The sequence below is a fragment of the Hippopotamus amphibius genome, chromosome 6, assembly GCF_030028045.1.
Source record: "Hippopotamus amphibius kiboko isolate mHipAmp2 chromosome 6, mHipAmp2.hap2, whole genome shotgun sequence".
Taxonomy (NCBI): Eukaryota; Metazoa; Chordata; class Mammalia; order Artiodactyla; family Hippopotamidae; genus Hippopotamus; species Hippopotamus amphibius.
In genome coordinates, this window is record NC_080191.1 from 18,103,190 (window position 1) to 18,175,278 (window position 72,089).

A 72,089-nucleotide genomic window follows, 5' to 3' on the forward strand; every position below is an offset into this window, starting at 1 on the left:
ATGGTCATTATAAGCATTCAGGTAGACAACTTTTATATAAGCAATTATTATTAGAACCAAATTATAACCACTTAGTATGGGCCTCTTTTACATGATCAAATATAAGAGAATTTAGAGCACTAAGGTGCTCTACCTTTCCCTTAGAAAAAGAATAAGTAAAATCAATGTTTCACTTACACTGTATATATAGATTCTCTATATTTTCAAGACATTAATATGTTGGTATTGAAGAATTTTAGTTTAATTTTTTATTTGATTTTTTGTTGGATGTTATACTTTTTCAATTTTCTATATATTTTTATGCAGGTGTTTTGAAACAATAGTAAAAACATTTTTTATTTTGAAAACAAATCAATTCAGGTAAATAGTTATTCAATAAAGGATTATAAAAAAGCCCTTAATTAAATTACCTTTTGTTCCAAACTGTTTGTGTCTGTGTAATAGTACTTCCATAACCCTGGGCCTTGCTACATATAAAATTAATGTATAGTAACATATACTAATTATATATTTTTAATCACAAACAATAATTATGTAATTAATTTTTCTTGTGTAGAGCTCCGTGAGAGAACACGCTATGCGATTATACCAAAAAGTGAATATGCCCAATATCATTTGCAAAAAAATATATTTTCAATATCATTTGCAAAGGCAAATAAGTTGATATCAGTTGCTTATTCAACACTTAATTGTACAACATATTGTAACTCTAAGGCTCTCTGGGTGCCTCCAACTCCCCCTCATTCTTCAGCTTCCACTCAAGTTCATCCCTTCTGTGGAGCCTACCCTGGCTCTTATAGATGTTGCCACACTGTTTGTTTCCAAACTTCTCTAGACCATAATCCACATCAAAAATGTATCACCTTGATTTACCGTTTCTTGTATTTGTTTTAATTTTAACTCTGAAAGCAGATATCTCTGAGGTAATATCTTTGAGGTCAGGGCCTAGTCTCTAACTTCAAGGTTCATAGCCCCTAGCAATCATTTGATTTTATTTTTTTGTGCTCTGTATGTTGGTAGATTTATTTATCCTGAGCCGTTCATAGGAAAGACTGAAAGAAAGGAAGATAAAATTCTATATAAGTTATTGCCAGATAATTTAAAAGTGGAGCGGAAAGTTAAACTTATTGAACACATCACAATTTTGTACAGAAGAAATAAATAATCTTAGTCAACATTTTAGATCAAGTACCATGTGTGGCAAAATCCTGAGCAGAATTCAAGACCTTTAACCTTGGATTATGATTGAAATACATGGCATGATTTTAATATGTGTAAGTGTAAATCATTTAAAAGAGAAATAATATAAAGTTAACTTCCTCATTACAGAAAAGTTAAAAAGACTTATTTTTAGCCTAAAAATAATAAACTCAACCACACCAAATTTGTTCCTATTTTAAAAAGATATTTGAATAGGTTTATGTAAAACTAATAAACATATTTTTCATTATTTTACTTCTTTTGTAGATTTTGTAGGATATTATGTATTTATATAGTCCCATGGATAATCATTTCTAAACATAAAGCATTTGTGTTCTCATATTCATTATAAAGTGAAAATTCTATAAGCTGAATTCCAATTTTTGGTTTTCTTCAGTAGTAAAAAAAAAAAAAGAAAAAAACAACTCAAACCAAACCAAACAAAAAACCCCCACTGTTTGAAAAGACTGAGGGTTAGGAAATAATCCAGGTCCAGTAAACCAAGATAAGTATTTCTTCGTATGTAAACTTCTTCAGCTCTACTAAGACTGATACTTTGCTTCTACAGATGTGAATATTGATCAGTGACATAAATCTCTCTGTGGGATATACCTAAGTTCCATTAAAATTTAAGAAAGCAAATTTATTTCTCATTTTGTTGATATTTTAAAGCATGGTTTTCATTTTAAAATGGCTAGCTACTTTATCCTTTATTTTCTCTAAAATATTCTAGGATCTTGTCCCAGATGAAATTTGAGGTGAAGAAAATCCTTTTTCACACTCAAATTGTTCTGTTGTGGTTGTCGTTTATAGAAACATTATTTTCAAATAGGACACATGATGGATGTGAAGTAAAATTTAAATACAAATATTTAGGTAGGACTAGGTACCCTATTCCATTCTCACTAATTTTCATTTGTTATTAATCATTAATTAATCTAATCCTTGCTGTCTTGCCAAAGTTCAACAGAAAAAAATCAAGCTCACCTTCACTGGAAAGACCTCATTTATCTTTTCCATTTTTCCTGCTTTCTTTTCTCCTCCTTACCTACAGGAACGATAGAGGGAAAAAAAATTCATATCACAGTGTGATGCTGCTGGTGTGTATAAAAAACCCTTGACAGTCATTTTCCCATCAGCGGTTTCCCTGCTGGCCAGCTTCTAAGTCTCTCCCCCTCCCCTTCTCCTCAGGTAGCTGGCTGGTAGATGTTTAGTGATTAATTTGCATCAAATGTTCTCCTAGCAACCAGCGCTAGGATAGGATTAGATACTTTTGTAAAAGACTGTTTTCTATTAAAGAAGCTTAGACTTTCTACAACACCATAAACAGTAACTAATAGTCTTTAGGCAAAGCTATAATGTGATTCCTTCATATGCTTAAAAGAAATTTCAGCCAATTGCCTTTTACCGTTGTTTTTACTTAGGAAAATTGCCATTTCTTTGATTTATAAGTTTGCATTTGTAGACACACCCCCATTTACAACACAGATAATCTTGACAATAGAGGAATATATATTATGTATTTTAAATAAATACAGAATTTATGTCATTTTGTAATTGTCAGTGCAAGATGTAAAAAACAAATAGGTCTGGTTTCTAATGGTAAGTTTAGTTACATATAGAATATAGTAAACTTTCCTATAGAACACTGTAATTAATTTTCATCTTTGAACAAAAATAATATGAAATGGAAAATTTTCAATTAAGGTTTACTTTACTGGGAAGTTAATGTACATATTTTTCTCTACTTCTCAAATAATGTTAATATGTAAGTTCTAATAACAATTACTAATATCAAGGTATTATTTGATGGAGAGAAAACATAAGAGAAATTAAAATGTGTATAATAAATCATCTCAGTAATATTAAATAAACTGACGAACGGTATACAATGATTATCTTAACAGGTTGTTGAAACAAGAGATGGAAATATTTTATTGTGTCACATTAGGATTTTAATCTAGCAGAGAACAATCCCAGATCAATAATAGTTATTAGGTTATTAAGAATAAAAGTGAAAATACTTTACAATTAAAAAATCTAAAATTCAAAAATAAAAACGTATAGTTGAATCATTTGGTGAAGATAAAGGAATACCTTCCCAGAGGTAAAAATAAAGCAAATCTTTCATTAGAAAAAAAAAATTACCAATTCAGCTGTGATGGTTATTACACCTAGAATAGTAGAAAGAGTGCCATTTCCACAATTTTTCTTTTTCACTAATAGTTTATTGTTTTCTATGTAGGTATTCCTTAAACTTTATATGTGCTTTTAAGAAACCTGAACTGTAAACACTAACCACTTATCCTATTTCAAGGCTTTTTCTATTGGAAATCTAATTCAAATTTTAGAAATTACAGTTACAGATACTGCAGTGTTTTAGCATCTTGACAGATCATTGTAAAACAATGCAATTTGTTACTTTCAGCGAATTAGAGATGTGGAAACTCATTTATTGAAGGCCTGCTCTGTGCGAGGTGAATTGCAAGAATTTTTAATAAAGCATCTCATATAATCCTTTTAAAAAATTGTTGAGACGTGTTACTATCCCCAAAATTATAGATCTTATCTGAGATTTAGATATATTAAATAGCTTGCCAAAAATCACAGAGCAAGGCAAAGCCAAAAAAAAAGTTGAAACTCATGACTGTGGGACCCCAAATCTAGTATCATTTCACTGCATCAAACTGCCTCCCACAGAAATGGAGATGAAACCATCTTTCACCCTTCAAGCACCTGGCACTTTGTTGCCCAAGTTTCCCAAATCACTCACCCAGACTTGGCCTGGACTTTAAAAAGACTACTTTCTCCTCTCTGATGGCTTATCAAAACTCTCACCATTTTCACATAGCAATGGCAAAAGATTAAACTACACAGAAATATGAATGACTAAATAATCAACTTAAGTGTTTACCTTCAGGTAGAGAATAAAAGGGAATTTGCATGGAGATATTGAGCATGTGGATGTAAAAGAGAGATTGTTTCTTGTAAATTCATGCACACACACACACACACTCCCAAGGCTGCTTTTCTTCTCCCTCTTTGCATAGCCTTGTGTAAGAAATGCTTTGCTAATGAGATTTGAGGGATAGATGTCCTTGATACCCATGCACTGGCCTGTCAAAGGGTCCCAGGTCAATTCTTTGGGTTAAGCCATTGGCCCTTGTTAAAACCATGGCTATACTTATAATGAAATGAGAAAAAGTAGAAAGAGAATAACCTGTTATACTGCTGGGTTTTGATTGCCAGTTGATTAGCACCGAGCAAGAGATTTAGATAGAAGTTTTGGGAAAATTTATTATTACAAATATACTCGTTCAATGATGTCACCGACATCTTGAAAAATGCATCGTTAAGAAATAAGAGTTAAGTGCCTGCTTTCAAAACATTCGCAAAAGATAATAGTTAAAACTGCTACAAGAGGATGCAAAAGTGAAGGATACAATGATATCTTAGGTATGCTCTTTGTATCAAAAAGTGAAAGGGAAAATTGAAAGCTTATGCTCTATAGAGCTTAATATGACACTGTCACTAAAGGTAGAAAGGGAAAATGACACCTAGTGGGAATAGTAAAGGGAATGAAACATAATAAGGAGTAAAATAAATTCTAGAGAATATACTGCAATACTAAGAATTTGAAAATGTTTAAGCATTCACGTGGGAAAAAATAATTGGGGTACTACCTTAATTGTTTATGAACATGCAAAAGAGAAAAAAAAAGTCCCTCTGCAGTGGCCTGCAACTAGTGAGTTAGAAAAAGTGAATCTTTTTTAAAAGAGATATCCTTGCCATTGTCCGCACCCCATTAGCACAACTGTGTACCAGTTTCATCAGAAATGCTATAGAATGTTAAGCAAATTATATTTTGCAAAACATTAAAATGTTTTTACATTTAGAATACTATTCCCTAGATTTCCGGGGTGATCCAGTGGTTAAGACTTGGTGCTTCCAATGCAGGGGGCATGGGTTCTACACCTAGTTTGGGCAATAAGATCCCACATGCCACGTGGTGTGGTCAAAAGCGGATTCCCTTTGCTGTACACCTGAAACTAACACAACATTGTAAATCACCTATACTCCAATAAAAATTTTAAGAAAGAATATTATTTCCTTATGCACTCCAATACCCTGTTTATAGCCAGTGCAGCTATTGCTTAAGGATGACAGTGGCTGGTAAGGTAGCCTCATCTGTGTATTTCCACAGAAGCCGCTCTCACTGAATGATTTTCTTAGACGTGAGGAAGCCCAGAGATATTTAATCCAACTCAGTGAAGCTCTCCACTCCAACATCCACATCATCCTTATTTCTCCACTCTAACGCCTACATGACTCTTAGTTCTTCACTCCAGTTCCTGCCATCATCCTTGGTACCTTCAGCCCATATGATCAACTCATCCAACAACCCAAACTGGCAACTCTTCTTCTAATCTCACATATCTACAATCATGATGACTTGAGCAAACTCATAAGCAGCATCATACCTGGGGTCTGGAAATGGCTTTATATGAAATAATAACTTCCAAAATCCCCCTCTCTGATTATAATTCTGTATCCTTTTTACTTTTCTTCTGCATCATTTCAGCTACACCTGGACTTTAAGTTTCTGATTCCATACTCCCACCTTTTGCTCCCAGTGTGTTAGCTTCCTCTTGAGTTCCCTTCTCTCTATAACTGGCCTCAAGATGCTCCAGTTCAGACCAATCCCACTCCTCCACCCCAGGCCCTGCATCCAAGAAATTCAACCCAACTTATTTGCTGTTTCCAAACCTGGGTTGCTTTGAGATAGATTGCCTTTACAAATGCAGTCCCTAACTTCAGCCTGGCCCAGGCAGCTGTGACCATCCTTTACCAATCAGTAGTCAGCTCTTTCCTAGTCAGAGTACTCATTCAAAATAGTTACAGTTATCTTCAAAAACATTACCTAGTAGTTTGGGAGTATAAGTTCAATCAACGGCTGTTTGCAAAACAAAACGAACTAAAAAAAAGCCCTGATTTGTAGAACAGCATTTGCTGATCTTCAAGTCGTAGATACTTCCACAAGGACCCGTTTTAAGGTATCAACAACGCCACTGAAAGCAGAGTGGGAAGCAATGTGTAGTAAGTGCCACATCTTTTATGGTGTCCCCACCAGATACAATATTGTACCTATTCTCAGACACAACAGATAAAAGTAATATCATGAGTACAGAAAACAGAAAGGAAGTGACGCATATTGAGTATTTATTACCTGTGCTTTATGATAATTCAACTGTAAATTTATGTAATTTGTGTTGTAATAATGGCCATGTTTTACAATTCGCTCACAAAATTCCTGAAAACTCAGATATTAGCTCTTGCTGGCCCATGCTAGCCAGCGCAAGCTTATCATTGTTTCTGCCATTGAAAATCTTCATTTCTCTGCGCCAATGATCCTTCCTCATACTTTACTGAAAAAATAGACTGTACACAATTTTGTTAATTTCTTGCCCCCGTAACTAAAAAATTTTCTTTATTGTTTTCCTCACTGCGACCTCATTTCAAGCTGTCTCAGAAGTGTCCTTCATTCTGTTCAAGATATTTAACTTAGTTATGATTTCTTTACCACTAACCCCAGAACTACATGTCCTTGGCATTCCCTCTGCCTCCTGTATTGTAAAATACTCTCTCTCTTAGCTACATTTGTATAAACACATTCAAGATCCCCCCATCAGTGACATTAAAAACATCTCTTGACCCCTGGCCCTGTGTCTACTTTTAGATATCTGCATTTTTTTATACCCGCCTATAGTTTTTATCAGAGATTCCCTAGGAAGAAAAATTGTTATTAGCAGTTACTATATCCTTATCCTTGTTCCTTGCTTTTCTTCTGATATGTTACAACATTACTATAAGGAAAAATCTGAACCTCCTCCAAAATGTCAAACTTCAAAAATTTTTTCCAGTTCTCAGATTTTTAAAAAATTCTTTCAGCATTTGAGCCTGTTTTACATTCCCTCTTAAATTGTCTCTCCCCTGACTGCTGTTTGGTCTTTGACAATCTGCAAACCTGTGAGAAAATGTACAGGGCATTCTCCATGAGCATCCCTGCAAGGACCACCTGATCAACCTGGTCTCCATGCAGCTGGGAAGATGGTAACAAGGAACACTAATTATTTACTGCAGCAGAGGCTGGAAGAGCCTTAGCCTTTCGAGATGTAGAGAGCACAGACGCTCTTTCCTGTTACCTTGAGAGGTAATGGTCACTTGGCAAATGTCTGGCTCCTATGTCTATCCTCACTTATGGGATTGCTGCTGCTTGCTGCATCCTAGCAGTTGGACCTGGGACACAGTATGTACAGAGAAGAAAGTAACACGTCTAAGGAGACCCACAAGAAGAAGAAGATACTCAGAACACTCAAAACAGGTAACTCCTATTGAAATAGAATTGAGGTGGAAGCCAAAACACAGCTTGAATAAAAAATAAGATTACTCAGGCAGATTCAAATAATATTCGGGTACACACACACACACACACACACACACACACACACACACTTCGGATACTGCATGTTTACAAAACATTGGTGATCTGGAATTAGCTCAACAGCTTGGTTTTTTTTCTCTAAATCTAACCCAGGGGGCATCTCAGGAGGAACAGGAATGGTGATGGAACCTGAAGCTTATTATGAGAACTGTAAGAAGTCCTGGGGAAGATAAAAGGTGGTTGGGTTCTAATATCAGAGAAAACCGGTAACTCCAAATAAGAGAGGACCACATAGCAAAGGCTCACATGAATGGCAAACACCAGAAGGATAACATTACATGCTGCCCAAAACTAGTGAATAGAAAAGTATTGTGTTGGTAGGAGGGTAAATGCTGGTCTAGAGAGCAATCTAGCAGTCTTTAAGGAAATCAAGTATTTAAATACCAAATGACTCCTGAACTCTGCTTCTGAGTAGGTCAGAGCCACAGAATACAGTAGTTTGTGTGCTGTGCAATTTCAGGGAGTGTATTTCATATACAAATATAATGCAAATATATATTACATGTAAATATACCTGAATTTTACAGATGTACACAGTTCAAACAAATGTAGAGTTGTCAAATTTATAACTAATTAAAAATATAATGAATATGTAAAAAATATTTTGATAGAAAATACATATAATTAATTGAAATAGTTTTTATATTCATTCCTGATAAAATACTAGGAATTTTTTATGTCTAACCTATGTTGTCAATGACAGTTATCTATTATGGTTAGAAATCTTTAAAAATGTATGGAGGCAACAAAAGAGATACGTTTTTTCAACCAGAGATATTGTACATAAAAGCGTACCTTTCTTATCTTGTTTCTTGAATTATTTTGTTTTGCCCTATCAATGAGATTTTTTTCCCCTGACCTATCATAATTTGATATCTGGAATCCAGAAAAATAGCTATTTCCCTCTGTTCCTCTGAGCGATCAATATTTAGTGAAGTTCATGCATAATAATGAATGCATATCTCCCAGAACATGCTTTGTCAAGTGTTGGTATATAATGTTGTCCAGGATCAGGACCTTGACAGAAGGGTATCTGCATTTTCATTTTATTTTACAAGGGATGTGGGAATGCTGACTATCTACTTTCTACTTTTTTCCCCATATTATTGCTTTGTAAAAGGAAGCATTCTGCCACAGTGAAATAGACATGTGTTTGAGAAAATTCTCCCTTTAGGCCCAAACATGGGCTAGCTCCAATAAATGAAAGTGGTATAGTTTACAGAATTGGTTTCTCACTAAGTACTTGAGTTGAATCAGCTTTTTAGATGCCTCCAAATTTTTAAGGGAAGCAAAAGAAAAAGCTTTCCTCCAGCATCAAGAAAGCACTTTACCACAGATAATTGGCCCATTTAATTTGCATTCAAATGCATACCAAACTGAAAAATAGCAACACTCAGGAAGCCAAATCAATGGAAGACTTCCTATGAAATAATAAAGTGATAGGTGAACAGGGAGAGAGGAACAGGGCTGGAAGGAACCACTTAGTGGAGTCGATAGGTTGGTTGCAAATTCCCAAATTCAAGTTATCAACCTTTCTTCCTTTCTTACTACCAGCTCTTCTTCTGCCAGGAAAAAAAAAAAAAATTCAAGACAGCCTAAGAAATCAGCCGACAAACCTCATTATTGATGGCGTCAGGTGGTAGATCAATGCCAGAGGAAAATCAATGGTAAAAATATTTTTCAGTGGTGCACACAGTTGAAGAGCCACAGCAGCATTTCTTGATGGAAACCACGAAAGTCTGCAGCCGCCTCTGAGAGTCATTGCTTCATAGGAGGCAAGAACTTACCTGGTGCTCTAGGGATGTTAATTTGCCCCATATGACTTCCTGTGTTGTAGACTGTGTAACTATTTGCCATGGAAAGAAAAGAAAACAAAGTGTGGAGATTCCACTGAAAGTAAAATGTAATTTCTCATGTAGTATTTTGTTTTATGGACATTTACTATATATACGGCTGTTTAATGAATTTAAAGATCAGAAAGTTTAAGAGCTGGAAAGCATGCCTAAATTAAAGAGCATGTCAGTTTTACATTTGGAAGGAAATAATTGTGAAAGTAATTTTCTCACACAAAAAGATAAAGTTCTAGAAAAATTTCATGTCAAAGGATGCTTATTTAAGAATGGGAGAATGGTGGTGAAGCAATTTTAAAGAATTACCCTGATTTATGGCCTCTGTTACCAAAATATCTTTACACCGCATGACAATTTTTTTTTCTAAATCATAAATCAGATCCAATCAGAGGACTCCTGCTCCAAAGCTTGTGGATCCTGTGGAGGAGTTATTAGACTAAGGTAACTGGGTGAAATGGGGATTTGGTAAAAGGGTATCACTAGAGTCAGGTTTACTCTGTGGTTAATGAAACATAACTGTAGGTCCTAATTTACACAAGTGTCTTTCAAGGCTCTGAGAGGAGCTCTAAAAATCTCATTTACGTTATTGTGAACTCCCACTTTTCCAAAATTGTGTAAGTTTTCAGCAGTCAAAAAACTTGTATTTGCCATTGGGTGTTACCCAATTGACATCCACAGAGATGAGCACGTGTCTTAGTAAACAAAGGAGTACCTATTGTTCTGCCAGGACTGCATCCTCATCAAAAGAGAAAAGCTCTCTTTTTGTGATAGGCTATATGCCTTTCACCAAGGAGACGGAACACAGAATTTCATTTCAAGGTAAAAATAGGATTCTAACAAGCCTTCTTTTACCTTCTCAGAGGAAATAAAGTACAGTTTACTAAGTAATACTGCTGTAATTTGTAAACTTCATAACTTCTCTGTTTTTTTTTTTTTTTGTATTATACATAGCCTGTTTTCACATATTGATTTATAGTAAAATGCCCAAAGTTGCTTTTAAGGCTGTGAAAAGCCCAGAAGCCTATGTCCTTTCCAGAGATAGTCTTGTGGGTGAACAGGACTAGAAAAGGCAGTGGTAGAAACTTAAAGGAGGAAAATAAACTGATGGAGTCCAAGGATCTACAGGAAGATGGAAGGAAAGTCAGAGAAAGCAAGGTCAGAGCAGCTGAAAACTCTTGAACCAATATGGTTACTTTCTCTAATATCTCACACTTAGGTTGACCCATCAGGAAATGTCATTGGCTCTTAATCTAAAATATTTCCAGAGCATATTCTCTTGTCACCTACTCTAGCACTACCATGCTGCTCCAAACCATTATCCTTTCTTGTCTAATTATTTCAGTAGTCTTCTAACTACGTTCCCTAATTCTACCCCTCAACTTTATCTCCCCTGCTTATTCTCTGCACAGCAGTCAGAGAGATCCTTTTAAAATAGAAGTCAAAAAAAAAAATAAATAAATAAAATAAAATAAAATAGAAGTCAGATCACACCATTCTCTGCTCAGACTAAAATCTAGTCCTAAAAATGGCCCACAAGGTCCTTTGTGATCTTCATATCCAACTTCACTCCTTTATCATCTTTCTGCCTTGTTTTTTATTTTTCTTTCTCTGATTACTCTGCTCCAGCAATACTGGCCCCCTTGATCCTCCCTGACCATATCAGGCAGACTTCTACCTTAGGGCCTTTCCACTTGCTGTTCTCCCCAGATATCCACATGGGTTATTTCCTTCCTCCTCCTGGTTTCGTTCACACGTTACCTTTTAACCAACACTCCCTTTAGCCATCATATCTTAAATTCCCTTCAATGTTGCCTAGCTCTCTTCCTTGATTTATTTTTCACATTAACATTTATTGTCATCTATAACTGTGCATTTTACCTTACTTTATTTTTGCTCATTGTTTGCTACCCCACACAGGATTGTGAGGTCCATGAGGGCAAGGCTCTTGTCTTTTGCTTACTGAGCAATTCCTGATACCCAGAATGGGGTGGGCATTTAGTAACTGTTCAATAAACACTGTTGAACAAATGAATAAGTTAATGAATGACAGCAATAGAACAATACATGTGGGACTCTCAATTAGTTTCCTATTGTCTTCAGTATAAACTTAAACTATTTTGCAAGGCAATAAAAGTCCTTTATAATGTGCCCTTAACTGATTTTTCCAGGCTCATTGCTTATCATTCCCTCTCTATACTCTGCCATCTGATCAGGAAAAACTATCTATTCATTGTTTCCTTAACACACCAGACACTTTCATGCCTCATTCTCTTGTTCATAGTGTGTCTCTGCTTGGAAAGTTTCTTTTTATCTTCCCTTCATTCTTTTCTTAGCTAACTCCTACACATCTCTAGGGACCTAATTCCAATGCCTTTTCCCTCTGTGAAATCATCTGTGACTCTTCTAGACAGAATTAATTAATCCCCACACAGTGCTCCCAGAGTAGATTTTACTTGTCTCTTTTAAAACAATCAAATTATACCACAGTTATTTATAACCCCAGCATGGAATACAGTGTGTGACACATAATAAATATTTGCTGAATAAATCAATACATAAGAGATCCATCTTTCCAGGCCTAAGACATCATGTTAATCCACAGTATTTTGCCACTGATTTCTTACCAACCTGGATATAACCATATTATTGTTGTGGTTCTTGATAATATCCATTAAATGCTGACTACATGCCTTATACTGTTTCAAACACTTTACAAACATGATTTTATATCATCGTCACATAGTGCTTGCTTTACAAGTCCTAGTCTTATCTGGTATTAGAGTTGAGGAAACTGAGTCATGAGATAGTTAATAAAGATCTGCTTCCTGAATATGTGCTTTGGGCCACAAATCTGTAAAATCTCCCAGTTAATGGCTTATCCAGGAAGCTTGTGCTGAGTAAGAAACTATCCAAATATATAACATTCACTTTTTGAGTGTCATCAGTACAACATATCTTTACAAGACATATAAACTCATTGGATTAAAGAATATTGGACTAAATGCTGATCCATTGAAAATATGTGAATGATTCTCTAAAATGAGTATAAATTCAGGAAGATTTATAGAATTAACCAATAAAATAGATATTTTCATAAATGATAAAAGAATAGAATGGATATCTACTCTAAAAGAATGGATTTCTACTCTATCCTATGAGTAGAAATTTTTATACAAGAAATTCCCCTTCCTACATAAAAGGACTTAGCTCCAAAGAAAAAACTTGAGAATTTTTATCACTGTTTCCATTCAAGCTTCTCACTAGCCATCACCACCTTAATAGCTGTTACTGACCTCAAATAACTTTTCAAAGGGGAGGGTTAGAAAAATCCAAAAGAAAACCAGCAGCATGAAACAGGGTGATGTATTTGTAGAATGAAAAGGGAACATTATCATGTATTCAGTAGTTCAAAAACAGTCCTAGATTTAAATTCCATTTTAAAGGGCAATAAAACTATATTTTAAAAAATTAGTTGGGAATTCTAGTTTCCAGTCCAGCATGTAACTTGAAAGTCATCACTCCATCCTAACAACAAGTAAATATCTGACCAAACTGAAAAAATCAACAACCTTTCTTAAACATGTCAGAGAAGTGAGGTCACAGAGCAAACTGCTACCCCTGAAATGGGAGAGAAACCATACAGGCAATGAGAGAAGAGTGAAGTATTCAAAGTGCTGAGAGAGCAAAAAACAAAAAAACAAAAAACCCCACCAACCTAGAATACTGTACCCTGAGACATTATCCTTGAAAAGTGAAGGAGAAATAAAAACTTTCTCAGGCAAACAAAAATTGAGGAAATTTGTTGCCAGTAAACTTGCATTGCAAGAAATGTAAAAAGAAGTTCTTCAAAGAGAAAGAAAATGATATGTCAGAAACTCAGATCTACATAAAGAAAGGAAGAGTATTAAAGAAAGAATAAGTGAAAGTAAAGCAAAGCATTTATTTCTCAAGTTCTTAATTGATCTAACATATAATAGTTTGCTCAAAATAATAATACCAACAATTATGTATTCATATATATGTGTGTGTATAAGATATATATGTATATATTTATTTTATATATGTGTGTATATAGGTATTTTTTCACATATATATGCCTATGTAAAAATGAAATAAATGACAGCAAAGATACAGAAGACAGGAAGGAGGACTTAGAAATATTTTGTTATTATAAAGAGCTAACACTATAGTGCCATTTGATAGTAGACTCAGATTCGTTGTAAATGCATTTTGCAAACACAAGGTGAAACTTCAAAAAAAGTTTAAAAAGAAGTATAACTGACTAAAAAAGAGAGAAAAAAATCACATAAAACTTAAAACACGAAAGGCAAAAAAAAAAATAGTTAAAGACAAAAACAGGAGTGAAGAACAAGGGCAACAAATAAAAAAAATAAAAATATGGCAGATATTAATCCACCTATACTAATACCCACTTTAGAGGTCAATGGTCTAAATACACAAATTAAAAGATAATGATTTTTCAGAGTGGAAAAAAAACTAGATCCAATTATATGTGGTCTATAAGAAACTCACTATAAATATGAGGACATATACAGATTAAAAGCAGATAAGGAGAAAGCCACACCAATTTTGACAGTAATTAAAAGAAAGGATGTAGCTGAATTAACTTCAGATAGAGCAGATTTTTTTTTTAAGCTCTTTACTGGAGTATAATTGCTTTACACTCTTGTACCAACTTTTGAGGTACACCAAAGTGAATCAGCTCTGTTTATACATATATTCCCATATCCACTCCCTCCCCAGACTCCCTCCCACCCTCCCTGTCTTGGCCCTCTAAGGCATAACTCATCATCAAGTTGATCTCTCTTTTTTATACAGCAACTTTCCACTAGCTATCTATTTTACAGCTGGTAGTGTATATATGTCTATGCTACTCTCTCACTTCGTCTCAGCTTCCCCTTCGCCACCCACCCCTGCAACCCCGTGTCCTCCAGTCCATTCTCTGCATCTGCATCCTTATTCTTGCCCTGTCACTGGGTCCATCAGTACCTTTTTTTTTTTTTTTTAGATTCCGTACATATGAGTTAGCATACAGTATTTGTTTTTCTCTTTCTGGCTTACTTCACTCTGTATGACAGACTGTAGTTCTATCCACCTCATTACATATAGCTCCATTTCATTACTTTTTATGGCTGAGTAATATTCCATTGTACATATATGCCACATCGTCTTTATCCATTCATCTGTTGATGGGCATTTCGGTTGCTTCCATGTCCTTCCTGGCTATTGTAAATAGTGCTACAGTAAACATTATGGTACATGTTTCTTTTTGGATTATGGTTTTCTCTGGGTATATGCCCAGGAGTGGGATTACTGAATCATATGGTAGTTCTATTTTTAGTCTTTTAAGGAACCTCCAAACTGTTTTCCATAGTGGCTGTACAAACTTAGATTCCCACCAACAGTGCAGGAGAGTTCTCTTTTATCCACACCCTCTCCAAAATTCATTATTTCTAGATTTTGTGATGATGGCCATTCTGACCAGTGTGAAGTGATACCTCATTGTGGCTTTGACTTGTATTTCTCTAATGATTAGTGATGGTGAGCATCTTGTCATGTGTTTGTTGGCCATCTGCATGTCTTCTTTGGAGAAATGTCTATTTAGGTCTTCTGCCCATTTGTGGATTGCGTTATTTGCTTTTTGATATTAAGCTACATGAGCTGCTTGTATATTTTGGAGATTAATCTTTTGTCTGTTGCTTCATTGGCAAGTATTCTCTCCCATTCTGAGAGTTGTCTTCTTGCCTTGTTTATGGTTTCTTCCACTGTGCAAAAGCTTTTAAGTTTCATTAGGTTGCATTTGTTTATTCTTGATTTTATTTCCATGATTCTAGGAGGTGGGTCAAAAAGGATCTTGCTTTGATGGATGTCATAGAGTGTTCTGCCTATGTTTTCCTCTAGGAGTTTTATATAGTGTCTGGCCTTACATTTAGGCCTTTAATCCATTTTGAGTTTATTTTTGTGTGTGGTGTTAGGAAGGGTTCTAATTTCATTCTTTTACATGTTGCTGTCCAATTTTCCCAGCACCACTTATTGAAGAGGCTGTCTTTTTTCCATTGTATATTCTTGCCTCCTTTGTCAAAGATAAGGTGCCCATATGTGCTTGGGTTTACCTCTGAGTTCTCTATTCTGTTCCATTGATCTTCCTTTCCGTTTTTGTGCCAGTACCATACTGTCTTGATCACTGTGGCCTTGTAGTATAGTTTGAAGTCAGGAAGCCTAATTTCACCAACTCCATCTTTCCCTCTCAAGATTGCTTTGGCTATTCGGGGTCTTTTGCGTTTCCATACAAATCATAAGATTTCTTGTTCTAGTTCTGTGAAAAATGCCGTTGGTAATTTGATAGGGATTGTGTTGAATCTGTAAATTGCTTTGGGTAGTACAGTCATTTTCACAATGTTGATTCTTCCAATGCAAGAACATGGTATGTCTCTCCATCTGTTTGTATTGTCTTTGATTTCTTTCATGAGTGTCTTATAGTTTTCTGCATACAGGTATTTTGCCTTCTTGGGCAGGTTTATTCCTAGGTATTTTACTCTTTTTGTTGCAATGGTAAATGAGAGAGTTTGCTTAATTTCTCTTTCTGCTCTTCCGTTGTTAGTGTATAGGAATGCAAGAGATTTCTGTGCATTAATTTTGTATCCTGTTACTTTACTAAATTTATCGATTAGTGCAAGCAGTTTTCTGGTAGAGTCTTTAGGGTTTTCTATGCATAATATCATGTTATCTGCAAAGAATGACAATTTTACTTCTTTTCCAATTTGGATTCCTTTTATTTCATTTTCTTCTCTGATTGCTGTGGCTGAAACTTCCAGAACTATGTTGAATAATAATGGTGAGAGTGGACACCCTTGTCTTGTTCCTGTTCTTAGTGGGAATGCTTTCAGTTTTTCACCATTTACGATGATGTTGGCTTTTGGTTTCTCATATATGGCTTTTATTATGTTGAGGTAAATTCCTTAATGTGATAAATAATATCAACAAATTGAAGCATAAAAACCATATGATAATCTCAACAGATGTGGAAAAAGTTTTTGACAAAATTCAACATTTATGATAAAAAAAACTCTCCAGAAAATGGGCATAGAAGGAAATTACTAGACAGAGCAGATTTTGAAGGAAGGAAAGTTATCAAGGATAAAGAGGAGATGGGACAGAGTGAGAGAGTAGCATTGACATCTATACACTACCAAATATAAAATAGATAGCCTGTGCGAAGCTGCTGTATAACACAGGGAGATCAACTCGATGATGGGTGATGGGTTAGAGGGGTAGGATAGAGAGGGTGGGAACGAGTCACAGGAAGGAGAGGATATGGGGATATATGTATAAATACAGCTGATTCACTTTGTTGTACAGCAGAAACTGGCACAACAGTGTAAAGCAATTATATTCCAATAAAGAGCTTAAAAAAAACAAAGTATAAAGAGGGACATCAAATAGTGATAAAGGGATCAATGGTACAAGAAGATGTAACAGTCTTTAACAAGTATGCACCTAAAAACAGGGCATCAAAATAGTGCAGCAAAATATTTTGAAGTAAATAAACATGAAAACATGACCTATTGAAATTTGTAGAATGCAATGAAAACAGTCCTGAGAGGAAATGTATAGCATTGAGTGTGTATATTAGAAAAGAAGAAAGATTTAAAATCAATAATCTAAGATTCCAATTTAGGAAACTAGAAAAAGAGGAGTAAATTAATTCCAAAATAAGCAGAACAAAAATAATAATAATTAGAACAGAAATCAATGAAATTGAAAACAAGAAATCAACAGAGATAAGCAATGAAACAAAAAGGCAATTCTTTAAAAAGATCAGTAAATTAAAGAACCTCTAGCCAGTCTAACTAGGAAAAAAGAGAAGACAGAAATTACTAATATCAGAAAGAGAAGAGGACATCAGTACTCATCCTATGCACATTGAAAGGATAATAAAAGAATATTTTGGACAACTTCATGTCCCCAAATTATATGACTTAGATGAAATGGACCAATTCCTTGAAAAATGCAATCTGCCAAAACTTGCACAAGAAGAAGTAACAATGTGAATAAGCTTATATTAATTAAAGAAATGGAATCAATAATTAATATCTTCTCAAAACAGAAAGCAAGAGGCCTATATGGGTTCACTGATTAATTCTAGAAGAAACCAAAGAATACCAGTTATCTACAATATCTTCCAGAAGATGAAAGCAGAGGAATTACTTCCCAACTCATTCTATGAGGCCAGCATTACTCCAATACCAGAACTAGAAGGTGACATTATGAGAAAACTACAGACCGATATCACTTATGAACATCAATGTAAATCTCTCAAAAATATTAGAAAACCCAATTAAATAATGTATAAAAATAATTACACATCACAACCAAGTTGAATTTGTCTCAGGTATATAAGCCTGGGTCAACGTTTGGAAATCAATTAATGCAATCCATCACATCAACAGGCAAAAGAAAAATCACATGATCATATCAATAGATGCAGAAAAAGCATTTGACAAAAGACAACTTGCACTCATGATAAAAACTCTCAGCAATATAAGTATAGAGGAGAGCGTCCTCAATTTGAGAAAGAACATCAACGAGAAACCTGCAGCTAACAACATACTTATTGGTGAGAAACTCAACATTCTTCCACTAAAATCGTGAACCAAGCAGAGAAGTACCTTCTTACCACCCTTTTTCAACATTGCAATGGAAGTCCTAGTTAATGCAATAAAGCAAGAAAAGGAAATAAAAGGTTTATGGATTGTGAAGACCAAAATAAAACTAGATTTCTTCACAGACAATATGATCATCTATATAGAAAATCCAGGTTAAAAAACAAACAAACAAAAAAAAACTCCTGGAATAAAAAAGTGATCATAGTAAGGTTGGAGGATACTCAGTTAATATACAAAAATCATTTGATTTCCTTTATACCATCAATGAACAAGTGGAATCTGAAATTGCAAACACAAGCCGTTTACATTAGCATCTCCCAAAATGAAATATTTAGATATAAATCTAAGAAAATATGCACAAGACCTATATACAGAAAACTACAAAACTCTGATGAAAAAAAGTCAGAGTAACTAAATAAATGATGTGATAGTCAACGTTCACATATAGGAAAACTCCATATATGTGAAAGAAGTCAGTTCTTTCCAACTTGACCTACAGATTCAAAATAATTCCAATCAAAATCCCAGCAAGTTATTCAGTGGATATCAACAAACAAATTATAAAATTTTATCAAGAGGCAAAAATTCAGAATAGCCAACACAATGTTGAAGGAAAAGAACAAAGTCAGAAGATTGGCACTACTGAAATTATGACTTACTATAAACTATTTACTCTAGCACAGCAATCAAGATGGTGCCATACCATTGAAATAACAGACAAATAGATTAATGGCACGGCATAGAGAACCCAGAGATAGGACCTCACAAAAATACTAAAATTTACAAAGGAGCAAAGGCTTTATAGTTGAAATAGTCTTTTCAACAATGGTGTTAGAACGTCTAGAAATCCACATGCAAAAAGAATGCATCTGGACATAAATGTTATACCCTTTACAAAAATTAACTCAACTGCATCATACAACTAAATGTAAAATTCAAAACTATAAAATTTTTAGAAGATGCCATGAGATAATATCTAAATGACCATAGGCACATGATGACTTTTTAGATACAACATCAAAGAAATGATCCATGAAGGAAGGCACTGACAAGCTGACTTCATTAAAATTAAAACTTTTCCTTTGTAATAAACATTGTCAAGGGAATAAGAAAAAAAGCCATGGGTTTGGAGGAAACATTTGCAAAAGTCTGATAAAGAACTATTATGCAAAACATATAAAGGACTCTTAAAATTTAACAATAAGAAAAGAAACAATTCCATTAAAAATGCTCAAAAGACCTGAACAGACACATCACAAAAGAAGATATACAAATAGCAAATACACATGTGAAATGATAGTCCACATAATACGTGCTTAAAAAAAAACAATGATGTACTACTACATATCTTTTTAAATGGTCAAATCCAAAACACCAATAGCACCAAATGCTGGTGAGGATGTGGAGCAACAGGAACCTTCATTCATTGGTAATGGGAATGCAAAATGTCACAGTCACTATGGAAGACATTTTGGAAATTTCTTACAAAACTAAACATAGTCCTACCTTATGATCCAACAATTGTGCTCCTTGGTATTTAACCTAAAGGATGTTAAAACTTATGTCCATCCAAAAACCTTCACATGGATATTTATAGCAGCTTAACTCATAATTGCCAAAATTTTGAGGCAAGCGAGATGTCCTTCAGTAGGTGAATGTATAGATAAACTGTGGTACATTCAGGCAGTGAAATATTATTCAGTGCTAAAAATAAATGAGCTACCAAGCTATGAAAAGATATGGAGGAAACATGAACACATATCATTAAGTAAAGGAAGTCAGTCTGAAAAGGCTACATACTTTATGATTCCATACATTCTGGGAAAGGAAAAATTAAGGAGATAGTAAAAGGATCAGCAGTTCCCTGTAGTTGGGGGTTGGATGGCGGGCGGGGGAGGGTGGTGAATAGGTAAAGCAGAGAGGATTTTTATGGCAGTGAAACTAGTCTGTATGATTCCATAATGGTGGATACACATCATTACACATTTTTCAAAACCCATTTGATAATGATGAGTCATGTAGGTCCATTGATTGTAACAATGTACCATTCTGGTAGATAAGGTAGGCTGTGCACGTGTTAAAGGACAAAAGGGTATATGAAAAATCTCTGTATCTTGCATCTAATTTTTATCTGAACCTCAAACTGTTCTAGCAAATAAAGTCTACTTTTTTTGTTAGATATTCAACATCAAATTTTATGTATCAAATTCACAGTTTTTACTTTACGACTAAATGCCTGTTTTAAAAATAATAAAAAAAATAGATTTTTGAAGTCTTTTTTCCTATATCCATTAATTCATACTTTTATTAAATGTTTTGTTTAGATTAAATCTCTTTTACTATAACTGTATTTAGGTGTAACCCTATTTGAACCAGAACTCTTTCTCTGTCTCCCTCTTTGAGTCTGACAAAATACATTTAAATAAATCATAGTGTATAGAGTACATTTTTAAAAGTGAGGAGAAGCCTTTGCTTCTCTTCAATCTCTGCTAAAGTGGTTTTAAAAAAAAATAACTAGGGAGATAGGATTAAGATGGTGGAGTAGGAGGACACGCGCTCACTCCCTCTTGCAAGAGCACCGGAATTACAACTAAATGCTGAACAATCATCGACAGAAAGACACTGGAACTCACCAAAAAAGACACCCCACATCCGGAGACAAAGGAGAAGCTGCAATGAGATGAAAGGAGGGGTGCAATTGCATTAAAATCAAATCCCATAAATGCTGGCTGGGTGACTCACAAACTGGAGAACAGTTATACTGCAGAAGTCCACCCACTAAAGTGAGGGTTCTGAGCCCCATGTTAGGATTCCCAACCTGGGAGTCCAGCAATTGGAGGAGGACTCTCCAGAGAATCAGACTTTGAAAGCCAGCAGGATTTGATTGCAGGACCTCCACTGAATTGGGGGAAACAGAGACTCCACTCTTGGAGGGCACACAAAAAAGTGTGCTCACAGGACTCAGGGGGAAGGGCAGTGACCCCACAGGAGACTGAACGAGACCACCTGCTGGTGTTGGAGGGTTGCCTGCAGAGGTGGGGGGCAGCTGTGGCTCACTGAGGAGACAGGGGCACTGGCAGCAGGGGTTCTGGGAAGTGCTCATTGGCGTGAGCCCTCCCAGGTTCACCATTAGCCCCACCAAAGAGCCTGTAAGCTCCAGTGCTAAGTAGCCTCAGGCCAAACAACGAAGGTATGAACACAGCACCACCCATTAGCAGACAAGCAGATTAAAGTTTTACTGAGCTCTGCCCACCCAGCCCTACCCACCATCAGTCCCTCCCATCAGGAAGCAACCATGAGCCTCCTAGATAGCTTCCTCCACAAGAGGGCAGACAGCAGTATCAAGTAGTATCAGCAGTATTTCGTCTTGTGGAACTGAAAACCACAGCCACAGAAACATAGAGAAAATGAAAAAGCAGAGGACTTTGTACCAGATGAAGGGACAGGATAAAACCCCAGAAAAACAACTAAATGAAGAGGAGATAGGCACCCTTCCAGAAAAAGAATTCAGAATAATGATGGTGAAGATGATCCAGGACTTTGAAAAAAGACTGGATGCAAAGATCTGCAAAGATCAAAAAGTTTACCAAAGACCTAGAAGAATTAAAGAGCAAACAAACAGAGATATGCAACACAATAACTGAAATGAAAAATACACTAGAAGGAACCAATAGCAGATTAACTGAGGCAGAAGGGCAAATCAGTGACCTGGAAGACAGAATGGTGAAAATCGCTGATGCGGAAAAGAATAAGGAAAAAAGAAAGAAAAGAACTGAAGACAACCTAAGAGACCTCTGGGACAATGTTAAACGCACCACCATTCACATAATAGGGGTCCCAGAAGGAGAAGAGAGAGAGAAATATTGGAGGAGATTCTAGTTGAAAACTTCCCTAACATGGGAAAGGAAATAGCTACCCAAGTCCAGGAAGCACAGAGAGTCCCAGGCAGGATAAACCCAAGGAGAAACATGCCAAGACATATAGTAGTCAAACTGACAAAAATTAAAGACAGAGAAAAATTATTAAAAGCAACAAGGGAAAAACGACAAATAACATACAAGGAAACTCCCATCAGGGTAACAGCTGATTTCTCAGAAGAAACTCTGCAAACCAGGAGGATGTGGCATGATATATTTAAAGTGATGAAAGGGAAGAACCTACAACCAAGAATACTCTACCCAGCAAGGATCTCATTCAGATTTGATGGAGAAATCAAAAGCTTTGCAGACAAGCAACAGATAAGAGATTTCAGCACCACCAAACCAGCCCTACAGCAAATGCTAAAGGAACTTCTCTAAGTGGGAAACATAAGAGAAGAAAAGGACCTACAACAACAACAACAAAACAATTAAGAAAATGGTAATAGGAACATACATATCAATAATTACCTTGAATGGAAATGGACTAAATGCACCAACCAAAAGACACAGACTGGCTGAATGGATACAAAAACAAGACCCACATATATGCTGTCTACAAGAGACCCACTTCAGACCTAGGGACACATACAGACTGAAAGTGAGGGGATGGAAAAAGATATTCCATGCAAATGAAAATGAAAAGAAAGCTGGAGTAGCAATAGTCATATCAGATAAAATAGACTTTAAAATAAAAAATGTTACAAGAGACAAGAAAGGACATTACATAAAGATCTAGGGATCCATCCAAGAAGAGGAGATAACAATTATAAATATATATGCACCCAATATAGGAGCCCCTCAATACATAAGGCAAATGCTAACAACTATGAAAGAGGAAATGCAAGGCAGAAATAGAGACACAGATGTAGAGAATGGACACCAAGTGGGGAAAGTGGGGAGGGTTGGGGGAATGAATTGGGAGACTGGGATACCAAATTGTACACTCTAAATATATGCTGTTTATTGTCTGTTAACTGTATCTTAATAAAAGTACTTAAAATAAATGCCATGGGAAAAGGAAAAAAAAAATAACTAGGATGAAGGAAAAATTTGTCTATCTTTCAAATTCTTAACTGTTGAAAAGATAAAATTTCTGATCCCTCTTAGCAGTACAGAATGGCTGGGCAGCACCTCCCTAGGGTGTATGGATTTTGGATTATGTCATAAAAGATGACTTTTTCTTGATTGAGGTGAAAGGTGGGACTAACCTAGGAGATGAACTCATGGGTAATTCTATAGATAAACACTTTCAGACTAGAACTGTAAATGTAATTTTCTGATGAAAACCTAGGGTTTTTTGTTTTTTTGTGGGGTTTTTTTTTTGGTTTTTTTTTTTTGAAGATCATCTGAAAACTTCTAGAAAAAAAGTCATCTGAAAACTTCTAGAAAAATGAATCTGGAAGATTGAGAAGAATTGCAGGAGATTAGAGAGGGACATGGTATTGGGAAAGATTTAGAATTATTCTCCAATAGATTTTTCCCTGCCTGTCCTTACCAATCTGGCTTACACAGTGCCTCAGAGAAATATTTCCAATCTGTAATAATGAACAGGAAGCTACTGTTTAGCACGACTTAGGTCAAAGTTCAAAACTAAGACCAGAATGCTGTTACATTCTTTTGTGGTAAAATCTGGATTCAAGCACTCTGCTTTAGGAAAAGTTCTGGTTACTGTAATTTAAAATATCTATTGTAAAACAGATATGGTTGTAGTAAATGATATCTGATTTATAAATGTTGTAAATACCACCTCCCAATCACCTCTACCACTACTAGCACCCGATTTTTTTAAGTCAGAGAAAGCCATAGTGATTTGTGAGGGGAGTCCATGATGGCACAAACGTAGAAGTTATATTTCTTCCACTGTTTGCCTTTCTATGTGCAGAGTTCATTTCTTCCATAAAATATAAGTTAACCATAAAAAAAAGTATGAGAAGAGTCTCTTTGTAATTATTTATTCAGCTTAAACATACACACACATACACACAACATAGCAAAACAACATCAAAAGTAGTGTTTCATTTCAGTGCCTTTCTAGACACTCTGAAGAATGCAGTCTGTTGCATTTTGAAGAAATCTTCATTCTCAAATTAGAGAGCTACTTACAGAGGAGCACAAGATTATAAGGGGTTAAAATTTGTCACCAGGAGAATAGATACCTACAAGAATTTTTTTTTCCCCAAGATCCAACTAGACATCCCTATTGATCCTAAAGGCAGTTAATCAGACTACAAAAATTTTAGTTAGTTCTGGACATGTATGTTGGCTTAATAACATAATGTCTTGCTTTTTAACAATAGTTTATATAATATCCTTTTTTCTCCATATTGATTGTTTTCCCAGCTATGACATATGTGGTTCATTTTTCTTTACATGTACTGAAAGAGGTACCACTAGACTGGGCCTTTTTTAAAGAAAATCTTACCATTTATGGTCACAGAAAACCCATTAACATTTCCAAATTAATTATGATCTGAAATAATCTTTATGGCTTTGTGTACAATGGCTGGTGTTCATCTTTGCTGCTACTGATTTCCACAACTACTAAATATGCCAGTTAAAGTGGTTAGGGGATGTATAAGGAATCGTATAAATTAAACATCAAAATGTAAAAGTTTATTTTCTTAATAAGTGAATAATTTAGGAAAAGATGCAATGTATATTTTGATAAAAAGTTCACCAAGAAAACATATTTCAATATTATTTTTGTTTACTTTAAGTTGTCAGTCATTAAAATTCATTAATGATTATAAAACCATTTACTAGTCCAACCAGACTTCCAAGATTCTCACTGGGGAAAAGAAAAATTACCATCTTCAAGCTCCTATGATAGGCAAATCTTATTTGCAAAGCAACACGAGAAATGTTTATTTGGTGAGATTGATTAAAAGCATTATTAAATATTCATCAACTCCTCCATTTCATTCCTTTCTCTTCTTTTATTCTACTAGCAACACTGACAGATAAGGCCCTATAGTATAATACTTACAAAATCAAATGCAAGCAGACATATACCTAACTTCATAACTATTGAGAAAGTTATTCAAAAAGCTAGAACAGAGACTAATATCTTGAAATTCTTTTTTCATTCTTTATGGATAAGGTACTACCACAAAAACGAATCTTACAGTCCATGGTAGAGCATTTTCCAGTCATTTAAACAAGAAATATTCATCAAGTTTCAAGTTTTGGATTATTTTATTTTGTTTAATTTTTTCTATCAACTTTACAGCAGACACTGAGATCATAGAGGTGTGACTCAGGAATTACATCTGCAGTTCCCTTCCAACAAGGTGACCACTTGCAAGAACTCAAATTCTCAGAAACAGTGACTCATACCCTGATCAAGCGCATTAAAGGTCATCTAAGTAATGCCAGGAAAGGATGTGGCTCCCTGCCAAGGCATCTCTTCCCAGTTTATATGTGGAAACGGTGTTCGTGCTTCAAATGAGCATATATAGTTTTATTTACAAACTTTAGTGTTTCAGCCAGCCATAGGATTGATATCACTAATGAAGTATTCTGAACTAGTTCAGCAGCACCTGGAACATGAAGACCTTGAGATTTGTGGCAGTCACAGCACCGAAGTTAGATGGATGTCTGGTTTGACATAGGGCTAGAAGCAAAAAATTATTATATTATACAATAATCATATTCTAATGCTTATTGTAACATTTCCTGAAGTGAATGACAAGAGTAGAATATCATTAACAAGGCTCTACAATTTAACATAGCAACACACTTGAAAAGAAAAGAACATTGGCTTTTGTCATAATTTCATTAAATATACCCAATTTGAATGACTGATGAATGGCACTTTACTACTTTCCTGTCTTTAAATTTTAGCAGCATGGTGGGATTGAACTTTTGAACTTGTGTCCACATGCATATTACTGAAGAGTCTTGTTTCACATTTTAAATGCGTGCCTGCAATAGTGCTGTGGGGTGAGACAGAAATGTTGTTGACTATTTCAAGTAAAACTACATCCTTGTTGACAGCTGAATTAGCCACCTGAGAATGTGGTATTCCTGTTACAGAAAGGCTGAAAACTAAGAAAAACAAGTAGAAACAATAGAGGGATGGTTGTCATTCAGGAGATCACAAATGTGACTGAAGCTATCCAGATTCAGCTATTTTATAGCTCCAGCCCCTTTCCTTTTATCATCTCCTTCCTACATTTATTTTATTGCCACTTCTCTATTTTTCCTAGCAAAATTATTCTGTATGTTGAAATTTACTATGGATCTGCAATGAAACTAAAGTCATTGACCCTTTGGATTTTGCTGTGAATGAAATCATTGGTCCAAATGCCTGTCTTCATTTCACTTTTCATACATCACTGATTTACTTGCCCTTTTCTTCCTTGAGAATATATTTTTTAAAAAAATTCTAACTCTTAAATCTGTTTCTATACCTGCAACCACACTAAATGTAGCTGGAGAAAAGCACCATAACCACATAAACCATGTGTTTAAATTCTTTTTAAATTCATGACCATGAACTTTAAGGACTCCCATTCTGGTGCCCAGCAATTCTACAGCACTTCATCTGTCTAATCATTTGTCCACTTTCCTAGGTGACTATTTTGTAACTTCTCTTTCCAAACCTCCAACACCTTCTCCCCCATTTCTACTCTCAAATGCCCTTCTTTCTATCTTGCTGAGAAAATAAAAGCAGACAGAAAGTAACCTCTGAGCTCCCACTACCGTATCTACCCACCAACCATAATTCATACTCATGTGATTGCCTCCATTCCAGTTACAATAGATGGACTCCATAAGTTTTTAAGGTCATTACCTCCACCCTCCACTTTTGCATTAGATCTCAGAAATTTCTGTCTGCCTGGGCACATTGCTCCAGTAATTTTCCCCTTTGATCTGCTTCATTACCTTTTATTTTTCCTATCAGTCATACAAACATGTTGCTTATTCCTTCCATTAAAAAAAAATAAAAAACTTTTTTCAGCCTTATATTCCTGATTCTTCTCTCCAATTCATGATGAAATTCTCAAAAGAATTGTCTATACTCCTCCAATTTCTTTCTCCCATTTTTCTCTTAAGCTCATTCCAGTCAGGCTTTTTCCCCACCACTTTACCAAAATGGTCTTGTAGGTCATGGGTGATGTCCACAATGCCAAATCTAGTGGTCAATCCTCAACCCTCCATCTCTTTAACCATCAGAAACATTTAACCCACTGAATCGCTCCCTCATACTTAGTACAGTTTTTACACTGTACTCCCTCCCAGTCCACTTGGCTGGTTCTCCTTCTTCTCCCTAACATCTTGATGCTGGAGTGTTTTAGGGCTCAGTCCTTTGTTCTTGCCTCTAGCCACATTAATTTTCTTGGAAGTCTCATTCAGGCTCTTTCAAAACCTCATCCAGGCTTTAACTACCATTATGTGAAGATGACTGTCATGTTATATCTTCAGTTGAGACTTCTGAACTCCAGACTCTTATGCTCAATTGTTTATATAGCATCTCTACTTGAATGTCTATTAGGCATCTCAAATTTATAATGTCCTAAACTGTCTCCTGATATTTCCCCTCAAATATACTTTACTTATAACCTTCCTGTGTCAGCTTATGACAACTCCATCCTTCCCATTGCTCAGGTCAGATACTGGAAGCCATTCTTAACTCCCTTCTTTCTTTCACATATCAAATTTAATTATCAGAAAATCCTGATTTTCCTATCCCAGGTCAGCCTCATTACTGATCTCCCTCTTTCCTTGTTCCCTTACAGCCTCTTTTTCCAGTACACCACTCAAAGGTGATCCTTTAAGAACTTTTGTTAAATCTATCACTCCCTTGTTTAAACCCTAATGATATTACATTTATTCCCTAGTAAGAGCCAGTGGCTTACAAAGTCTTATATGATGTCATTCCTGTACTTCTACGACTTCATATCTTCCTATGTTTTCCTTGATCACTATGTCTCAGCCCTACTTGTCACCCTGACGTTCCTTACATGGTAGCCATAATTCAGCCTTAGGGCCTTGGCTCTGTGGTTCCCACTGCCTATAATGATTAGCCCCTAACGTGCTGAATGGCTTCTCTCTTACCAGTGTCAAGCTTGCTCAAATGAGCCCTACCTTAACAACCTTATTTAAAATCGTATCTTGCTTCACACACTTTACTGTCTTTAAGTTCCTATTCCATGGCCCAGCTTCACTTACAATTTTATTTCATGCTGCTTTCAGTTACTTTGGGTTCATTATTATAATTTTTTTTCTATAAATCATGATAGGACAATTGTCCAGCTTCCCCCCCCCAAAAAAGAAATTAACCTAGATCCTTACCTTACATCAAATGAAACAAAACTAAAAACGTATCCTAGACCTAATAGTAAAGCCTAAAACTCTAAAAGGTCTAATCTAGAAGAAAATATAACAGACAAAATCATCACTTTGGGTTACACAATTATTTCTTAAATAAAATGCAAAAAATAAACTTAAAAACTGGATAAACTAGACTTCATTAAAGTTAAAAAACTTTGCTCTTTGAAAAACACTTAAAAATAAAAAAGCAAGACGTAGACTGGGAGAAAATATTAGCAAAATTCATAACCGATAAAGGACATGTAGCCAGAAAAACTCTTCAATTTCAAAAATAAGTAACCAATAATTTAATATTTAAAAAGGGTGAAAGATTTGAACAGACACTTCTCTTCAGAGGTACAGATGGCAAATAGGTATATGGACAGATCTCTCCATCATCACTACACATAAAAGGCTAAAGGGAACAACTTGATATTGGTAATATTAAGTGCTGACAAGGATAAGGAGCAACTGCAACCCTCATACATTGCTGGTGGGAATGCAAATTAAATAGTCTCCTGCTAACTATAAAATCCATCAATGCCTCTCCTGCTTATTTATTCAAGTAGCTAAGAAAACACACGTATACACAAAAACCTCTATATGAATGTTTATAGAATTTTTTTTTATGATTACCAATACCTGGAAAAAATCCAAATGTCCCTCATGTGGTGAATGGATTAAAAAACAAAACAAAATTGTGGCTCATCTTTAAAACAGAATACTATTCAACAATAAGAAGGAAAAAACTGCTGATACATGCACAACATGGATGAATTTCAAAATTATTATGCTAAATCAAAACATGGGGTTGATGATTACCTACCAAGAATAGTTTTACTTTTTGTTGTGACAAACTTTTCTATAACTTCATTGTGGTGATGGTTATGTAACTATTTATGTTTATTCAAACTCATGTAACTATATACTTTAAAATGATTGGTCTTACTGCACGTAAAGTAACATAATAAATGACATAAAGAAGAAACTAAGAGATTAAAATAAGTAGATCTAAGTAAACAATAAAACAACAAATCATGAAGATAAAATAACAATAAAATGTGAAATCTGGATTTCATTTAAATATATTTCAAATAAATTTAAAGGCAAGAGACTGAGAAAAAATCTGTAATATATTAAATAACAGGGATTAATTTTTAAATGTATAAAGAAGCTCTACAAATCATTGAGAACATAAAAAAATCAAAAGTAAAATGACCAAATGGTAATACTAAGATCACAAGCAATCAGGGAAATGAAAATAAATATAAGATTTTTTTCTTACTCAACTTATTGGCATAAATTAATAGTTTGATAAGACCCAATGTAGGTAAGGGAAAAGTCTTTTTTAGGAAAAAATCACTGTCATTCTATTCATGGCAGAATGCACTGGTATAGTTTTCTTAGCAGGTAATTTGGCTGTACATATCAAAAGCATGTAAATTTTGAATCAGTGATTTCAAGTCTAGATATCTATCATGGAAAAAAACTTGCACATGAACAAAAACAAATATGAAATATGTTTTTCCAACTTTATACGTAAGACCAAAATGTTGAAAACTTTAAATTGTCCATATATATGTGAATACTTAAAAAGTATAGTGTGACTGACAAGGGCCTAATTTCCAAAATATACAAACAGCTCATACAACTCAACAACAACAGCAAAAAACAAGCAACCCAATCAAAAAATGAACAAGAAGACCTAAAAAGACATTTCTCCAAAGAAGACATACAGATGGCCAATAGGTATATGAAAAGATACTCAACATCACGAATTATTAGAGAAATGCAAATGAAAACTACAATGAGGTATCACCTCATACAGCTCAGAATGGCCATCATTAAAAAGTCTACAAATGATAAATTCTGGAAAGGGTGTGGAGAAAAGGGAACCTCCCTACACTGCTGATGGGAATGTAAATTAGTAGAGTCACTGTGGAAAACTATACGGAGGTTCCATAAAAAACTAAAAACAGAGTTGCCATATGATCCAGCAACCCCAGTCCTGGGCATATTTGAGAAGAAAACTGTAATTCAAAGAGATGCATGCACTTCAATGTTCACAGCAGAACTATTTACAATAGCCAAGATTTGGAAGCAAACTAAATGTCCATCAGCAGATGAATGGATAAAGAAGATGTAGAATACTACTCAGCCATAAAAGGAATGAAATAATGCCATTTGAAGTAACATGAATGGACCTAGAGATTATCACACTAAGTGAAGTGAGTCAAAGAAAGACAAATATCATGTGAAATCACTTACATGTGGACGCTAACGTATGATACAAATGAATTTATTTACAAAACAGAAACATATTTAGAAAACAAACATAGCAAAGAGGAAATGGAGGAAGGGTAAATCAGAGTTTGGGATTAGCAGATACAACTGCTACATATAAAATAAACAACAAGGTCCTACAATATAGCACAAGGAACTATATTCAATATCTTATAATAAACCACAACGGAAATGAATAAGAATTATATATCCTTTATATATATATAACAATCACTTCACTGTATACCAGAAAGTAACACAGCATTGTAAATCAACTGTACTTCAATAAAAAATTATAACACTATACCATGGGTTACTACATATTCACTAAAAATATTATATCTATATATAAAGTTATAGAAAGTTGCCCAAGATAGGTTGCTAATGGAAAAGACATATATATATATATAATTTGTACAGTATGACTATACATATATGTAGATATATGCTTATAGCTATGCAGATGGGAAGATTACAAATGCTATATGGATAGATGTGCACAGATAATGTTTTCAAGAATTTGCACACCAAATTTACAATTACCTAAATTCAGAGAAGTGGGATTTGCAGAGGATATTTGCAAGATAAATCTTTTTTATATATGTTTCTATATCATTTGATAAATTTTTGAAATGTTCATATAAAAATTAACAGATAAATAAGACATAGTTCTTTACTTCCAGGAGCTTACACACCAAGGTGTGAGGACAGACACCTCAATGAAAAATTGGTACGCAATGTGAAGTGTTCCTTGGTAGGAACAGATACCAAACTGCTGTGGAATTATAGAAGAAAGAAGATACTACATTGCCCTAAAAATTGGAAAAGGTTACACAGAAAAAAACATTTTATGATTGAGTATGAGTTTATTAGTAAAGAAGTAAAGAAGGGGAAGGCTTTTTTATTTCATTTCATTATTTTTTTAACCTTTAAAAGAGTCTTCATAGTAAAGAAGCCATAAAAGGCTAGTCCATTTCAAACTCCACTGGGGGAAGTTTATTTTAAAGAGAGATAATAAAATATAGTGAATGAATACAGACTTTCAAATCAGAAAATATGTAATCAAATTCTGACTCTCTTACTTACTAGTGGAGTCATTTGTATATTACCTAACTTTCAAAGTCATATCTATAAAATGGGTAAAATATGACCATTTTAGTCAAGTTGAGGATGATGGTGTCATTAATATGACAGGGCATGAAGCAGGAGGACTGGTTTGAGGGTGACAGGAATGAGTTTAGTTTTTATTATGTTAAATGAAGATTTTGAAGATTAGAAAAGTTGAGAATGAAAATAAAGAATAACAAATCATGAATATACAGGATACATTTAAATTCATGGCAGTGGATTAACAGGGCAGGGAGACTGTATCTATTGGGAAGAGGCCCAAGGATGATTCCCTAGGCCTTATCACTCAAGTGTTGTCCACAGACCAGAAGTAAGGGCATCTCCTGGGAACTAGTGTGAAATACGAAATCTCAGGTTGAACCCCAGGTCTGTTGAATCAGAATCTGCATATTAACATATTCCCCAGGTAATTTGTATGCATGGTAACATAATAAGCATTACTCTAGAGAACACCAAATCTTGAGCGTCAATTATACAAGAGAGAGATGTAAGCTAAGCAATAGCTGCATTTTCCATAATATTCATAGACAATTTGGCAAGAGGAGACATGAAAAACCCATGAAGGAATTACTTTTCTTTTTTAAGAGAAAAATCCTGATGGTGCTAAATTTCGTTCTTTTCTCCTCATCCACTCTAATCATGTTTATTGTGCTTCTGACACCTTCCATTATCTTTTCCACAGCTCATTATTTTAGTAGATATTGTGCTCCTCTCTTCATACTGAACACGATATTGTTTCTGTGGCACCAGCAGCAACTTTGTGTTCATTCATATACACATATTAAAGAGTGGATTATCATTAATTATGCACTAAAATGTTCTTGGCAACAGACTAAGTGACAAAACATTTGCTTTTGTCAGAGTTCTATTAGGTGAACCCAAGTTGAACCATGGAGAAATATGACACTTTTCTTTATTTTAATTTGTATCACAAGGTCAGGATCATGACAGTGACTCTATTTTGCACATTATTTTCTCTATCATTGTAATGATGCTAATGGAATTCTTTTAACTAAACTGTTTTTTATCAGGTCTACAACCTATTTACTGCATATTAAGAATAAATTTCATGTTAACATTACTTAATCTACTGAAGGTTCAATTCAATAATAAAAATATGCTTTTCTGAAGAATGTCATTGCTTAAAAGAGTTCAAATGATGATATATTTCTCCTGTTCACAGATAATTCAAGCAGAAATTGGAACAAAAAAGAGAAAATTATAATAATATTTCTATAGTAGCTCCAATTATAGATCAAAGAAACACTTCTTTATTAATAAACTGCATATGTCACAAGTTGCATTTAACTATAGAAGTGCTTGGAGACTTAGAGCTTCCTTTTAAAATATGCATGAAAAGAAGAACCTTATAAAGAAAAATTTTCCAACAGTAAATCCAATGGTAGTTTTCATGCTAATGTAAGCTACATTATAATTTTCCTATTGATGATTAGCTCTAGATCATGTAATTAAAACAACTTTAGCACACTTCTTGTGGTACATCACAGACTCTCAGTAAGTAGTACACTATACTTACCACATAGTTCCCTGGGTAAAAATTCCTTGAACTAAAAATTGAATGAAAAAAGATATATATAAAATATTGTTTTCTACCAACATTTCTGTAATTAAACTAAAATTCAGTTGCAGAAAATTTGCATGAATAGAACATGCTAGATCCCTTAGCTTATTTTTCAGAGATAGGAAGAACTTATTTACTCTGCATTTATTCAGCCTCTATAATGTGCCATTCTGCATGCAGAGAAAACAGTATTTGTGTGAGACTGGTATTCTTTTATGGTTTTGTTTATTTGTCCTTCTGTTTTGTTTTTAAGGTGTATTAAGTTAAAACAGTTAACATTAAGCAGAGTTCTTGGAGCCTATAATGGGGACAAAAATGAGACTAAAACCATATATCCTGATTCTGAATGCAGAGTTTCTTTAAAACTTACAAAATCCTATTTACTAAATGCTTGCATTTGATTGGATTGATACTACATAGATCTATTCAAAGACCTTTACATGAGAATCATGAAGCAGAGACTTCTTTCCTTACTTCTGCTCAACCACAGTGAATTTCTTGAGCCTCACTGCAGAGCCAGAATAGAAAAAGATATTAGGAAAGTACCTCATTCAGAAAACCCAGCAACAGCAATGCTGAGAATCCTGTTATATGAGTACGTCCATCATAGCAGACTACACAGACAACTATCAAAAATGCCAGATGTCACACACACACCCTCCCCTCTACACACCCAAAACATACACATGTGCATATCTTACATTAGGTGGTTAAAATGGATCTTTGCACATTGGTTAACCTGATTTATTTCTTTGATAGACTATTTCTTTCATATAGCAATATGAGGGGAGCTGCCAAACTTTCCATTAGAGTAACAAATTCAACATGTTAACATGGAAACAATCACTGATAAAAAAGCTATGTTGGAAGGATGAATTCTATTACAGTAATAGATGGCTTAGATTTTCATACAAGTGTCAAATATATCAACAAGAAGTTTTCTATTATCAATATGGGTTTTGATTACAGATTTATAAATGACTAGACAAAATGATAGGAAGTTGAATTTATTTGTGCCAACCTCAGACTGACCAAAGCCAAAACAGTGAAGCTGTGAATTTGTTATCTTACTTGTGGCACTACTTTATCTTGCATATATACTCCCAACTTTCAGTAGCTACAGGGCATCTTAATATCTCCTATTTCACAGGATTCCCTCTGGGGCTCCAATGAGGGATTCCCTTCCACAGCAGCACAAGGTACCACTAACTCCCTTCTCCCTGCCCAATCTTGCCAAGCACATCTCATCAACTGCTACTGTACCTAAATTTCACACCCGTAGAATCAAACTGTAGTCTCACATATATATGAAATTAGCATTATGTAAATGCTTATTATAGCATTTATTTTTCACTAAATTTCTTATATTATTCCCATTTGATATTAGAACAGTATTCTCTCAGATTTTTTAGAATATGCTTTCCCAACCAAATGCAGAGAGATTTTCAGCAGCCCTCAAACTACATTGTGAGACTAGCATCTATAATAGTTAAATACAAATGTACTTATCTTGTGTGAATGATACACATAGAAAATCACAAATTATTTTAGCAATAATCTCCAGTTATAATTTTACACATGTTGTTATTGATTGCTTATCAAGGGCAGAAATATATTAGAACTTCTTCATTTCTTCCTGTATTCAGGCAAGTACAAACCCAAATAAGCTTTAAGGAGTTTTACACAATTCTGAATTTTCCTGCAGGTTACATATCTACTGCAGCAGTTTACTTTACTTGTAACACTCAGTTGAAATTACAGGTTCTACCTCATATTAACCAGGTTGCTGATTTTAAGATTCTGGGCCAAGCTTTCATTTTTTTCCCCTGGCTTTATTGAGGTATAGTTGACAAAAATGTAATATACTTAAAGTTTACAGCATGATGATTTGATGTATGTATTTATTGTGAAATGAGTACCACAATCAAGTTAAGACATTTATCACCTCACATAGTTACTTTTTATTTTCACTTTTTGATGAGAACACAAGATCTACTCTCAGCAAATTTTAAATATACAATACATAATTATTAACTATAGTCACCATACTGTCCATTACATTCTCAAAACTTATTTGTCTCATAACTTGGGCCAAGCTTCTCAATGTAGACCCATCACCACAAGCAATATATCCCAATGAAGACCCTTAATATCACAGATGAAGATCATGTAACTACATCAGAGCCCAGATCTGAATGTCTGAATGGCAACTACATCAAGTGTTTCTTCTCCATTAAAGACATGGGCAAATAAAAGTGTATTTTCATTCCATATTGCAGATCAAGGCTCAGAAAAGAATTTCTTTTGTTAACAGGTGTTTTTAAGTTATGAAGTCAATATTAAAAAGTTGATTCTGAAAATGAAAGTATAATCATTGCGACATTTCCTTCTACGCTCCCTACTATCCCCTGTAGGATTCTAGTTATAACACCTGTATTTAGAACATGCATTCCCAGACAAAATTTTAACTCTGAAAAATATACATACATATATACACACATAATTAGATATATAATGAGTTCTAACTCATATATATGTATAAATATGCAAATATAACCCATAAATATATACATATAATCATATATATGTGTGTATATATATTAGTGAGTACGTGCATGCATGCATGTATATGAAGTATGGAGAACTGAGGTGCTGCAGTGGATATTACTCCAAAGTACAACTTAGGAAGTGTGATTCATGTATATTTAAAAGAGCACTTATGAGAATGAACATTATTTTTCTGTGTTTCCTATGTAATATCAGGATCTCAGCTATTCATTCTCTAGTTTATACTATTTTTTTCCAAGGAGTCTATTTTATCTAGTGGAGGAAAGCTAAGTGAAAATAAAAGTTACAGAATCCTGGTTTATAATTTGATTTTTAGGAGTGGAGTAAGCACTCCAGATCACCTTCCTTTAACAAGGTCTCTTTCCAAAGCACAAACAGTATATTTTAGGGAAAACTTGACTGCCATTATACCCTTTCTGCTCTTTAATAACTCAAGGCTCTATGGAATAGAAGCTGTTTAACCTCTAAATGCATATTTTACAAATAATTTCTGCATAATTTTGAGTATTATATATTTCCTTTTAGCATTTTTACTTTGGCCTGATAATTCAAGGCACAACACTCGAGGCAGGAAATAGAAAGAATACCCTTTTTTCTCTGTATATAAGGTGTAAAGCTTTCATAAAATGGTCTGTATCTCCTTGATGGTCTTTGACCACATTTCTCCCTCACCCCCAACCAGGCGAAGGAATTTTCCCAGAATTCTGTTTGTAGATATGTAATGCATTTTTTCTTTATTTCCAACAACAGTAATGTTACTTTGATCCCATAGCCACCAAACCATTAACCACAAGGATGCCCATAAGCAAGGTACAAGGCTGGCAATGTCTGTGATTTCCAGGAGAAGGTTATAACCCAGAAATTTTTTTTAAAACAACTATTACAATGAGCAACGGGGTACAGCCACAGAAGGAATAGTTATAATTTATGCCTGACTTACTTCAGCGGAATATAGTTTATTTATAAACTGCTTATGGCAAACTCTGTATGCCCCTGTTCTATGCATGTGCTGAACTGTCTTCTGGTAAATTATTTAAATTACACCTAGCAGTAATTCCTGAGGACTTTCATACTTCATTTTCTCTATTAATATAACAGGGAAAAGCTGCTTTGCAAGGATTGCTCTAAATTCCCAGAGTGTGAGTTCCAGACTCTGTATGTGTTGCGTTAGGCCTGTCAAAAAACGTGTCTTCTCCTGAAATTTATTACTGAAGTTTCTCCACCCAAGCTACTCATTGAAGCCTTACAGAAAGCTCATACATGATTTAAGCAGCTAACAGCACTGAAAGAAATAGGTCAGGTTAAAAAAAAAAAAAAACAACTGAATTTAAGCTACCTTCACTTATTACTTATGCAAGATTATGCATAATTTAGCACACTGCTGAATATGCAAGGACAGAATAATTGTTTACCAAAATATTTACTCTGAGTTGGTACCTGTGTTTTAGTGAGATAAGATGACTTCTCAGCACTTGCTAATCACTTTTGAATTAAAAAACAATGAGTGAGTTTTTGATTGGGTTGATAACTGCACAACAGTGTATGCAAACGGAGATCTTGTTTAACAACTTCATTCAAGTAAAATACATGATGCTGCTGTACAGAGAGCAGTTTCATTGAAGTCATCCCATTTTAGAAAACATTTCTTCTCTTTTTTTTCCTTAACGATAGTCCTATCACATACACATAGTGTTACAGAAAACCTTTTTATAAAATGAGCTATTTTTTTTTCTAATTTAAGCTGAACATGGTATAAAATTTTTTCTAAAGTTTAGAAGCAGACTAAAGGGGTGAATAGCCACTAAGGAACGAATATTATGGGTTCAAAACAGGGTCTTTAAGTCAGCTATTTTCCAAATGTGAAAGTGTTCAGTAGAATATAAGCCTTGCTTGACATGAGTATTTTGATTTGCAGCTTTTCAGAAGAATTTTTTTTAACTTTTTTTAACTTTTTATTTTATATCGGAGTATAGCCAATTAACAATATTGTGATAGTTTCAGGTGCACAGCAAAGGGTCTCAGCCATGCATATACAAGTATCCATTCTCCCCAAACTCCCCTCCCATCCGGGCTGCCACATAATATTGAGCAGTTCTCTGTGCTATACAGTAGATCCGTGTTGGTTATCCATTTTACAGTGTGTGCATGTTTTTTCTTTTTTAAAGAAAAGAATCTTGTTCCTACAAGACTGTGTTTGTCGGTGCTTAATTTACAAAATGAAAATCAGTATCACCTAAATCAAAAGTTTAAAATAACATGAAAGTAACTTACTAAAATAGTTAAAAAGTTGAAAAAAATGTTTCAGAGACTGTATAAATTTATTAACTCCCATAGTTTGAATAAATCCAAATTTTATACCCATATAAAATGTTATAATTCTGAGAGAATTGTCATATTTTAAACCTTACATTGAACAAATCAGGGTATTGAGTTATGAATTTTTTTAATGAAACCTCATGAAAGAAAACATAAGAATATGAGTCTTAACATGGTAAGGTGGAAGGAAACAATGGCAGAATTATTTGTGATAAGATGTTAAAATATACAAAAGCAAAGATCAACCTTCACATATTATTTGATATAGACATTAAATATGAAAATTAGAAAGTCTATTTAGCAACAAAGAAATTTTTTCATAAACTATATTTTTTAAGCTTAATACAAATTTGTAACTATAAGACAGTATGTCTACTTATGTATATGGATAAGTACTGGAGTTAGAGAGAAAAAAACTAATGTAATTTTGGAAGGAATCACAGCTTTATGAATAACAGTTTATCTTTCATTTTGTTTTAATTGTAAAATAATATTAATTATAACATAATAAATACTTTAGTACTTATTGATGTTTGTGAATTATTTCCATTTAATTCCACTACAACCCTGAGTTAAGAACAAAGAATGCCTTTCTAAGTGGTTGAAGAAATCTGTTTGCAGTGGATTGGTGGGGCGTCTGCTCATTTAACAAAATTTTCTTGCCCAGTATATTTTTAATGGTGACAAAAATAAAATAACAGCCACAGAACAAATGTTTGGGGTAGGATGATACATTAACAACATATTTCTATCATGTTCTATAAAATTAATGTGGCTATAACCAACTAAGTATGTTCACATCTATTTAATGGGGCAATGCATAACCCTCCCGGTAGACAAACTGCTAAATATTCTAAAGTTGCTGTGAAAAAAAAGAGAAATTTGTTGATATTTAATCCATTTTTGTCAATTTTTTCCAATAATTATAATGACTTGAAAGAAAACTACTGTAAGCGTCTTAGCTCAAAAGACATCATATATTAGTCCCACTGACTAAATCAAATACCACAACATTTAAAGAATCATTTGGAAGAAACTATAACAACAGGATTGCCAATATATGGACAAACATCTGTGTGTGGACACTAGTCTTGTAGTTTTTCAAATAATAGTAATTTCAAATGATCAGATTGTTTCTGATCATAGCTTAAGTAATATATCTACACAAGGCCACATATAAAATGCATGAATCTCAATGAAATATTTCACTTTATTTTTGTATTCAACAAAACTATGCCTCAAAATCAGTCACATATGAATAAAAATAGAGTATGTTAAAAAAGCATATGTATCTTATTGGTTACATTTCTTAATAGGCTGAGCATCACAATCAAGACTTTCCATATTAATTTTAATATTTCTATACAAATATGCAATAAATTTGCTTATATTTTTGTGATAACTTTACCCAATTCACCAACTGCTTTTTTTTTGCTTTTTTAATTTAAGATGCTGTCTCATAATTGCTTTTGCTCTTTGTTCATGCTTATATAAAATGGGACAGGGTAGAAATGAGAGGTAATAGCTAAATATATTAATTTAATGATAATATTTTATGCTGTGGTAGGAAATTGCTTCTTTCTTTTCTAGAAATTCAATTTTAAAAGGGCACTTTACAGGATTTTTTTTTAACAGAAGCATTAGAAACTAGCTATAATGTCGGATTTCCCACCAGGAGCAAGTTAACTTACTGCAATGGATGCTCATTGTTACTTATGTGTTGTCACGTAATTCTGTGTGTGTGTGTTTGTGTGTGTGTGTGCAAAATTTCCTTTCAGTAATTTAAAAACCAAGGTAAAAATTGAAGAATTTTTTGAAAACAGTGAAGTATGTGAAATATCCTAAAACATTCCTAATTTTCATCAATACATATTGCATTTCGACTTTGCTGCCTCAGTGTTGCAAATTTCTATATTTATCTCAATGTCATGGTCTTTATAGCTAGAAATTTATTAGTGTCCTATCCAGGAATTTTTAGTTTTGCCAAAACAATAATGATATCTCCCAATCCTCATTTTTCTTGTTTCAGCTTAAAATGTAATATATTTTAAGATTTTCTCCTCCTACTTTATATCCGGTTTGGTATTGAAAATTCATGGGGAAAAGACAGAATATTCAATCAATGGTGCAAAAAATGTTAGTTTATTCATATAAAAACTTAGAAAGCTGTTTTATAACAACAACAAAAAACCAATGTATTAAATACTATGAAAAGCAAAACTTAAGTAACTTTAGTAGAAAATTTCTGAGAATATTGCATATTAACTTTATATCAACTAAAAACAATTGAAAGTGGCAGAAAATATATGCAAGGCATATATGAGACAAAAATTAGCATCTAGAGCATATGCAGAACTGATAGAAATCAATAAACAAAAACTATTTTTTTTAAAAAAAGCAGATTTATTTATGAAGGTAACTCACAAAAGAAGAAATCTGGTTAACACCTATCCTTTTGAAATGCTTCCATAAAATTACATAGGAAGGAGCACTCCCCAATTCATTCTATGAAGCCACCATCACCCTGATACCAAAACCAGGCAGAGATACAACAAAAAAAGAAAATTACAGGCCAATATCACTGATGAACATAGAAACAAAAATCCTTAACATAATACTAGCAAACCAAATCTGATACATTAAAAGGATCATACACCATGATCAAATGAGATTTATCCAAAGGAATGCAACTATGCTTCAATATCCACAATCAATCAGTGTGATATACCACATTAACTAACTGAAGAATAAAAATGATGTGATCATCTCAACATATATAGATAAAACTTATGACAAAATTCAACACCCATTTATAATAAAAACTGTCCAGAAAGTGGGCATAGAGGGAACCTACCTCAACAAAATAAAGGCCATAGATGACAAACCCACACACACCATCATTCTCAGTGCTGAAAAGCTGAAAGCATTTCATCTAAGACCAATAAGAATGATCCATTCTTACCACTTTCATTCAACATAGTTTTGGAAGTCCTAGCCATGGCAATTAAAGAAGAAAAAGAAATAGAAGGAATCCAAATTGGAAAAGAAGAAGCAAAATTGCCAGTGTTTGCAGATGACATGAGATACTATACATAGAAAATCCTAAAGATGCTATCAGAAAACTGCTAGAGCTCATCAATAAATTTGGTAAAGTTGTAAGATACAAACTTAACACACAGAAATCTCTTGCATTCCTATACACTAACAATGAAAGATCAGAAAGAGAAATTAAGGAAACAATCTCATTTACCATCACACCTAAAGGAATAAAATACGTAGGAATAAACCTACCTAAGGAGGTAAATGACCTGTACTCCAAAAACTATAAGATGCTGATGAAAGAAATTGAACATGACACAAACAGATGGAAAGATATATCATGTTCTTGGATTGAAAGAATCAATATTGTCAAAATGACTACACTACCCAAGAAAATCTACAGATTCAATGCAATCCCTATCAAATTACCAATAGCATTTTTCACAGAACTAGAATAAAAAAATTCACAATTTGTATGGAAACACAAAAGACCCCAAATAGTCAAAGCAATCCTGAGAAAGAAAACAAGAGCCGGAGAAATCAGGCTCCCTGACTTCATACTATACTGCAAAGCTACAGTCGTCCAAATAGTATGTACTGGCACAAAAACAAAAACAGAAATATAGATCAATGGAACAGGATAGAAAGCCCAGAAATAAACCCATGCACTTATTGTCAATTAATCTATGACAAAGGTGGCAAGAATGTACAATGGAGAAAAGACAGTCTCTTCAATAAATGGTGCTCTGGGAAAACTGGATAGCTACATGTAAAAGAATGAAATTAGAACATTCTCTAACACCATACACAAAAATAAACTCAAAATGGACTAAAGACCTAAATGTAAGGCTGGACACTATAAAACTCTTAGAAGCAAACATAGGAAGAACACTCTTAGACATAAATCACAGCAATATATTTTTGGATCCACTTCCTAGAGTAATGAAAATAAAAACAAAAATAAACAAATGGGACCTAATTAAACTTAAAAGCTTTTGTAAAGCAAAGGAAACCATAAAAAAGTAAAAAGACAACCCACTGAATGGGAGAAAATATTTGCAAACGAAGTGACTGACAAGGGATTAATCTCCAAGATATAAAAACAGCTCATGCAGCTCTATATAAAAAAATCAAACAACCTAATCAAAAAGTGGGCAGAAGATCTAAATAGACATTTCTCCAAAGAAGGCATAAAGATGGTCAAAAAGCATATGAAAAGCTGCTCAACATCGCTAGTTATTAGAGAAATGCAAATCAAAACTGCAATGAGATATTACCTCACACCAGTCAGAACGGCCATCATCAAAAAGTCTACAGGCAATATATACTGGGGAGGGTATGGAGAAAAGGGAACACTCTTACATTTTTGGTGGGAATGTAAATTGATGTAGCCACTATGGAGAATAGTATGGAGGTTCCTTAAAAATCTGAAAATAGAACTGCCATATGATCAATCTCACTCCTGGGCACACATCCACAGAAAACCATAATTCAAAAAGACACATGCACTCCAATATGCATTGCAGCACTAATTACAATAGACATGAAAGGTTACTTCTTGCTTCCAAGACGTGGAAGCAACCTAAATGTCCATCAACAAGGGAATGGATAAAGAAGATGTGGTACATATACACAATGGAATATTCCTCAGCCATAAAAAGGAATGAAATAATGCCATTAGCAGCAACATGGATGGACCTAGGGATTATCATACTAAGTGAAGTAAATTAGACAGGGAAAGACACATCATATGGTATCACTTATATGTGGAATCGAAAAAGCAAAATGATACAAATGAACTTATTTACAAAACAGAAACAGACTTCGAAAACAATCTTATGGTTACCAAAGGGGAAATGTGGCAGGGGAGGGATAAATTAAGAGCTGGGGGTTAACATACACACACTACTATATATATAACAGATAATAAAAAAGGGCCTATAGCACAGGGACTTCTACTCAATATTCTGTAATAAGCTATATGGGAAAAGAATCTGGAAAAGAATGTATATATGTATATGTATAACTGAATCACTTTTCTGTATACCTGAAACTGGCACAACACTGTAAATCAACTATAATCCAAAATAAAATAGAAACTAAATTAAAAAAAAAAAGAAATCTGAACCTCTCCAAACCCCCTTCCCCTACCCCCGGTAGTCAGGAAATGGGCCAGTGGAATATTATTTCACATCCAGTAGATATGACAAAAAGATTGGTATTCTGAAAGTATCAAGTGTTCTTAAGGATATAAAAGGAGTCACTTTTATTTACAACTGATAGGAGTGTAAATTGTTAAAATTACTTAACCAATTTAACAATATCAAATGCAGATGTAGTTTCAAATTCTTAACAACTTCAAAGTATATACTCCTAAGACATTTTCATATATATGTGTGCACAAGGTATGTATAAGAATAATATCATTTATAATATTTTTAAATTAAATTAAAACAAGTGTATTTTGAATAAAATTTGGCATAAAATCGAATGTCATTAAACAGCAGAAGTAAATCAATGGAGCCACAAGTCTCAGATTTTCAAAAATAGAATGTTTAGTGCAAAGAGTACGTTGCTGAAAGATTTCTGTAGTATGAGTAATGTTAACTTAAAAATATATAGTCAATGCTATATGTTATTTAAACATATTTATTACAAATATAAAGAAATGAAAATTCAGAATCGAAGTTAATCTAGGGGCAGAGTGAGGAATCAGACCAATGCAGGGGTCTCTAATGATTTTAAAGTTTATTTCTGAAGCTGGATGGTATAAAAATGGGTGTTTAGTATATAATTTATATTTTTAATGCTTAACATTTTCTATAATTAAAATGCACCCATGTCTATTTGTCCATTTGTGTAGGTACAATTCTAACTACACATTTTCATAAAAGTACACGTGATCAGTAGATTGAATTAATATACATTTAGTATAATACCCGTGTAAGATTATTCACAGGTGAAGATAAGTGGTTAACAGAAATAATGAACCAAGTTCAATATTTTTCCCTTATTGCCTGAGGCCAAATCTCCTATTTTACTCTCTTTATAAATAATCTTTATTAGGAATAATCAATGATATATTTAGATAAAATAATGCATTTTTACACTATGTAAACAGAAGAGAAATATAAAAGGAAAGTTATTGCAGTTTATTTCTAATCTGGGTGCAATGACAGCTGAGTGTTGTGTCCTCATTACAGACTGTGAATCTTAAAAATTACAGTCCTCCTTCCTGATTGGAAGGGTTGTCTGCTATTTAAAAGCCCCATAAATCAGGCACAATAATCTTTTTATTCAATAGCCTTTTCTTAATAAAAAGAACTTATTCTGAAAAAAAAATTGAGGGGATACACTGTTCATTAAGGTATTATTAACAATAATTTATACAAAAGGTTATTTTTTCCAACCAAAGTGGATAGCGCATAGTTATGAGCATAGTAGAAGCAAGAACACCATGTTTACACTTAATTACTGGTGTGAAATATCTTGTCCCCAATCATGATTTCCATATCAGTATGCTATACAGGCTAGGAAGCATGTGCAATTTATTTTAGGCTTACAATTTCCCCAACAAATATCATGCCATGTCTCACTATTGCCTATCATTTGAGAGGTAATTTAAGTAATATAAGATCCCTCCTGACTAATATATTCATTTATTCTATGATTCCATGTTATAACCAAACCCTTAGCTTCAATTTTCAATTTCAGAAATTTCAATTTTTGATTAGAGAAAACAACCTTGGGTTTCCTCAGACTTTAACTATTTTTCCATCTTCTTTTCTATGAACCATCTATTTGATAATTTTTATATAAAATCCCTAAGTGTATTTATTTATTTCTGCTTTATTTATTATTAAGAAACTATATACTGAGCACTGTACTAACCTCTGATGACACTGTGGTCAAAATGAGCCCAATTTCTACTCTGTAGGAATTTACAGTTTATTGAGGAGAATGATTAGTAAACAGGGCATTTTGATTCAGTGAGAATGCCCAGGCATGAGATCGGAACTGACTGTCCTCCGAGGGGCATCTAACTCAGTTTTAGGAAGCTAATGACAGGCTTTCTGAAGAGAGGTCCATCAGCTGGAATATGAAGAATGAGCAGGAGTTAGAAAAGCTGTGAGTTAAGGGTGGGGTGGAAATGGGAAAAGGTGTTTTAGGCAAAGGAGGGCAGACTGGACATCTGTTTTGAGTTGGGAGAAAGCATTTCTGAGACTGATTCTTTAGGTTAACAGTCCCATCTGGAACAGTAACTAAAACCACATATATAGTTACATAAAATACGTATGTATTTTCAAGTGTCTTTCTCTTCATTCAAAATACTACAAAAAGCTTTTATTGCAGAACACATACTTAACTCCACTCCATATTCATCAGTGTTTCATTGAGAATTTAGATGCTTTAAACATTCTAATAAAAAGTTGTTTGTGTGCTGAGCTACGTATATACTTTTTAGACCTAGGGAAGCATATCCAACCATCATTTAATTCTTCTTAGAAGTTATGCATTTCATTTTATATCTCACCCTCAACATCTTCTACATGTGCTTTGGAAACAGTGCACATTTAGCAAATACACTTACTGATAATGAGCAGAAACAAATATCCTACTTAGGACTGCGATTAAGAAAATACTGGCGATAACAGCTCCTTTAGGGTTTTAGTAGTAATTAGATATTATCTTACTAATGCAAGGTTTTCAATTAAAAGAGATAAAAATCAATATGTCATGAAAAATTAATACTCCTATATATATAGGAGTATATATGTCTCCCTTGGGTACCAATATACAGGCACGAATAATGAGTTTTTATATGGAATTACATGGTTTTTGTACAAATTGTCAATGACTAAGGCCCCTTAATGAATCAAGAAAATGCTATATAACTTGCAATATATTTTTCTTTCTATTAAAAATGCATATATATATTTTTATCACTAAGTTTCTTTGTATTGCATCTGGCTAAAAAATAATTCTCAATATTTCCCAATAATTTTCCTTTTATTATTAAAAAAAATTCTGGTTCCAGTTAATGGAAGCTGAAGTTTAGTGGATGAGGGACAGTTTTCTGTCTCAAAATTTCATATTCAAAATGAAAACCAAAATTGCTACAGGAACCTCAGGGATATGAACCTCAAAGGCAAGTGGAACCAGGAATTTTAATGCTTCTGGGACAGTCTTCATTTACTTTCTTTGATTTTTTATATTTGCTTTACACACTGTATCTTTGCAGACCTGCACTTTCCATGTGGCCACTGATAGTTCCCAAAGTATATATTTTACAGCTTTAGCCACCAGAAAAAGAAAGAGTATTTTTCAGGTCCCAAATTTTCAAAAAATGGACTGTGATAGATCAGGCTAGGGTCAAGTATCTACCTGTGGACATGGTAAGAGATTACTGTGATTGGTTTGCTTGTGTCTGGGAGAAGGTTTGGAGGGGTACCTGGTATATCATTTGGGTGAGGGAATTCCCAGCTGAAGGTAAGCAAGCTGAGTAGCTAGTTATGAGCATAAATGCTAAATGCATTTATCTCCCACTTATAATAACAAAGATTATCCACCTATTTGTTGCCTAGTGAATTTCAACAAATGATTCCCATAGTCCTCTTTTAATACATGGAGGAAATGTTCTATGTCAAATGTATATTCTCTGTATCACATTAATGTACCTGTAATTAAACAGACACGTCTCATCATTTATTTGAATCTCTGATGCCTGCTCATTTTATAATGTTAATGATATATGTGTGTATGTGTGTGTGTGTGTATCCCCAGGAAAAAATAAAGTTGAAAAACTGTCCTAGGCACCATTGGTGCTGTGTAAGGAAAACCATGCAAAAATAGGTTGATTGGTTTGTCTTCAAACTATCAAAACCTGACAAAACAGATGTCATCAGTCATTTACAGGAGGAAACTGAGAGACTATCTAATAACTCAGCCTCCTAAGCAGAAGCTTTGTAAAAGCTTTGGTTAGGCCAACTTGAGAAATCTGGATGGATCAACATTTGTATTTTTCATTGTAAATTAATAATTTGTCATTTGATATTTAAGGAAGCATTCTCCGCAAAAGGAATAAGTGGGTATCCAGCTGTCTGGGGCCCGTGAACCCTTGGTGTGCTGACCAAAACTAATTGAGGATCCTGAAAGGCTGAGGACCAGGCCTGAGGATGTGGCAAGTTTACTAATGGAGAGAGCGTGCTGACGATCTCTGAGTGGTCAGACGATCTCTGAAAGGTCAAAACCTTTCAACTCCCTGTCTTAACGTACAGGATCTTCAAAATGCAAAGGTACACTTAATTTGTTTTGATAGTTTTTCTATAAAAACAAACATTAAGCAATTATTAAACACACATTTCCAGAGAAAACATTGGAGCTCTCTCCCTCTCCCCCGCCCCGCTTTTTTCTTTGTAATTGATTTCTAAGGGAAAACATTTTCATCACTTTTTAAGGAGACCACAGACTTCTTACCATGTCAGCATCAGACCCCTGATTATATTTCATTCTGGGCTTATTGTGCACAGTCTGTTGGCTGCAAACATATATTTCTGCCAAGTGAAGTTTGTATACGTGTCTGCTTTTCTATGTAATGGAATGTTTATGCCACCGAAGGGTTTCAAATGGCATAACTTTGGAATAAAAACTTGCAGATCCCCAAAGTGACTCTAAACAGGATCAGGCAAACCTTATACAGACAAACAAATAATTCTAATCTCATTTTGTCTTTTTATTCTCCCCTTTTTTAAAAAACAATGATTCTCAGTAAACTTACAGAAAGCAATACTGGCAGCAGTTTCATTGCTATGTTATCAGCAATGAAAAAGGAAATAGGAATCAGTCACTGATCATTAAATCTTTTTATAATCCACTAAAACATCACAGTTGATTTCTCCAGCCCTATTAAGCTCTTGTATTTAGGTTAAGTCTCTATTAATAAGATGCATCTCTCATTCACAAAACAATTTAAAACTAGTACCCCAACACTAGACTCAATGTTAAAATAATGTTTCGCTTTCATACAAATATTATGGTAGATTTTACCTTTAGTTATTTCTTTGCATTGCACTGAATGCACTAGTGGAACTCTCCAAACAAAGTAATTTGCTTTCAAATAAAAACAAAGTTAACTATATTCATTGAAGAGATAATATATTTTTTCTTATATCATTGAACATAAATACGCACTTACAAAAGCTATAGTAACTGCCTACATACAATTTAAGTCTACAAGTTGCTGACACCGTGCCCTCAAGTTCACTATTTTTCCACCTGGAATTCTCTCCCAGTCCTTCCCTTTCAATCGGTAGGCATCCTTTTTTCCCAAGGATCAGCTAAAACTTCACACGCGTGAGAAATCACAGCGACTGAGACCATTCATTTACCACACGTATACACTGTTTTCTAAGCAGCTCTTCCCCACTTGTCTCACACTACTGTATGCTGTTTTGCAACATTCTCAGGTTACTTCATATGTGTGCCATTTCTTTCCAAATAGGCTTTAAGTTTACTGTCTAAAGGTCCATATCTCCTACTTCTCCTTTATTCTGCAGATCACCAGTATATCCCACAGCAATCTGGCAATGTCTTACTGTCATACATAGAAGTCATAACAGGTGAAGTTTTTTTTAAGTATCCTTTTTATTCTAAGCCAATTTATTATTTTTCCATGTTTCTAGCTAGGACTATCTACATAATATTCTTTCTCAATCATAAAAAGAAGAAGACAAAAAAACCATATTACATAACTCTCTTTTTGAAACAAGACAGTGTCATATGTAATACATAAGTAATAAAGAAAACAGGACCAACATTTATTTTTTAATTCTAATCCTTGTTCTCCATCACAATGTAAAGATATCAAAGGTTATGAATAAATGTTTATTAATTAGGTGAATGAAGTCAAATAGGTCTAATTCTAAACCATCGCCTAATTCAAAATGATGTTTCCATTTCTGTTTCCATTGTATTTGTGGAGTCCTTAAATTTTTGTTTAAAAAATATGGATCTTACATTATATACACAAGTGCTAGAATCCTACTCTTATGTTTCTACTAAATCAGTGAGTTTGTACACTTAAGTTATGTTAATTCTTTGCAGAAATATAGGTTGTACAAAGTTGTTTTCTGTCTTAGTAACATGTACTACCAACAAATAAGAAGATGCAAGGTGAATAGTTATCAAGGACTTCATCATAAAAATAGACTTGGGCAAACATATATGAGTCAGCACAAAGTATGATTTTAAATGTTTATCCTTAGATGTACAGAAGCTGTACCATTAGGAGAAATATTGAACCAGAAAACAAATATGAATAGAACTGTTTTAACATAATCAGTTCAATATTTTCTAGGTTAGGTCTGCATGTTTGATTTGGCCTCTACTGTAATGTACTCAAGATTTGAAGAATTAAGTCTTTAGTATCTTACAGAGAGGTAGTATAGTAGAGTTTGGACTCTGCTGCTAGGTTTTCAGGTCAAATCCTGGATTTATGACTACTTACTAGCTTGTGAACTTGGGAAATTTCCTTAACCTCTCTGAGCTTCAGTTTTGTCATCAGTAAAATGAAAAAAAAAGAGTATTTTGAGAATTAAATGTCTTAATACATTTAAAGTGCTTAAAAGAATGTCTGGGATATAGTAAGTATTCAATACAAGTCTATTATTTATTATTACTACATTGATTTTTACAGTGTGCCTAATAAGGAAGAATACAGAAAGATCAATTCAATTTTCAATAATTCAAGTATTGCAGAACCTAAATATGTTTTTTACTCAACAATAGCCTTCCTTGAAAAAGTGTACTTAGTGGGCTGTGCTTTTTGGCTATAAAATTCAAATTCACAAACATGCTTCCCCCTGTTTGCCCCTTAAGGAGGCAGCAGTTAATACCAAACTGACATAATGTTCAAGCTGATAATGGCTAGGCTGCTACACACACGTCAAAAAGCAAAAAGAAAATTCTTCCTGTTGAGGTGAAATGTACTGTCCCTTGAGGCCCTTCACCACTGCTGCTGATTTCTACCTGCCTGCACGGCAACCTTCCTCCTCGGATCTAGGGTTCAAGTCTTTCTCTTCCCCTCTCTTACACACTACATTTCCTGGTCTTTTGAGGTCCAAGGACAAGTAGTATAATCACAGATGTTTCATACATTAATGCAGAGAACACATATATACTTTTTTAATATTCTTTTCCATTATGGTTTATCCCAGGATATTGAACATAGTTCCCTGTGCTTTACTTCAATAAAAAATAAATTAAAAAACAAACAAAAAACAGAGAACACTAATCTTCCTAAACTTAATAAAATGATCAGATATTTCAGTATGGGAAATTTCACTGTTTATTTACAATATACTGGTCATGCTAAAAAGTTAAAATCTAATTGTAAAGCTGTATTATATTCAGAACAAAAATATTTCCAGATTTCTATGTTCCTTTGCAACTACTTGTTAGAGGTTTTTCTAGAGAATATTTCTTACTTTGACACTTTGGGAAGTTTTTGTTTTTAATGTAAAAAAAAAAAGCTAAATATGTGACTATTCAATTTGGATTCCATAGAACTTACATTATCCCTGTTATTTCTGTTCATGTTTAATGAAATAGCAGGAAACTCCAAAAGTGGACTTCAGTAAAATCAAATGGCATTTGGGAAAGGAAAGCAAGGAAAAGAAAATGTATTTAAGGAAAACTATAACAGTGCAACTCAAACCTCAGTCATTGTGCTTTAGATCCCATTACAGGGAGAAAGACATTTTTTCAGAAAATTTACTTTCCACATTATCTATTAAAATATAGTATGCAAACTGCCCCATTGTAAATGGAATCTAATGATGACCATGTGCTTCTGGATTTAATTATACATGACCTGGACAATGATACACCTGGAACCAGTGAGGCATAGATGCCTGCTCTTCTTGTATGCTTATGATTCATCTCACCCAATTAATCCATAAGCGCATTGGGAAAATACGATTTCCTCTCTTCAAGCTACTTGGAATTATACAGCTCTCCTTTGTTTCTTTTTCATACTTATCTTTCTTTTTGTTACAATTTCCTCGATTCTAAGCAACTCTTCATTTTTATACAGACTAAGAAGCACTAAATGAATTATTAAAAGTGACTTGAGGACACAGGAGGAAAAGGGGAAGCTGGCACGAAGTGAGACAGTAGTATTGACATCTACACACTACCAAATGTAAAATAAATGGCTAGTGGGAAGCTGCTGTACAACACAGGGAGATCAACTCGATGCTTGGTGATGACCTAGAGAGGTGGGATAGGGAGGGTGGGAGGGAGTCTCAAGAGGGAGGGGATATGGGGATATATGTATACATACAGCTGATTTACTTTGTTGTACAGTGGAAACTGGCACAACATTGTAAAGCTATTATACTCCAATAAAGATCTGAAGAAAAACAAAAACAACAACTAAGTGAGAAAACTAGCAAAGATCTATATTGTGCTTACCACTATAAGTTCCCAGCAGAAGCCAACTCCAGGTAAAGTTAATATTAACCCTCCAGGCTATTGTGAGAGGGCAAGAGAGTGACTGAGAGCCAGAGAGGGTTCTAGATGGGGAGAGGTAGAGAGATTGCATTCAAGTCGCATTACTATGTGAGTACTTCTAGTAAATTGCCTCAGTTTCCTAGAACAGGACCTGTATCTTCAAGTCTCCAGTAGTTTGTTGTGCTTAGTTTTCTCATTCTAAATGAATATTCACTTTTCACATAAATCTGTAAGCACAATTTTGTACTCTTTTGTTATTTAAGAGGGTGAGGGTCCTCTTCTCAGAAATGGTATATGCATCAGGTCCCACAACACCTGGATCTGTCCCCTTGTTCCATACTGACTGATATTTCTTGTGATAATTCACCTTCCAGCAGTGGTCTTCTTTGGCATTTGAATGAAAAGCTTATTTGTTAATAGCAAAGACAAATACAAATATTTAACTTTAAAGTTTTCAATGCATTTCAAAATATGTTATGTGATGGGTCCTCACAATAAAATGTAGATAAGGGGAATACTGATGTCACCTTTCTACTACAAATGAAAGAACCTAAATTCACACATACTAATTAATTCATATAGACACGTTTTATTGAGCTCAAGTTGAAAAGAGGTAAATAGGTGGGCTAGTGCTATTTTAACATGATCTTCCATTACTAAAAAATGCATTATTTATTCTGAGAGAAACAGGATAAGAATTAATTTGTAAGGAAATAAGGTCCAGCATCACATTTACCAGTATTTTATTTAACCAACCTATACTAAGTGCATGCCAAAAGAATACTAGATGACTAAATAACAAGAGAATTGAAAAGTGAACATTAAACATATCAGGCTTGTGAACATTAAACATATATGGCTAGCTTTGAATTTTTAAAAATGTAGCCAGGATTTAATTGTTAAGGCTTCGGTTTTTTGTTTTGCTTCATTTTCAATTTTAACCAAAATGACAATTGTTTGAGTATATGTTATCTTTCCCTAATATTTCAGTTTAAATGATTAAAAAACATTTTACAGGATGATTGCTTTTATTTTTAAAATAAGCTGCATAGCTGCAGAGTCCCATAAAGAAATAGCAGCAATACCACACAAGGTGGTTAAACAGCTTATGAATTAAACTCCATATAAGCAAATTTCTTTGTAAGTAATTTATATTGTATGGTAAACTTGTATCCAACTAGAACAGCAAATTAAAACATTAATCACATCTGTAAAATTTAGGGCCTTGTGCATACAGAAAAAAATATTAGGGAAATACATTTTCTTGTATTGCTGAAATAAATATTCCACATATGGAAGCCAGTCTAATCCTTCTCATTATAGTGTGGATGAAGATGAACATTAAGCCCATATAACATTTCTTCCTGAATTAGTCGATAGCTCATTTTAGTAGGTAGCACATATTTCCAAACCTGAAATGCCCGCGTTCAGTCAGATTTGCAATCCCCTTTTCCTTCGCTGCTCAGGCTTTCCATCACTGTTAGGTAACCACTGTGATTATTCCATATCACATACTGATGAGATGGCAAAACAGTTACAAGCTTTCTTCCCTGCATTAAGCAGGTTGCAAGCCATGGAAAAGGAACTTGCCCTGAAATTATCAAGCATTCCAGTACTCTGTAGCTGCACCAGTGTAGGCAGCCTGCCAAAAGACATCCAAGACACCAGCCCCTATTCTCAAGCACATTTTAATCCAGCTGTTCCTCACAAACCATTCAGCATGCTTTGATTTACTGCTCTACTTAATTAGAATGTAGAGTATGAGGGACCATCTTATGCACGAGATAAGCATCCTGAATGATTTTTTAAACTTTATAGAATGTGGTGGGGTTTTTGTTTATTTGTTTGCTTTTGGTTCTCATAACCAGATAGTGAAATGTGTGTGGTGTGTTTCTGGCATTAGCCAATTGAAACTAAGTATAGAGGGTGACTATATTCAAAGAAAGCAAAGCAGACACATTTCAAAACAGACATAGAATCAGCATTCTATGTACAGTCAAGGCAGCATCCACTTCAAGTTCTCAGTACTACATGAAAATACTACTAAGGGTACTCTGTTGAGTCTAAGTTCAGGAAAGAAAAAAAATAAAATGTTTTAAAATTCTTGGCTGCAAATTAGAATTTTAGGGATTTGAATGAGATTCTGAGGAAGTATTACAGTAAGAAAATAACTGTGCTACTATTAGGCCTTTCCTCTGAGGATACAGCTTTACTGAGAGACAAGTCCAGAAAGGTTCAAGCAGAGTCCCTACCTGCTTTTACATTGTAATAGAGGAAGGGTTTTCTAATACATAAAAGAAATTTTGAAACCCAGATTTAATTCTGTCAATGATAATTTTAAGGATAAGCCCCTAAATCCCTCACATCCCTTGCAGATGGAAAAATGAGGATAAACATAGTAAAATAGTAAAAAAAAAAAAAAAAAAAATGGTAATACTGGGTGCTTTGGGCTTTTTGATAAATTAATCACATTATGTCACAAAATTAAGTTAGAAATTTTGCTTGCTATTCTGTACCTAGTTATTGAGGAGAGATATTATTTCCTTAAAAATTCCAGTGTTATTTCTCCCTCAAAGGAGATAATACATTACACAGAGCCTATGCTTTAGTGACACATTACATAATCATGACTGAAGTAATCAATTGATTTTAAGGTGTTGTTGAATCCACAGAAAACATTAGATTTTCAGTGAGTTTCTAATCCAGATGCTTACTCTAATTTCACATCTGTTTTTTTTTTTAAATGTAAACTATATCAAGAGCTATAAGGAAAAGAAAGCAAGGAAAGAAGGGAGGGAGGGAAGAAGGAAGGAAGGAAGGAAGGAAGGAAGGAAGGAAGGAAGGAAGGAAAATTGTTTCAAAAGAAATTTTCCCAATAAGAGATACCATATTTTATAACTCTAATATATGAATATTTGGGGCTTAAAGTATTATAAAGCTGATTTTTGCAATACAAAAATTAAACTGTACAGAATATAGCTAATTTATATTGTATACTAACTTGACATTAAATTAATTTATTTTTCAAGGACATATTTCATGACCAAGTTAGGAATGTTATCTTTTAAATAGCAACAATGTTGATGGCTGTTTTCAACAGAAGATACACACTCACTGCAACCTATATTTTAACACTTTATATTTACATAATTACAGAGAGATGTATAGAATGCTCTTCTTCCAAATGTCCATTTCAATTTTTTAATAATTTAGATTTCATGCTACTCTTTGGATAGTTATGTAAAAACTTTCACTGAGTTGTATAGATTTGACACCAGAACATTTAGTTTGGTAGAAAAATATTCGGTCAAATATTGAGTTGATATTGCTTAGGATGAAATGCCTTTCAGAATTTTTTTTCTAGCAAGTGATTGTTTCAGCATCAGGTATTCATTATCTGTATTCCTATTCCAAAACATACTCCTACCATTCCTGGAATTCTTAATCAATAAATGTTACCACATAGGTTTCCTAATATATATTGTACAATTAAAAATTTTTGCTTATTAAGCAATAAGCATTACGAGTGACGTTGCTCCATAAATGAAGGCATGTGGAAGAAATGAAAAATAAGAAGGAGGAGGAGGAGTAAAGAAAAGGAAAAATGAGAAGGAGGAGGAGGGGAAGGAAGGGGAAAAGGAGAAGGAGGAGGAGAAGGAAAGAAAAGGAAAAATAAGAAGAAGGAGGAAAAGGAAAGAAGAATTTGGGAACTGCAGGGCAGTTGTTACCAAAGTAGGGTCCACAGAACTATAGTTCTGTAAGATGCTTAATGAGAATAAAACATAGGTTCTAGGGCCAAACACTCTGGATAACACTGCACATTATAACCTCTCCTGAAATTTCACATGTATTAATATTCCAATACACATTTAAAGGCTCAGCCAACTTCCCCAGGAAAGAAACAAATCTAATTTTGTTAACTACTGCAGTAGGTAATGGAGATACATCACCCAGATGCCCTTACAAGGAAATGCGTGCTCCCAGCAGACAGCCCCGGCCTTCAGCTGTGGGCCAACACTCCTCTGTTTGGACCAGAAGTCCTCCCATGCTGACTCAGTGCACAGCACACTGACAAGCAGTCTGTGCTGATTGGCATCCCTCCAGGTGTGCTGTTGTTTCATCTCAGCGTGCATCCCAGCATCCCACTCCACTTCTTCCTCTGTCCTGTCAGTCTTGCTTCCTCCCTTTCTCTGCACAAGTGTTGATCTCCAAATTCTGTCTCAGAATCTGAATCTACCCAACCTGAAACAACTATGTACCATCTAACAATTTATTTTGACCGCATGATGCATTCCTCAGCACATGCTTCAGGGAAAGCTGAAATACAGGTTTGGAGGCAAAGTTCTTTTACCAAGGCTAATGAACAGGTTGTGCTAAATCTATGCTAAAATACACTGACTCTTTAACTCTGCATCTCTGAGTTCTCCAGTAGAAAAATCAATGGGCTTTTCTCTCCTTGACCTCTAGCCTTTATAATTTTACTGCAAGCGTCATCTAAATTTTTTTTCCCTTGAATTAAATTAGAGGTGTAATTTTGTGGCAAAAGTTCTTCATATTTCAGTTTTAAATGTTCTTTAAATTTTCATCCTAAAAAGTATAACCTCCAAATATTCACTTTTCACAGAGACAAATTACTGTCATCAAATGCGAAACATTTGACCTAAAGTTGAAACATTTTAATAGCTGTAAAAAGAATCCAAAAGATAAATATTTATTAGAATAAATTAAAATTCTTCCATTCTGCTGCTTTTATATATAAATTTTAATGAAGAAATTATTCATCTTCTCTTGTTCTGAAATTTAGATAGGCCATGTTATGACAAGATGAAGACAAGTTGTAACACACTAACTATATGTTTAGTGGTATTTAAGATATGGTTACACTTAGTGTTTGAAATAAGGTTAATGTTAATGATCACTATTTTATGTATATGTTTTGAATTTTTCAGTTCTGAGGTTTATTCAGGGTTATGTATGAGATAAGGGTTTTAACTGTCTAGCGAACAATTTCACTAAACTACTTTGACGACTGCAACAAGCACTGTTAGCATTGCTGGTTAGTAACAGACACACTCCACCTCCAAGCCGTATACACAAATATTAAGCATGAACGTATTATGCAGAACACGTATTTAGAGCTTTCAGACAAAAGTAAACAAAGAAATGAAAAAAATGAACCAGAATGACTACATAACAACAACAACACAAACAAACAAACAAACAAAAACCATGAGCTTCAAGGATAGTACCAGAGTAGAGAAGGTGGCTGTGGTAGCAATTGCCATGTCTCCAATATCACTGGAACTTCAATTTCCTTTCAATTTTGGAGAAAGGGTGGAGTCTCAAAACTTCTAACATATTTTGTCATGAGGGCAGAAAGGGATGCTAAATGGATTTCCTCAAGCTTACATCATACAGTCTCTGCTGTTAGGTGTACCAGTCCCACAGTTGCAAGTAAGCTAATGAAGAAATTAAATCACTTTCCTTTTTTTGTCTCTTTCTTAAAGAGGTTGTATTTTGTGCTGACAGTGCATAGCTGATAAAATAGCAATTTTTGAAAAGCTTGCTCATTTAGCTACTCTCAGAACCCCTGCTGACATCACTGACATTTTCTCCAAATATGCAAATACCGTAAGTCATTTTCTAAGATGCATGCATATATTTCCAAAAATGTTATTATTTTATGATCAGCTAGGCATAAATGCAGAGGCAGACTAGTTTACTGGCTTTGTAATGCCACACTCATGAAACGACTTTTTTTTTAAATGAGGTTTCATAGGAATCTGTCACAGCCTCGTAGATCTTTAAAGGTGAGTTATTCCTTTTATATAGAGTGGGGGTTATTTTAAGGCTTTCCCATTATATAAACATAAAAATAGGAGTAAATGCCCGTAAGCTCAGCAAACTTAAAACTGGGTGACAATGGCGATATTATCGTTAAACTCAACACAACTTTTGAAATACAATGCACATGCAGTGGGCACGAATACTATCTTATTTAAATGTCCGTATTAAGCACAACCACTCTCTGCTAAAAATGGGGAAAAAACAAACAAGTCATATTCATCAAAGTAATTGTGTAGGTACTTTCAGTACCAAAATGCCTAGAATGAAGGATTGAACTGCTAACGGCAGCAGTGACAGCCATGAATCATGGTAGGCTACTCCGGGGCCTTTACCACCATAAAACAAAAGATGTAGATGAAAAATGCTGCAATTAAGTGATTTGATTTCTGCCCCCTTTTTCCTACTGCATTCGTGCATGGCTGCACAGCAAAGATTGATGGGAAAAATTACTCTACGTGATCTCTGACAGAGCCTTGGAACAATTCTATAAGAGAGAAACATACAAATCAAACCAGCTTTCTTGTATTCAAACAAAATAATACATATAAAGCAAATATTTTAGCCTATATCCAAAGCACCAAAATTTGCATGCACACATAAATTGTTGAGAAATGCTCTGCTATCAAAATCAAACTCATGGATTTTCCAAGCTAGTTGGTTTATACTGATATTTGTTTAAATAAATGTTCAATGAGTACTGCTGAGTGGCATCCTCAATATGTCTGTGCACTGAGAACAAATTATGGATACAAATTTGTGGAGGTAAAACATTCTTATCTTTTATATCAATAAATTATTAATGAAAATACACACAAAATAAAATAATAGAAAATTTCACTGACTGTTCAACTCTCCTGTCATTATAGTCATTTAGAGGGACATTTTTAATGGGTATTCACAACTCAGCTGGGGTTCTACATACAAAAGAATCATACTTGAATGCCAGGAAATATTTTATTGTGGTTGGTATGTACGTTTAAAAGTTGCTAAATTTGCAACATCCCCTGAATAAAATAAACAATACTGCTAATATGAAGAAAGGTATTCCTTATTATCAGAGGCTACAGTGAAATTACGTGGGTTTCATTTCCTGAGAAGAGAAGGTCACTCAACCTCAGTCTACTGTAAGAAATATACAGTTAATTTAATTTGAATTTATACAATAGAATTGCTCCCTCCATCAAAGGGGGAAAACGTGTGTACTTGACTTTGTTGTGTGTACCGAGGCTATATTTAATGGCTGCTAGTGTAGTGATGTTGAACTGGGTAAATTCTTACATTCTATCTGTAAGCCTTTACATATCTGTCTTTCAAGTATTGGGATGCTTTAAATAATGAGTTAGAGGTAGATTTTGCAAGACAGTAAACATTTTCAATGCTTCTGTTGATTTCTGCCTCATCAGGACTCAAAATATGTTGTACTGAAGCTAGTATTTTACTATGGCTTTTCAGGGAGTTTCCTTAAAAAAAAATGTGTAGCCACTGCTTATATGCTTAACTGTTGTGGTTCTTTCATTATCTATCAAGGTAGGAAACCTCAGGGTCCCAGGACCAGAACTCATTAGTGGATTCTCTGACTTTAATAATGATGAAATCTGTGAAATACTGGCACGGTTTGATAAAATGTCACAGACTTGGAAAACTGGAGACCTGGGTTCACCACTAATTAATATTAGGTTGAACTATATGAACTCACTATTTTTGTAGGTCAAAAACTGTTGACTATTACAATTATTGATACAAGTGGTTCAACCTATATTACTTTGGTATATGGTAAGCACTCAGCTTCAATTTTCTCGCATGTAAGCAGGCAAAGTGACCATTTCTTAGTCTTACAAGCAAGTATTTACTTAATATACTTTATTCAAATTTTACATTTTTATCTTCATCTGATTGGTAAATAAATGTTATACTTTACCAATGATCACTGTGTCAACAATTTTAATGATTTCACTGAGTATCTTAAGATTTAAGATATACATTAAGTATCTTCAGTACTTATTTTGTAAGTAATCAAGGTAAATCTATAATAAATTCATTCAGTGAAATTTCCTCAAGAATTCATGTAGTCCTTCCATTTATAAATGGGTTTTTAGTGTATTTATGGGACACTTGAAAGACTTTATTTTTAGTAGACCATTTCTTTTGTGTATAAAAACAAGAAGTATAAGTAAGAAAAAGAATGCCTGAAGACCAAATGGAAAGTTAAATATAATCCTGATAAATGTGCTGTAACTGAGCTCAAAATTTGGCTCTGAGCTTCCTGGAAGACTGAGTAAAGAGGGAAATAATGTCTTTCTATGTGTTTTATCTTTTATGTTTAGATTCTTAAGGTCAGGAGGCATATCCTCTAATTCATTTGAATATTCTAAAGTAGTCCTCCCTCCTTTTTCTCCTCCTCCTTCTATTCACCATTTTTCTTCTACAATGAGACTTTTGGGAAGCAATTAAATAGATCAGTGTAGAAAGTTATAATCTATAGAGAATTCTCATTATCACATTACCTAATATTTTACATTTTGGGACATAGTGGTATATGTGAAAACACTTGCAATATAAGCATGCATTGAAGATAGGGGGTTAATATAACATTTAAATAATTGGCCTCCTGATACCAATACCATTAAGCTATTTTGTAGAAGTAGGAAACCATAGTGCTATCCTAAGAATTTTATACTATTTCCATAATATAAATGATAGTATCTACTAAAGCTAAAAAATGGAATATACAAAAATAACAGTTTTTACACTATTTTATGTTTTTCAATAAGGTATAATTGACACACAATAAACATACAATGTTTTAAGTATATAATTTGATAAGATTTGGCATAAGCGCACAGGCATGAAACTATTACCAAAATCAAAGTAATGAACACATCCTTCACACCCAAGTCTCCTCAAGCTCTTTTGCAACCTCTCCCTCCTGTCTCCCTGTTCCACTTACTGGTGTGTTTTCCTGCATTTGCATTTCTATTGTTTTTATACAAATGGAAACATAGTATGTTTCCCTTTTTGTCTGGCTTCTTACCCATTCAGTGTAATTATTTGGAAACTCCTCTATGCTGTTGTGTTTATCAACAGTTCACTCTTTGTCAATCTGAGTAGTGTTCCATTGTATGGATTCACCACTTTTAAAAAAAATCTGTTTACCTGTTGATGGGTTTTTGGATGGTTTCTAGTTTGGGCTATTACAAATAAAGCTGCTATGAACATGCGTGTTTTCTCTTGATACTCTTAAGAGAATGAAAAGTCACAGGCTGGGAGAAAATATTTGCTAAGTATATATGTTATAAGAACATGTATTCAGAATAAGTTAAGAAATCTCAAAACTCAATAAGAAGAAATCAAACTATCCATTAAAAATGGCTAAAAGATTTGAATAGGCACTTAAAAAAAGAAGTTATGCAGATGGCAAATAAGCACACATAAAGGTGCTAAAAATCATTAGTCATTAGGAGAACATAAACTTAAATCACAATAAGATGTCACCTATTGGAATGGCTACAATTAAAATGAATGGTCACACCAAGGGTTGGCAAGAAGGTGGAAGAATTATAAATTTCCATATAATGCTGGCAGGAATGTAAAATGTTACCATCTCTTTGGAAAACAGCTTGGCAGTTCTTAAAAAGTTAAAGATATACCTATCGTATGATTCGGAAGTTAACTGTGAAAACTGACTTTATTAAAAAACTATCATTAGCAAGCTTGAGGCTAAGAGAGAATGATGCTTCTGGCTTGGCATAATTTCTGATAATGTTTACCTCCCTAACTTTTTAACAATACAGACTTTACATACCATCCAAATGCCATTGATTTCCAACTTTATGGCTTCTGCTTTGTACTCCAAATTTGTAAATCCAACGCTTACTTGATTAGCCCCTCAAAAGTAGTTTTCTTCTAGGTTTCCCCATCTCAGGAAATAGTACTACCCAGGAGCTGCTTGACTCAAAATTCTAGGAATCACACTTGATGCCCTCCCTGCCCTCATTAACCCCCTCATTGTTCCCCATATGCAATCTACCAACAAGATCTGTTGCTTTTACCTCCGAAATGTGTTCAGAATCTGTCCAGTTCTCTCCATTTCTGTTTAATGCTTCCCTAATGCAAATTTCCATTACCTATTATATTGCTGTAGTAAATTTCTAAAAGCTCTCTTTATATTCACTCAAATTCCTAAACTCTACAGTCCATTCTTCCTACCGCAGCCAGAAAACTCTTTTTAAATCCTAAATCAGATAATATCACTCCCCTTCTTAAATCCTTAAATGGCTTTCCTTTGCAATTTCAATAAAACCCAAACTGCTCACCATAACCTAGATCATCAAATTTTTGGCTCTTGCATACCTAACTCAACTCTCTCACTACTCCATACACAACTGGCTTTCTTTCTACTCTTCGAATACTAAGCTCATTCTCACATTTGGATCGCTACACCAGACCTAGCGCCCCCAGGTTTTTTATACCTGGTTCTTTTTTGCTATTCAGTCATCAGCTCAAATATCTTCTCTCTAGTGAAGTTTTCCTGACTACTAAATCAAAATTGGCATTCCTCCATCAACCCTTATACCATTTTCTCATTCAATCACCATGCTACCATGTTAATTATTTTATTTTCTTATATATTGTCTGTCTTGCTTCCTATAGGACATTGAAAATATTGTCAAAATACTGAAATCTTGTCAATATTATTTATCCTACATCCCTAGGATCCAGAACAGTGCTTAGCAAGTAGGGGGACAGTCAATTAATACTTAATGAAGAATTCTTTTTTGGAAGATACATTTATATGGAGATTAAAGGTAATTTACCTCCCAAGCATTACTTTTTATGCATTTACTTTGCATTTTTAATTGCTTTAATTGTGAGAAAAATTCAAAAGCTGACGTTAAAAAGAAGAAAAAGAGAAACACACTAAATCTGAATGCAAAATTTTGTCATAGAATAACAGTTCTTATACCTTTCATTTTAAGTAACTGGAAGGTTAGGGCACTGTCGTTTGACATGGCAATCATTCTGGAGAAGAACACTAAAACATAAAGCAGGCACTCATACCACAGTCTTCTGTCTCCATTAATCAAGTTTATAGCATCCACATGTAGCACCACCAGATGCTAGAATTTTTAGTGCCTAGAAATCTTGACTTTGTACCAGACACCCACTAACTGAGGAGTGGGAGTAGAGGAAGCATAGCAAGTTACAGTATTTCCCTGTTGTCCACAAGGGGACAGCTATTTGGTCAGTTTCTATACCCCCCAAAACAAATATTTCCTTTGATTAGTCCTAGGAGCTTTGGATGTCATAGGACCTGATCAAAAGGGGAATAGTGACAGAATCCTACAAAAAACAACTTTTTATTTCCATGGGTGATAATTCTTAATGGTGACACTATTCTGGAAAGTCAATCCCTTCTTTTCAAAATAGTAGTTAATGTGGCATTCAGAAGAAAAGAAAATGACCCTTTCACATAGAAGATATGAAAAATGGAACCAGTAAAGTCAATGAACCTAAGTGACATGTTGGCCATGGAAGTGAAAATGCATCTTTAATGTACAGCCAGCCACAGAGCACACAGCTGGAGTGAAGAGGTAGGAAATATAAAGCAGGGACATGCAATGACCACAGGAAAAGTAAGAGGGCCCAGGACATTGGCCTCAATGAGAGGAAGTGGCAAGAGAATAACGGAGGAGACTCCATTTAGTGTGTGATTTCCAGAGACAAATTGTGCAGGGAAAAGCAGAAGAAGGTGAAAGGGCTAACAGTGAAAGCAGCAAAGATCTTGAGTTGTTAAAAATGGTAATCTATAAGTCTCCCCTCACCTTATGTGGAAAAATGGGCCAGAAGAGGCCTATTGAGAAAACCAAGCATAATTCATGTTATGAAGAGAGTTCAAAAGGGGGAATTAGCATCTGTACCACACTCAGTTATGTTTAGCTTAATTGATTCATAAATATGGCCATTAGTTTATACATGGTATAAGATTTATCTATTACATAAACTCACTTTTAATTTAAGCTTAAATTTATAAACCTTATCAGATAGTTGGCTATTCCCAATATAGTAGAGCTCTGAGTACCAATCAAATGCCATGAAGAAAGGGCAAACTATTCTTGATTTGATTTGCTATAACCCAACTTCCCTGACAGAGTAGATAGAGAAGAGGAGAATAAATTGGAATATTGAAAAGGCATGAGTATAAATGAACAAAATGAAAAATACAAATTACAAATGAAGGAGAAAATGTTTCATTTCTTTAATATGGGACCAATAGGGAATATCTTATAAGAAGTATTAGTAGGAGTAGAAGAAAGTGGATAGGTTTTTCTTAGGAGAAGAAAGCAACCTACTGGGAGATTGAGAAGTGTTTCTTTTCTCCTGGGTTTCTATATCTCTAACTACATCAATCTATCCATCTACACCTATCTATCTAAAAAAAAGCCTAATTCTTTTAGAAATCAGGTAGTTACAACAATGAGGAGGGTAATATAGAATTTACCTAGAGTTGGAGAATATGAATATTGATTCAGAAATAAGTCAAACAAGAGGAAAAGATTATCTTAACTTCAACGATTGTGTACTAAAAGCTCCAAATTGACTCAATTCATTTTCTTACAGTCAATGAAATAAAAACATATTCAATATTTTTATATTGAATTTATATATATAAATGTTTTATATTTATATTGAGTATTCAACAAACATTTACTGAACATTCTCTTTAAGAGGATATACTTGGCCCTATGTTCAGGACCATCATTCCCCTGGAGAGCAAGAAAAGAATTTTGATTGCATTCTATATTCTGTAAACTGAAATGCAGCATTTATAATCCCAGTGTGGATAGGAAGCCCCCAATACAAAATTATAGTTTTGATCTCAGATTATCCCTCAAAACTGTTCAGGCTTTACTTTTTAATGCATTCTGGTATATAAAATTTAAGGTCTTTAGTAACTTCAAATAGATTTAATGAAAAAATGTTATTCAATTAGTTTCTTTTAGTATATTTGATCCATGATATTCCGAATACTAATTAATGATTTTTTAAAATGTAGGGACTCAGGGATTTAATAATGCGAAACTTCTTTTACTGAAAAATAAAACTATGGCTATATTCACTATAATTTGATAGGTCATATGATGTAATTACTATTTTTAAGTTCATATGTCTTAAAGTCTGATGTAAATGGCTTCACAGAAATAATATTTTAGCTTGTAAGATTCATCTTTTTAAAGTTTACTATACTATATGTCAGGAATTAACCTGAAGATCAACCAAAATCCACTTTTTTCAATCACATAGTCTAAATATATAATAAAATGTATAATGTCATTTTATCTCAAACATTTTACATTTAGTGTTTGTAAGTTATATACTAACCAGTCTTGTATGAGTAAATGCAGAGTGTTAAAATTTGACTTTTTAAAAATAAATATATTTAAATTGAGAGTATGTAACACTAAGAGGATCAATCTTTTAAGGTTTTTAGAGTACAGATAAATATAAATGAAACAGCTTAATTTTTACAACTTCTCAAATATAATGAATTAAACAAATTTCCTTTATTTAAAAAATTATTTACTCTTTTTATCATCAGTTCTATAGTACATTTAACTATAACCTACTTATCACCTGGAAAAAGTCAAAAGTTTACAATTATTTTTAGCAAAAATAGTTAACTTTCTTGAAAACTATTTCCCTTCTAAAAATATAGAGACACAATTTGCATAACTGAAATTATGAGTGATAATTTAGCATTATTGTTAAAGAATTACATATACCTTGGACAAGAAATATTTACAACATTAATAGCTACCATTTATTATGTGCCTACTAAGTCCCAGGTCTTATCCCAGGCCCTTTGCATATATCATTATTAATAGTCACAACAGCCCTACAAGGCATAGTTTCTTCTTTCATTTTACAGCTGGTACAACTGTGCTTCAGTCCAGGTAAGCACTTGCCTGAGGCCAAACAAGTGGAAGAGCTGGAATTTAACCTCAAATCTCTATCACTTCTGTCTGGGAGCTTTGACTTTATTCCTCTATGATAAATTATGTGCAAATATGCTTTCTAATTTTTCAAAATTCACTATCAATTAAAACGTTTTCAAAAAGAACATCTGACAACAAACCAGCCACAGGCTTCATTAAAGTACTGAGACATTTGGGGACTATGTAGCTGATATTAACAATGCCCAAAGTTTGAATTTTAAAACTTCACTGCTTGTGGTATAATCATGTTAGTTGAGACAGAAGTGGTTTCAATTTCATTTTCAAACATCTGTTTTAGACTGCTTTTGAGAAAGAAGGGGTAGCTGTACTGGATAACTATTGTGTAACTCCCACTCCAATAAAACATTACACTTACACTTAATAATACAAATACACACATTTATTGAATGCTTACTGTGGGTGGCTAAGTGCTTCAAATGCATTATTTAACTTTTACAACAACCTGTAAGAAATACTGTTAACATCATTTTACAGGTAAACAAACTGAAGCACATAGGCATTAATACATTTATTCATAGCCAAGTAGCTGATGAGTAGAAAGGCTAAGTTTAGACTCTAAATTTGCCCATCTCCAAAGTCCAACAGTCACCACTATACTATCCTGCTCCTCATACAGTGGCCTTTAGGAGTGGATGTTATTCAAGTTCCTACACAAGGTCTAGGGCATGGGCCTGTGATCATATATAGCTGTGGGCTGAGCCTATAGGAAGAAAGGCAGCGGCTGCAGCTGTGTCTTGGCTTCTTGTCACACTCCAACTCAGTGAAAATTCATTTCTTCTCTTCAAAAGTGAACTGTATTAGGTAATCTCTAAGATCCAGTAAAGCAATGAGTATTAAGATCTTATTAATACATTTTATTTATTGTCACTGAACATGGTAGCTAAAGTATAACCACAGTTGTATTGTTGTTTAGCTATTACTTCTGTCCTTCCTGTAGGCATTGTAGAGGTTTTAAGCATGACCACACTGGAGACTCAGAGAGCTGGATCCTAACCCCACCTTGTTCTGCTAAGGCATCTGTGACCTTGGGGAAGTCGCTCAACCTGTCTATGCTTCTGCTTGTTAATCTGTAACAGGAAGAAAATACCAGTACCTATTCTAAAGGATTGTGTGAGGGGAAAAAAAAATGTGAAAGTGCTTGGCACAGAGTAAACTCAAGAAAAGTTACTATTATTATTTGGTATTGTTATTATTATGTTATGAAACTGAAAGGGTATATTATACAATTTGTTTAATCACTAAAAAATTCACAAAAAAGTAATTAGGGCAAAATATTCACTGCTAGTATATTCTGGATGAATTTTAAAAATATATTTACAGATATGTATGTGTGCATGTGTTTTACACACATGTGTCTATCTATGTATATGTGTATATGTACACATATACACATTCACCTGGTATTAAACATCTACTTAAACATTCAATTTTTATATGCATTTTGGTCTCTTTTTTCCCAAGTATTTTTAGACGGTATGGCTGACAAGAACAGCATCAGATTTAGATAGAATGATAATATGCAAAAGCACACAGAATTCTCACATGTATACATGCTGTCTAGTTATTTTAAGACATTTTGTGGAAACTACTAAAGTGGGGACGGGACAATGATGCATCAGCTGAATTAATCACTATCATCACTCTTCTAAAGAAAAAACAAAGCAACTTCAGCACACTCAATCATCATGAACAGGAAGAGAATGGAGCCGCATAAAACCAAGGTTGGGTCCCCGTTCTTGGGTAGGCGATGTTGTTAAAAATTTGCTCTGAACTTCCAAACTCTGAAATTCCTCTATATAAATATCAAGGAAGTTTAGTTTTCTTTTTTAATTTGCTTGCTTGTTTGCTTTTTATTTGTTTTATTTGTTTGTTTCCTTATAAATAGAAAATGCAACTGTTTTATATGACTGTGGAAAGCCTTGGAACCAGATATTTGACCTATCAATGATTTTTACCTGATGGTGAGACTCAAAATGACACAGATAGCAAGTTTCAAAGACACAGAGTTGAGAAAGGTAGCTCTTTTTTTTTTTTTTTAAATGCTGGCAATTCTAAGATGATGTGAGGCTAAGTCTCATCAAAACTCAGACATAAATATGGAAATAATTCCATGGCTTCCAATTTTTTGTACTTTTTCCATAGTTATGATTGCTTGCCACTGATCCAAATGCATTTCTGCCCCATGTACTGTTAACTCAAGAGAAACTCAGATACCAAGAATATCCTTATGAAGAGCTACGAAAATAAGGAATAACCTCCCACATTTACTCACTTTAGCAAGATCACAAAAAAGTAACACAGTTAATCTCAGATATTTCACTTATTATTTAAATAACCACAGTCTAATATTTTGCCCTGTGATTTATTTCAAAAGACAGGAATCTTAAATAATGATTACATTATTGTTAGAAGTAAATATATGGTAACCAACACAGTTGAGACAACTTATAAATAGATTAGGAATAAATGGCTGGTTTTGTGGATTTTTAAATTTTATATTATTTTACTCTTTGTATATGTATGCTGCGTCATCTTATGAGATACTTTTCTTCTCCATAGAACATTTTGCAAGTGTTATCCTACAGATCAATGTTGGACTTGCCACTACAGACGACAAACAAACCTAAGACTGCAAAGATGGGATATGCTGAAGCAGCAGCTATTAGTAATTTCTCACATAGATGTGTGAAAGGAGAGAAAGAAAAATGGCTTAGTTCATTCTAGTTCATTCATAGAGCTTTGGGAATTAATTACAATTATATTGCTCAATACTAACAGTGAGAATCAGGAAACAAATACTGTGGTATAAATATAAGAAGTGAGCCTACAATTTTATGTCTGCCTTCACTTACACTTTTATGTATACCTTTATAATATGTAGACATTTCATATTCATGTATAATATAGACATATATTATACATGCATATATTATAAATATGATAAAAGCTATTTCAGTATATATGAATAAGGAAAAATAAAGGCAAATAAGTCACTTCTAAACAAAATCATCAAAATATACTGCATACATTCTATTTGGAGGGTATGATTCAAATTATAGATATCAGAGTTAGCAACAGTCCTCTGTTTATACCATCTGAAACAGCAGAGAGATGATCACTTAGCTTTTGTTTTGGTTCCAATTCATTTTTTTTTTCAAGAATTGTAATTAAAAGCTGCATTAATGCCACCAATTATGGCCTCCAAGGGACCAGAAACCCCATGTTACTCCATGATGGAACACAACTGAGCTGCAAACATCCATTTACCGTTATAATACTCATTAATCCTGCCAAAAACAACTCATTACAGGACTTCAAGGAAATCATCTCATAGGCAAACACAATGCAGAATCTGTCATTGTATTCCTCTCAGCAAAGTAGCAGAGGTTCAAAGTGCTCAATGTCACTAATTTATGAAGCTTGAAAATTATGATTTCACTTTTTATCAAGCTAAGACCTTTATGTGAAAGAACTGGGCTAACCTCTCACCCTTTAAGCAAATTCTTACTAAGAGGCATTTTCACTCAAAATCTCAGCAATACAAGCCTGAAAATTTTTACTAAACTGCCTATCAAATTCTTCCAGAACCCAATCTCGCCTCTTTGGACATCAATATCATCAGTATTTTACCTCCCAAAGCAGTGATAAAATTCCCATCTTATTCACTGTCATCTTTCTGGCTGGATCTAAAATAAAATATAAACCCTCTCTCTTTAGTCAATTGAATACATTCAAATATGTCTGCTCCTTTTTCTATCCCTGGCTCCAGGGAGGTGCTGCAACCAGCATGATCTCTCTGAATGCCTGCTGCTGACTTGATGTCACTGTTCTAGGAAAAGTAGTCCTAAGATACCCTGAAGCAAACGGAACTTAGGGTTGTAAGTTATCATTTTATAAGCAATTATTGCAAAGAAGAATGATAAGGGAAGTGATCTATTTTAAATACATGAAAAATGATCATGTTTCAAAACCAAAACAAACTCTTCTGTCTTCGACACCATATTTCCTCTGATATTACAGGACTCTTTGCTTAAGCAGAAATTATCTAAATATGGTGTCTGAAAGAATTTTCTAAAGTAAGCTTAGAAAAAATACAAAGAAGTTAATTTTAAAATATTTGGTGATACTTACTCTCTTTTTACAAGATTTGGAAGAAAGAAAGAGAAAGAAATTTGTGAGAACAATTTTCTCCAGTAACTATATACATTCTCATAAAGTTACTAGAAAGAAGTGAAAAGTAAGTGATAATATGCAGTATCTGAAAACTCATAAGTGGCTACCTCTAATCAAGACTGTTCTCTTTGAGTTTAAAACAAACTTACTTCATATGTTTTTAAAAATACCTTATTCCACACAATTCTAATATAACAATTAGCAATATCAGTCGAAATTGGTTGAACCAGGAGCAAAATGAGGTCTAACATGAGTTCCTTCTACAAACAAATGCTGAAAGTTGATACTTGGCATAAAAATTGAAGAGAAACAAACAATTTATAAAGTGATGAAACAAAAAATTTATCCTTACTGTTCATTTTCATCTTTCAGGATTGGGATTTAAATCTTGAAAATAGCTACAAAGCAGATGCTGTATGCTCACACCAGGAGTTACCTGCTCAATTGTCAACATTCTAAATTATAGAAGTTTCCTGCTGGACTCTAAGTCCTGTGAGAACTCTATTGTACACTCTGAGTCATTAGCTCTTGGCGTCACATAGAATAAAATCTCTAAATGTTTAGTGAATTTAAAAAATGTTGAATTTTACCAGGATAACAGCCTAGAACATGCAAGTATCTACATTGTCACTGTTGTGGGTCTTTTTCTCCCCAATTCCAAGAAGATGGATTGGTTTCATATCCTAGGTTCTGAACTTCTTTCCTTGAAGAAGTGGGTGTGTTATCAGCAGGGAGAAGAAATTTTCAAAAACTGAAGAAAAAAAATCCACATCTTGGTTTTTGCTGATGGAAGAAAGCTTACCTACTGAGAGGCAGGAGTAAGACAATCAGAAAAGAGATGAATGTTTTAGACTGACAGTCTTTTCCTCAGCTTTGGGGGCCTTGATTTACTCACTGCATTTAAGTCCTGGATGAGGCATTACTCTAGAATGTTTCATCCTTTGGAGGAAGGAAGATTTGCCCAGAGCTGAGAGGATCAGAAGAGCTCTCTGAGGACTGAGTTGGGGTCAGCAGGGTGTCTGTGACTTTGGAAGAGCACTTCTGATTATGCCAAGAGCTGATTGCCCAAGTGGGGCAAGTAAAAGAAAACAAGAGAAGGAAATCTTGGCTTGGGATGCAATTCACTCCATCCCACAGTGTATCTGGCCCCTAATAAGACCAAGATCTCTTCATGATCCCAGTGTAGGCCTGTATATCAGGAGCTAAAATAGATTAAATATGATTTAATATAATAAAAATGATTAAATATAATTTTTAAAAAAGGAATATGAAAATTCTTGTATTCTAGTTTTTTGACCAAAATTTATACCCATACAGAATGAATGCAAAAAATCCCATACTCCTATTTGTCCTTGATGGTAGAGTTTCAATACAGATCTTAGTTATTTCAGACTAAAAGTTGATCCAGTTGGAAACAAGAGTGAAGTCTCGTGGCTACTTCCAGCTCTTTTCCCAAACTACTAGCAAATAAGTAGTTGCTTCTTTGGTGGCATCCTTGTTCCAGGTGGGCATCAAGTTAGATGCGAGGACATATTTTTTTCTCATTTTGTTTTCAAACCATGAGGTGGGATGAATAGCATATCCTCAGCACAGTGATAGTAACTTACTAGGTAATAAATCTTGTATGAGATAAAATATGGAAGATTTTCCCACAAAATGGGTGTTTTCGGGTGGTGAAAATGAAATGGCTTTAAATCTAACATGCAAATTGGAAGTGGGTCATGTTTGGATGGGAACCATATTCACATTCTAGAGCTCCAAGTTAATATAGAGAATACCGATCATAATAAATAAAAATCATTCTTAGCCTGATGCATTTTACATGTTTCAAAAAGATTGATGTGTAGAAAGAAATGAATTTACAATTTGTAAGTGGACCTTCTTTGGGATTAGACTAGCCAGTTCATGTCAAAGTGTTGAAAGTGTCAAGCATTGTGTATTTCCTGGGGTACAGAATACAGTACTTCCAGATCTCTCTGAGATGTTGAATCTACACTGTCGAATATGCCAACTAATCTCTAGACGGCCCAGAATCTGTCATTTCAGGAAATTTTTAAAATATTATCTAGAATCTTATTATCAGAATAAAGTGTCACCATTAAGGTGTTGCAAGAGGATGCAAACATTTGCATTTATTAATATAGCTTAATTT